Genomic DNA, 60,948 nt, shown 5'->3' on the forward strand with positions numbered 1-60,948 from the left:
GGCTACATATTCTCCACATAGGCTTGAGTGGAGAATACGTAATTTACTCTCGACACCCGACATTTACCGGAGCTAACAGTGGAGAAGTTCTTCAACATGGATGACATTAAATTAATCATTGAAGTGGAGAAGTAACTTGAGTTGTTGATTCTCAGCATATGTTGTATAAAGACAACACCAAAAAAGACACATGTTGGGACGCTGTTGCAGTTAATGTTGGAGCAACAAGTAAGTATATGCTTGAAAAAATGATTAAATGCCGTTTTTACTGCAGGCTGATAACAGCAGAAGTATGTGATATTATTAGTAATGCGCGGCGCTTCGGCGTCGCTACCGCGTCCGGTGTGACCAGCCAAGCGCCGGCACGCAAGGGATTAGCGCTTACGCCACGCTTCGGCGTCGCTTCAGCGTCCGGTGTGAACCCGGCGTAATGCAGTCAGACGGCAGCTGCCATTCAAACAAACAAACAACATGGATAATTCTGATGAACCTGAGGACCTTCTGGACGGGAAGATCGTGTTCCAAAAAAACAAAGATCAAACATTCAGTAAAACCAAGGTGATATGCACACTCTGCGAGAAGTTATCGTTTCGACGTAGCAATACCTGCCTAACCACCGCAACGCGAAGCATGTGTTGGTCGGCGAGGGGCGTTCAAGTGGAATGCGCCAAACCAGACTCACTCGCAGGACACATTGTGCAAAAGAAGCGGTCAGCTTTACTGTCAGAGAATTTGAACAAGTTAGTTTGCCTCACCAACTGGCTAAAGAACGAGTAGCTAAGAGGGCCTTTAGAGGCAATAGATTGTATCATGGTGTGGTTAATGGTTGTGTGACAAAAAATATAAAAAATGTCAACCATCCTATGGCTAAGAAGCTCAAATAATTTCTGTTTGATTTAAAAAAAAAAAGTTTTATTCAAAAACACAATGGCTAAGGAGCCCGAATATTGTTTAGGATGAAGATTATATTAATGTTCCATATGGAAAAGCAATGATAACTGCTGAAGAACTGCTGAGTTGCAGCACAAAAGAAAAGTTAAATGTCATAAATCTTGTTTTCACAAAAATATTCCGAGAAAATCGGTAATGTGATTAATCATGATTAATCCATAGAAACCTGTGATTAATTTGATTAAAAATTTTAATCATTTCACAGCCCTAATATTTACACATCGACAGCTACACAGGAAGACTTGGATCGTTTCTTTGAACCGCTTCAACTCCCACAATTGGATGCTGCCTTCAGGGACAATTTGGACTTGGACTTCTCGTCATCTGAGGTACGGGAGGCAATAAAAGCATTCCCTTCTGGAAAGGCAGTCGGACCGGATGGGTTTGGACCAGAGTTTTACAAGGCTTTTAAATGCTCTAACACATATTAATGAGAATGATTTGCGATACTTTTAAAAACAGGAAGATCCAAACCTCATTGACTGAAGCAAACATTTGTGTCCTATTAAAAAAAGATAAAGATGAAACAGACCCTGGTAACTACAGGCCCATTGCCCTGCTAAATTGTGATTTGAAAATAGTATCAAAAGTATTGGCACTAAGGCTGGGCAACCATATACCAACCATAATCCACCAAGACCAAACAGGTTTTGTTCCAGACGGGTACTCCTTTTGTAATGTCCGCCAAATTTTAAATGTTATGTACACTGTTCATGACAAAGATGATAATCCTTCTATACTTTCTTTAGATGCGCATAAGGCGTTTGACATGATAGAGTGTCCCTCTTTGATTGAGACTCTCACGAGGTTTGGATTTGGGGATATATTAATAGAATGGGTCAAAATATTATATAATGATCCAAAATCCTTCATCCTTACAAATGGGGTCAGATCCAAACCGTTCTCTTTGCAATGTGGTGTTCGCCAAGGGGACCCATTGTCCCCCTTGCTATTTAGCTTAGCGCTGGAGCCCCTGGCGATTGGAATTAGAGGACATCAAGACATTAAAGGCATTAAACTGGGAGGTATTGAGACCCGTGTGACCCTCTATGCTGATGACCTTCTCGTCTGTCTCGGCGACCCGGCATCCTCCATTCCCATCATTCTTGAATATATAAACTCCTTCGGGAAGATATATGGTTACACTATAAATTGGAAAAAGAGCGAATTTATGCCTTTGGTGGATAAACTCACCAACAATTTTTTGGATAAACTGCCTTTCTGTGTAGTGAAGGATTGTTTCACATATCTTGGCCTTAAGCTCACGAGAGATCCAAAACATATTTTTAAACGCAACTTCACAGAATCAATAGAAAAACTCAAAGAAAATATTGAGTCCTGGAGAATATTGCCCTTATCCATGATAGGACGGGTAAACGCAATTAAAATGGTAAGCTTGCCTAGGCTTCTATATCTTTCCATAACCTGCCCATATATTTAAATGCATCCTTTTTTAAGAAGCTCGATTCTATCATAGTCCCTTTCATATGGGGTTACAAATCACACAGGATATCCAAGCCTCACCTACAGAAGCCCACTAAAAATGGTGGTCTCAGTTTACCAATTCTGAAACACTACTACTGGGCGGCTAACTCCAGGGCTCTTACTTACTGGAAATGCAGCATTGCGGAGACGGAGAAGGAGCCTTTGTGGCTACAACTTGAGGCCTCTGCTGTTAAAATTTTTTCGCTTCCTGCACTTTTGTTCTCCAGCCCTACCCTCATAGACAAGTCAATCCGACAGAACTTTACCCTAAAGAATTCTTTGGGAATACTAAACCAGATAAAAATGGCTCCTAGTGTCTCTATACATGCCCCAATTTGCCAGAATCACACATTCAAGCCTGGACAGCTGGATGGGGTCTTTGCAGTTTGAAGGGAGAGGGGAGTAAGAACTTTCCTGGATTTGTATATTGATGGCCAATTTGCTTAATTTAGTCAACTAAAAACTAAGTTTAATCTTCCAAACTCACATCTTTTTAGATATCTTCAAGCCAGACACTATGTTCAGGAAGAGTGTCAAGACTTTAAGTCCCCCACCATCACTCACCCTCTCCTTGGGGTTTTCTTGCTCCCTCCTGACTCCAAACATTTAATATCAAAATTTATAGAGGGTCTGGCTGATCAGGTTTCCTCTGACCTCATTAGGGAGGCCTGGACTAGGGACTTGAACTCAGATATATCAGCTGAGCTCTGGGAGGTGGCAATGACTCAGATTAACTCTTCTATAAATTCACGTTATAGATGAATCCAGTACAAGGTGCTGCATAGACTTCACTATTCAAAAACAAAGCTGAGCCGCATTTTCCCATCGGTCTCCTCGTAATGTGATAAGTGTTGCGCTGCTGAGGGTTCACTGGCACACCTTTTTTGGTTTTGCCCTAAACTGTATAATTTTTGGAGTAAAATTTTTCATTGGCTCTCGACAGCATATTCTGGAGACATTCAGCCAAACTGCGATCTGGCCATCCTTGGATGCTCAGCAGAGACTCTTAAACTTCCTTATGACACACAAACTGCTCTTCATCTCGGGATGGTGGTCGCTAAGAAACTTATCCTTCTGACTTGGAAGTCTACTTCTCCACCCTGCTTCACACACTGGCTTAACGAGATGTTCTCTGTTATTCAAATGGAAACACTGCGTCACCACAAAGACAACACACAGAAAAGGTTTGAGAGAACATGGGGACCTGCTTTGGCCCAGCGCAATATATCTTTAACTCCACAACAACTCTGACCTACCTGGCTACATTAGTTGATGTAGTATATTGCTTTGTTCACTTAATCGTTTTGCCTGGTCCTGTCTTTTAGATAGGGCTATTGTGAGAGCATTTCCGAAAGACCATATATGTAATTGAGTAATCTGTCTGGCAGCTTGTTTTTATTTTTTTGTTTGTTTTTGGTGTGTGTTTTTATCCTGTTTTGTTTTTGTTTGTGAATTTGTATTATGTCTTGTCAACACTTTGTTATGTTTCTGAAAATTGTAAATAAAGTATTAAAAGAAAAAAGAAAAAAAAGAAACATGAGCTTTCTGATAATGACGAATCTGCTCAGACAAGTCATGTTCAAACGTTTATTGCAAAATGTTCACTACCTAAATAGACCGCCTAATAAAGTGGGTGTGTACTATAGATAATTGTGAACAGTGAGATACAGTGCCTTGCATAAGTATTCACCCCCTTTGGACTTTTCTACACTTTGTCATGGTATAACCACAGATTAAAATTTATTTCATCGTGAGTTTATGTAATGGACCAACACAAAATAGTGCATCATTTGGAAGTGGGGGGAAATATTACATGGATTTCACAATTATTTACAAATAAAAATCTGAAAAGTGTTGAGTGCATATGTATTCACCCCCTTTACTGTGAAACCCCTAACAAAGATCTGGTGCGACCAATTGCATTCACAAGTCACATTTGCAAGTCACATAATTAGTAAATAGGGTCCACCTGTCTGCAATTTAATCTCAGTATAAATACACCTGTTCTGTGACGGACTCAGAGTTTGTTGGAGATCATTACTGAACAAACAGCATCATGAAGACCAAGGAGCTCACCAAACAGGTCAGGGATAAAGTTGTGGAGAAATATGAAGCAGGGTTAGGTTATAAAAAAATATCCAGAGCTTTGAACATCTCTCTGAGCACCATAAAATCCATCATAAGAAAATGGAAAGAATATGGCACAACCGCAAACCTACCAAGAGGAGGCCATCCACCCAAACTGAAGAGTCGGACAAGGAGAAAATTAATCAGAGAAGCAACCAGGAGGCCCATGGTTACTCTGGAGGAGTTGCAGAGATCCACAGCTGAGGTGGGAGAATCTGTCCACAGGACAACTATTAGTCGTCTACTCCACAAATCTGGCCTTTATGGAAGAGTGGCAAGAAGAAAGCCATTGTTGAAAGGGATCCATAAAAAATCCCGTTTGGAGTTTGCCAGAAGCCATGTGGGAGACCCAGCAAACATGTGGAATAACTTTTTGGCCTCAATGCAAAACGCTATGTGTGGCGAAAACCCAACACTGCCCATCACCCTGAGCACACCATCCCAACAGTGAAACATGGTGGTGGTAGCATCATGCTGTGGGGATGCTTCTCTTCAGCAGGTACAGGGAAACTGGTCAGAATAGAGGGAAAGATGGATGGAGCCAAATACAGGGAAATCCTTGAAGAAAATCTGATGCAGTCTGCAAAAGACTTGAGACTGGGGCGGAGGTTCATCTTCCAGCAGGACAATGACCCTAAACATACAGCCAGAGCTACAAAGGAATGATTTGGATTAAAGAATGTTAATGTCTTAAAATGGCCCAGTTAAAGCCCAGACCTCAATCCAATAGAGAATCTATGGCAAGACTTGAAGATTGCAGTTCACAGACGGTCTCCATCCAATCTGACTGAGATTCATCTTTTTTGCCAAGAAGAATGGACAAACCTTTCCATCTCTAAATGTGCAAAGCTGGTAGAGACATACCCCAAAAGACTTGCAGCTGTAATTGCAGCGAAAGGGGGTTCTACCAAGTATTGACACAGGGGGGTGAACAATTATGTACCCAGCAGATGTCAACTTTTTTGTTCTCATTATTGTTTGTGTCACAATAAAATTTATTTTTTGCACCTCCAAAGTACTATGCATGTTTTGTTGATCAAACGGGAAAAAGTTTATTTAAGTCTATTTGAATTCCAGTTAGTAACAGTACATAATGGGAAAAAGTCCAAGGGGGGTGAATACTTATGCAAGGCACTGTATGTCACTTGATGTAGGTATCATGATTGGAGCTGGGCAGCTTGAGGTGGCAGCTTAGACTAGCTCGCAGGCGTCGCTCCATTTCAGTCAGACAACTCACGTTCAAAAGATTATTGCAACAGTGAAACAGGTGAGTGTTTGGTGCCTAGGCCTAGACTTAATCACTTCCTCCGATATGATTACATAGATATGATGGGAGTGATGAGCAAATACTTGTAACCCCCCAAAACTGCACAAATTCAGAGCCTGAAGTTATGTATCAGTATCCTCTATGTGCGCTGCCGCGGTGTTGCCATTCTCTGCAGGCGCATCGGCCTGGAGGAGAATATGCTAGCTGGTGAAACTGCTATGTGTACAACATTTACCGCCGTGGTGTGGACATTCGCCATAGACACATTGGCCTGGATTTTCACAGAACATTCAGCACCTTGCATATTTTTGTATCGAGTCATTATTTATTGTTTATTGAGTAGTTGTGACTTGTTGTGGAGTAGTTGGACCATTGATTGAGCTGTTGTCTTGCAGGTGCTGCAGTGTGTATTCGGCTCCGTCTGAAAGATGAGGGAGCTAGATTAAGTGTCTGACCAAGCCGGTTATATAAACATATATTCATAAAGGATGAACAAAAGTTAAATGAATGTGCATCTGTGTAAATCGTTGTTCCGCGATGGAAACCTTTGCAATATAAATTTTGACGTTCAAGTGAACATGACGGGAGATGACTACATATCAGAGCAGGACAATCTGGAAGATGGTCAGTTCCTGCAAAGAGGTGATGGTGTCTATGACAATCATGACAATGGTGATAATGATGATGACAACGAAAACAATCCAGGTGAGATGACCAGCCAGATTAATCTCGGATTCTGACCACAGAGGGAACCTCTTGCCGACAGGGAACCCAAGTTGCTGCCATTATCGGCAGAGGATGACATCGAGCACCTTCTTACCACATTCGAGAGGATGTCTCATGTATGTCGCCAAAGGCCATTGGGTTTGGTTGGCAAGACATTAATGTAAAATCCCCCAAGACCAAGAAGGTGCTGGATCAGAAAAACTGGTGGAATATTAAGACTCTTATAATGAGAATGGCAGCCACAAACAAATCCGCTCGGATGTGAGAGAACTTGTCTAAAAGAGATGCTTTACTATCGAGACTTATTCTAAGATGTTCCAAATTGTGTAAGGGCATGGAGATTGCTCTCTAAGAGCCGTACATGGTGTAACCTGCCAGCCGGAAGTTGCTGCTGGGTGGGGGGGGGCAGACATGGTCATTAACTAGGAAGTCATCCAAAGATTTGAAGAGAAAGTAGCTTAAAACATCTGGGAGGGTGTTAAAAAAGCAAGGGCTACTTTTGCAACCATATACGAACACTACTGTGTGTATGTGGCGGAGCCACGTTGTTTAGCACGTAGCTTAGCCTTAACGAGCAGTCCCCAGACTAGTCCCGTGCAGCCGGGAGCCCAGGGCAGCTGGGTGACAACCCGGAGGGGGCATAGTGCTAGACTTAAAAAGCCCACGATTAAAGAGCCACCAGCTCACGTTTCAAATAGATTCGCTCCTCTCAGCGAGGCACCCGCTGATAAACAAACTCTGATTATTGGCGACTCGGTTCTGAGAAACGTCAGGTTAGCGACACCAGCGACTATAGTTAATTGTATCCCAGGGGCCAGAGCCGGCGACATCGAATCTAAACTTAAGTTAATGGCTAAAACTAAAAAAGGTAAATACAATAAAATCGTAATTCACGTCGGCAGCAACGACTCCCGGCTTCGTATGTCGGAGGTCACTAAATCGAATGTTGAATGTTTTTGCTAAAACGATGTCGGACACAGTAGTTTTCTCTGGCCCGCTCCCTAATACAGGTGATGACATGTTTAGCCGCATGTTGTCTTTTAACCGCTGGCTGTCGAGGTGGTGTCCTGTAAACGGCGTGGGCTTTATAGATAATTGGCTAACTTTTTTGAGAAAACCTGGTCTTGTTAGGAGAGACGGCGTTCATCCCACTTGGGATGGAGCAGCTCTCTTATCTAGGAATATTACTAAGTCTATAACATGACAACCCATAGTTGGGACCAGGAAGCAGAGCTGCAGTGCTAAACACTTCTCTGCGCTCCCTCTGGATCAGTCACAAAACCCCATAGAGATTGTGTCTGTTCACCGTCCGATTAAATTATTGAAATTAAACAATAACAGAGCGAGAACTCCACACAAAAATTTAATACAAATTAAAACAACCTCTGAAACAATACAGGAAACCCAGACTTTTAAATGTGGTCTTTTAAACATTAGATCACTGGAAAAAAAGGCTCTTTTAGTTAATGAAATAGTCTCAGATTACAACATAGATTTATTGTCCCTCACTGAGACGTGGCTGCATCCTGATGAATATGTCAGTCTAAATGAATCTACTCCCCCCAGTCATATCAATTCACAGGTTCCTAGAGAAATTGGGCGAGGAGGTGGAGTTGCTATTTTTAACTCCAGTCTATCAATTAATCCTAAACCTAAACTCAGCTATAACTCATTTGAATTTCTTGTTCTTAGTCTTCCAAGCCAATCCAGGAAACACCAACAGCCAATCATATTTGCTGTAGTTTACCGTGCTCCGGGGGCTTATACCGAATTTTTAACGGAATTCCCTGAGTTTTTATCAAACCTAGTCCTAAAGACCAATACAATTATTATTGTTGGTGACTTTAATATTCATGTTGACAATAATAAAGATAGCCTTAGCGTAGCATTTATTTTGATACTAGACTCAATTGGATTCAGTCAGTGTGTATACCAACCTACTCATCAGAGATGAGCCGGATACTCGGCTGAAACGAGTATCCGGTACGGATAAAGCACTTTTGCCGAGCACGAGTATTACACGAGTAATACGAGTCATTATCTGTGCTCGGACCGAATGAAAATCCTCACAGAGCGTCACAGCGCTCCTCCCCTTCACACACCGCTCTGCTCACTCACTCACAGAACAGCTCTCTGTCTCTCAGTCACTCAGGTTCGCGGGTCTTTTCCGTTAACGTTTAGGGTTTCTTCAGCTTGAAGTTTGTTTTTATTTCAGTTTGTACTTACTTATTAACCAGTAGAGTTCTGTTAAACGTGGGTTCGTTCAGACGTGGTGCTGGTAGAAAGCGACTCGCGTTGCGTCTCTGCCTGTCGGAGTTTTTTTTTTTTTTTTTTTTAACAGTTTTTTTTTTTAACTTCACGGATTGAGTGTCTGACTACTCTCTAGCGTCTGGCTACTCTCTCTCTCTCTCTCTCTCTCTCTCTCTCCCTCTCTCTGCCGGTCGTTCGAGTTTTTTTTTTTTTTTTAAACCGTCAGTTGGCTCTAACTAGTTTTATTTTACTTCATGCACTGAGTGTCTGACACTTTCTCGGTAGTAGTGGTATAAAAAATATTACAAATTAAGCTACACACACACATTATATATTATATATATTATATTATATTATATTACATTTCACTTCATAATTGCAACAGCATGTGTTGTATTCATTGTTGCAAAACTTTTTCTGTAAATAGTTTGTTTGCTATTGTGATCAAAATCATTGATCTGAAGCTCAATGCTGATGCTGTCCTGTAATAGTTTTCTAATCAGCAATAAATATAACAATTTCTGATCAACCCCTATCAATTGCATGCTTTCAAGACAACCCGGCCTACTTCCGGGTTAAATCACACCCACTTCCGGGTTAGGCCCCACCCACTCCGAGTACGGATACGGATACAGATAATTCATATGGTTAACAGATACAGATACAGATACAGATAATGCTGTACTCGCTCATCCCTACTACTCATTGCTGTAACCACACACTTGACCTTGTATTATCGTACGGTGTCGGAATTGAAAATTTAACAGTACTTCCGCGCAATCCAGTTCTATCAGACCATAATTTAATAACCTTTGATTTTTCAATAACTGAATATATGCCACTAATAAAAAATTCATTTTCTAGATGTCTACCTGATAGTGCTGTAGCTAAATTTAAGGAAATAATCCCAATTACATTTAAACCCGTATTAGCAGTAGATATAAACAACAAATTCTTTAAAACCCTGAGCTCCATTGAGATCGACCACCTCGTCGATAGCTCTGCAGACTCATTACGATTAACATTAGACTGAATTGCGCCTCTAAAAAAGAAAAATGTCAAACATAGTAAATTAGCTCCGTGGTATAATTCCCAGACAAATGAGTTAAAACAATTATCAAGAAAACTAGAAAGGAAGTGGCGCTCCAGCAACAATGTTGAAAATCTAATAGACTGGAAGAATAGTGTTAAAGAATATAAAAAGGCTCTCCACAAAGCAAGAGCCGCCTACTATTCAAAACTAATAGAAGAGAATAAAAAAAAACAGGTTTCTCTTCAGCCCTGTAGCCAGGCTGACAGAGAGTCACACCTCCACCGAACCCAGTATTCCTTGATCCCTAAATAGCTATATCTTTATGACCTTTTTTAATGATAAAATTCAAACTATTAGAAATAAAATCAACCATCTCCTGCCCTCAATTGGCACTAATACCCTCCCAACAACAGAGATCTCAGAAACGGCTGAGAATCCTACCCATTACTTAGACAGCTTCTCTCTGATCACCCGTGATCAGTTTACCAAATTAATCTCAGTTTCTAAACGAACAACCTGTATCTTAGATCCCATTCCTACCAAATTACTTAAAGAAATTCTGCCCCTAATTGATAGTTCGTTACTTAACATTATCAATCTGTCATTATCATCAGGTTATGTACCACAGTCTTTTAAAATAGCTGTCATCAAACCCCTACTCAAAAAACCCACCCTAGACCCAGAGGTTTTAGCCGATTACAGGCCAATATCTAATCTCCCCTTCATTTCTAAAATCTTAGAAAAAGTTGTTGCCAATCAGCTGTGTGAGTTTCTCCGGGAAAATAATATATATGAAGACTTTCAATCGGGGTTTAGAGCCAATCACAGTACAGAGACAGCCTTGGCCAAAGTCACTAATGACCTTTTAATAGCCTCAGATCAGGGACTTGTGTCTGACCTCATTCTGTTAGATCTCAGTGCAGCATTCGACACAATTGACCATCAAATTTTATTACAAAGACTCAAACAGTTAATTAACATTAATGGAACCGCCCTTAACTGGTTTGAATCGTATTTCTCTGATCGCTCCCAATTTGTGCAAATTAATGATGAGTCATCTGTGCGCACCAAAGTTAACCATGGTGTTCCACAGGGCTCTGTGCTCGGCCCAATTTTATTCTCATTATATATGCTTCCACTAGGAAACATTATCAGGACACACTCGGTAAATTTCCACTGCTATGCGGATGACACCCAGTTATATTTGTCAATAAAACCTGAACAAAGTAATCAATTAACTAAACTTCGAACATGTCTCATGGACATAAAAACCTGGATGACCCGCAATTTTCTCTTATTAAACTCAGACAAAACAGAGGTTATAATACTTGGCCCCAAACACCTTTAGAGATGCATTATCTAATGATATAGCTGCGCTAGACGACATTGCCCTTGCTTCCAATGAAACAGTCAGGAACTTGGGAGTGATCTTCGATCCTGATTTATCCTTTAATAGTCACTTAAAACAAATTTCTAGGACCGCTTTCTTCCACTTGCGTAATATTTCAAAAATTAGACATGTCCTTTCCCAAAAAGATGCAGAAAAACTAGTCCACGCCTTTGTTACATCGAGACTGGACTATTGTAATTCATTATTATCTGGCTCCAGCAGTAAGTCGTTAAAGACTCTACAGCTTCTCCAAAATGCCGCAGCACGTGTCCTGACGAGAACAAAGAGAAGAGAGCACATTTCTCCAATATTAGCATCGCTACACTAGCTTCCAGTTAAATCTAGAATAGAATTTAAAATTCTCCTCCTCACCTTCAAGGCCCTTAATAATATAGCCCATATTCACAAATTACAATTCATCTCATAGGGCTTTAACAGGGTGTGACATCCTCTGTCCTTAACCCTCAGCAAGAGTAAGGAAAAACTACTAAAAACCCTTTTAAGTATGGAGCCAGAACAGTCTCAAAAGGATTAAATGCACACAGAAATGAATACGTGCGCAAAAAAGATCCACAAATACATTTTCAATGCACACACAAATATGTTTCATTCCATATATAAGTAAAAAAAATTCACATGTAAAATATAAGATTCATAAACATATTTCCAATGCACACACAAATAGAAAAAAAATTCACAAATATATGCATGTAAAAGTATTTGCAATCTTCATCAAATACATATTTGGAGCTTGTTACATTCATATAAAAACTGTTGGACCTGCATTTACAAAGTGCTTTTAATTTGTAAACCTCGCTGCATTTGTGTGTGAGACTTTTGAGACTTTTGAGACTCCCCTGACGTGTCTCTGTTTCACGAATGCGTTTTTTCTAAGAGGGGATCGTCTGTAGCCATCAGATGTCTCACTCCTGTACAGCCAATCACGTGAGTGCCATTACACGACGTGATTAAAACGCGCGCAGGCAGCCTGGAGGTTTTTTACGGTGGCCCTGAAAGCTCAACGAACGGCAACTTAAGAAAACACATACAAGTTGACAAAACACCTGCAAAAAGAGAAAAGCGCTGCAAATACCGGAACGAGCTGCAAATAGAGAAACGCGCAGCAAATACCGTAACGCGTTGCAAAAAGCCAAACGCAGTTAGCATGGTGGCTAGCCCGCTATCCCCGTTATCAAAGTTCGTTATAACCGTATGTGACCGTACACACATGCTGTAAGTGCTCTAACCAGCCACAGTCAGCCGGACAACGCCGCTGGCTTAACACACTTGTCACAATAATCATAGAGTTGTAATTGTGATTTAGGTTTATTGTGATTTAGGGAATGAAACCGGAAGTTAGAGGTCCGGAAATGACGCCGGGCGGAAATTATGTTTTTAGTGGACCAATCACAGCCAAGTGCTATCCGTGGGCTGTCCGCCATTTCGACGTGTAGTTAGAAAAATGTGTTAAGCCAGCGGCGTTGTCCGGCTGACGGTGGCTGGTTAGAGCACTTACAGCATGTTTGTACGATCACATACGGTTATAACGAACTTTGATAACGGGGATAGCGGGCTAGCCACCATGCTAACTGCGGTGGGAACAGCGCAAAAACCCGCTGACTTAATCCCAAGGCTCTCATGACACTGTTTCTCAAACACCGTCAGGTTAGAAGCAAACACTTGGTAGTAGTTAGTATCGGGTGTCCCTGCTGACTGTGTGTGGAAGCTAGCTGCCTCCGTGTAGCTTCAAGCTGTTGCAGCTGTTGAATTAGCAACGCAGTTTGGAAACAATACCGGGGAACCGCTGCGTTAAGAGACGATAACATAAGCATTTTGACTCGCTGGGTATCACTTTATTTCAGCAAAACTGTCGCGTCATCAACAGCCCTTTTCTGTTGTCATCGTTCACTGTGTGTGAGGAGCCGGGGATCAGCGTCTACTAATTCTATGTCTATTGGCTGGCGGGCTAAAAACCTCCAGGCTGCCTGCGCGCGTTTTAGTGACGTCGTGTAATGGCACTCACGTGATTGGCTGTACAGGAGTGAGACATCTGATTGGCTACAGACGATCCCCTCTTAGAAAAAACGCATTCGTGAAACAGAGACACGTCAGGGGAGTCTCAAAAGTCTCAAAAGTCTCACACACAAATGCAGCGAGGTTTACAAATTAAAAGCACTTTGTAAATGCAGGTCCAACAGTTTATATATGAATGTAACAAACTCCAAATATGTATTTGATGAAGATTGCAAATACTTTTACATGCATATATTTGTGAATTTTTTTTCTATTTGTGTGTGCATCGGAAATATGTTTATGAATCTTATATTTTACATGTGAATTTTTTTTACTTATATATGGAATGAAACATATTTGTGTGTGCATTGAAAATGTATTTGTGGATCTTTTTTCGCATGTATTCATTTCTGTGTGCATTTAATTCTTTTGAGACTGTTCTGGCTCCATATTTAATAGGGTAAAAATACATAGGAACCTCAGAGAGAGCCACATGTGAGGGATCCCTCTCCCAGGACGGACAGAAGTGCAATAGATGCCACGTGCAGGAAAACATCATCAAGATTAAAGTCTTCAAGATTAAAGATTAAACTTTACTACGAGTTGATAATCTAACTTATTTAATTATTATCATTATAATTAATAATTATTGGTGAAGTACATTTATGGTTAAATACATTTAACTTTGTAGTTAAACAAGAGCAAGTGACCTGAAGGTTACTTATCAATCGTTCATCACATGAATCCTTACTCTTTCTATCACTTACACGCACTAAAAGCACAGATGTCAGTGGCATTTTGGATTTCAGGGTTATGCCCACTGAGCAGAGACTCAAACCACCAACAAACCGCTCTAACCTCTTTAAACCTATAAGGATGTTCATGCTATATCACAGTTTGCTTTCATGTCATAATTGAACCTTATTTACGACTCAGACAGAGTTAACTAAACCAGTTGACAACCAGCTTCCTAAAATAGGTTATCAGGAAGGCCAATGTTAGGCTCAGTGAAGAGATATAAGGACTGTTGAACTTGCTTTGTAGTACAGGCCCAGTTCTAACACTGCTTGCCTTGCTTCGCCTCACGGCAATTTGTATGCATTCTGATGTTTGATGTGAACATTAACTGACAAAGCTCATAACCCTTATCTGCAGGACTTTATCATTTCCCTGCTACCACTGAGAATAATAAGCACACGCATGAGAAGGTGCACAAGTGTTCTTAATAAAGTTCTCAGCAATATATATATTAAAATACAAATATCAACAGTTAGGTACACTAAACTTGTCTGTATGTTAAAGGGATAGTTCACCCAGAAATACAAATTCAATCATTATCTACTCACCCCTATGCCGATGGGGTGAAGTGTTTGTGTCCACAAAACACCTTTGGAGTGTTTGTGACGTTTCAGACTAAATTAAACAGAAGAAATATAGAAGAAATATTGCATGCCTCCATTCTTCTTGTGTGGTGTCATCCAAGTGTTTGCAAGCCCTGACTTTCATATTCAACAGGAAATTAGGTAGTTATATTCAGCTAAAAAAGGACTAACCATTGACTTAAATTGTTTTGGATTCTGAGTTTACCCCTGAGACTGTAAGTGTTTTATGGACTCCAACACTTCACCTACCGCTCCATCGGCATAGGGTTGAGTAGATGAATGAATTTGGATGGACTATCCTATCAAGGCATATCTAAGTAGAGTCCAGACAATGGTAATGACAAGATTTATTTAAAAATTATGATAGCTTTAATTCTTGGTAAATGTAGCACGGCTGTTAACATTGGGACAAGATTTTTGTCCAGTTGTTTTTTAAAAATCCGTAAGAACCTGTTACCTGCAGATCCTTAATTGACAGCTTACTGTTTCTGTATCCTATAAATCTAAATTGATCCACTGACAATAGAAAATGCATACCACACCAAAATATTGATCTCAAATAGTACAACATATTTCAGTTTGACATGATTTTTATCATGATACTCTTAATACCATATATTAAGAAAAACAACAATGGGGCATTTATGCAATTCTCATACTGGTTATCATTGTTTTTGGGTAGGTTCCTACTTGCCGAGACCAGTTGTTCCTAAATTTTGAATTTATGTCTTCTTAAAATAAAGTGATCTATCCTTCATCAAAGCATTTAGTCTTAGTGTGCATGGTTGGTGAGCTTTTCAACAAAATATGGGTTTGCTCTAATTGATTTATATACAGGATAAAAGTACTGAGTGAGTCACACAAAAAAAGCTAAATTGTGAAAAAATATCCAGTTTCCCAAAATCATGCTGCAGTCCATATATTTTCTAAATGCTATTATAATTATTATTCTTTATAGAAAATGTTCTTAAAATTAAATAATTGACCATCGCAATACATTTACTTTCTGTTTCAGGAATCCTTTGCACAGCCACTTTAGACAAATGTTTGTCTGCACCCTGCCAGAATGGAGCTACATGTGTGGACACCATGGATGACTACGCCTGTATCTGTGCCAAAGAAGGGGTCCAATACATGGGCAAAAACTGTGATGAATTCTATGATGCCTGCTCCTTCGCACCATGTGAAGTCTGTTCCAGCAGCCCTGGTACCAGAGAGTACCATTGCATATGCCCAGAAGGACTTACGGGTGATAACTGCACAGAGGAGGTGGACGAGTGTCAGAGCAACCCCTGCTTTAAACCCCGTTCAGTGTGTATAGACCAGTTGAATGGTTACTTCTGCAGATGTCCTGCTGGGTTAGGAGGACAGGTCTGCAAAACTAGAGTAACTGACTGCATCGATGAACCCTGCAGGAACAATGGGACTTGTATATTACAAGCAGCAGGCTTCGAATGCCATTGTTCACCAGGGTTCAAGGGGAAGACTTGCGAGGAAGATGTGAATGAGTGTCTATCAGAGCCTTGTCAGAATGGAGCCATTTGTATAGACGGGGTGGCAGAGTTCCACTGCTTCTGCGTGCCTGGTTTTCAGGGCTACAAGTGTGAAATAGACATCAACGAGTGTGCTTCACGACCCTGTGAGAACAATGCCACCTGTATCAATGAGAAGGACCACTATAAGTGTGATTGTCTGGCCGGCTTTGCAGGTACATCATACACACCACCATGCACAACATAAGACACAACATATTCATGATCTTTGATGTGTAAAACCTATTGTTTCATTATGAAACTTTGGCAGGACAATTATTGTGTATATGCATATGTATATGCATATATATATATATGCATACATACACACATGGTCAATCTAACTTGCCTTTCTTACAGATAGACTGACCATCCCAGTTCTGGAAAAGATCTTAATTGTCAAATACTTGTAAAAAATATAAAGATTTATTTGGTTGGCAGGCAGGCAGGTTCAACAATATTGTTGTTAAGAATTAATAAATCACAAAAAGAACAAAAGGAAATACCTGTGTATAGGTGTATGTGCTAAGCAAACATACACCCACATATGAAAAATGACACACAAATTAGAAAGGGTACAAAAGTGTAATAAAGGTACAAAAGTGTTTTTTAACTTTGACTTACACACATGCTTAAACCATGTCAAGGCTACTAAATTATCAATTCATTGGGCCAGATTTCAAAACCTAATATTTAGCCGGGCCACGTTTCCGATGGCCGAATAAGCAGCAGGTCAATACAAATGAATGTAATATAAACAAATCAATGTTAATTAATTGTTTCCCTTTTAAATTTGGGCGCATCTGACACCGGCACATTTAAAAGTGCATAAAACAAAAGAGCTGTAAATTAACATAACTTGCGCTGGCAGCAATAGGATTTTTGCTCACATCTTACCCAGTCACATCACGTGGCTGAGGGGTAGAGTGGTCGTCCTCCAACCAGAAGGTCGGCGGTTCGATCCCCAGTCTGAACCATCTCCATGCCGAAGTGTCCTTGGGCAAGATGCTGAACCCCGAATGGCCCCCCATAGAATAACAAAAGTGCTGCAAGTAGATGCACTGTATGAATGTATGGGTGAATGTGCAACTGTAATGTAAAGTGCTTTGAGTGGTCATCAAGACTAGAAAAGCGCTATATAAGTACAAATCAATTTACCATAGTGCTTTTAACAGAATAAAAAAGAACTATCATTGCTATCAAAGCTATTAGTCCACAAACCCATAACTATTGCTAACAGTAATTAACACACATGCATATCTCTCCTACTGCACATTGAAGGAACAGAAAATATGTTTGTTTTAAATCACCACATGTGTGATTAGCCTTTCTTAGACATCACACATTATGTTAGTATATAGTTACAATGCTGATTTTATATTATTAAGTGGGAGAAGAGTGACATTTTTTGTTCTGAACGAGAGCAGTTACTTTTGGCTCGTAAGATATCAATGCAATTCGAAGATAGGTAAGGAGTACTGTCGATCAGGAAGCATCGAGAGTTCTTGTGCGATAAAGCTTGATTCACACGTGTATGTTGATCCAGTTATGACCAGCTCGTTTTAGGTAACACGTTTGAAGTCTACATGGGATCTTGGTTTAAGCAAAATACATTTTTATAGACTCAAAACAATAACAAAATTTACGAAATGTCAAGTCAGTGTGTGGTGGAGGTGTGGGATTTAGTTTTCTCTGGAAGAATTTTCTACTTTTTGTTCTTCATCAGTTATTTCAAAATGTTTGGTTTGTTCCTGTTAAACTGAGCATGACGAGTACTTGACGTGAGTGGTGGGCTAAAACACTAAACACTGCGATTTGGAAAAGCACTACTACATTTCCCTGACATTCAAAAGTTAGTTTGAAGAATGTATATCATAGATTTGTATTACTTTTTCATATTGGCAGTTCAATAAGGTAAGTTTTATTATTTTTATCGATTTATTAGTGGTAAGATATTAATTGCTTTTCATCATCATCATCATCATCATCATTTTGTCTCAGTGCTTTCTTCTCATCTTGACTTTCCTTCCAACAGGAGTCAACTGTGACATTGAAATAGACGAGTGTGAGTCCAGTGCCTGCCGTAATGGAGCCACCTGCCATGACCTGATCGGCATGTACTCATGTGAATGTCTGCCTGGGTTTGACGGCATCGACTGTGAGGTTGATGTGGAGGAGTGTGCCAGTGACCCCTGTCAGAATGGAGCTGTCTGTCATGACATGGTGAACAAGTAGGTCAATCCTCCAGCTGAATTTACTGTCTGTAGGAGCTAAAACACTAAACACTGAGATTTGGAAAATTGTGATTAGATAGATGCTTGGAAATTTCAGTTTGTGTACTCCTATATAGCTTACTGATTCAAACCTTTTACCGACTGGGATTCACACAGGGTGATACCAGATGGAGGGGCACCTAAAATACAAGGAATATGTTGTAATTCTCCTGGATTATTTTTTTTAAGTCTCTCACTGATATCAAGTGTGCCCCTTACACTGTTAAAGAAAAGAGTCTTGTGGGAACACCAAGAAAGATGGCTACTAGGAGAGCTCCCTTCATATATCAAATATTACCATAAATTTAGAAACATACACTTGATGATGAGTGTGTTTAAGGGATACAGATAATAAGAGGGAGACATGGGAGAATGTATATGCACAGACAGAGAAAGACATGGAGAAGTGTAAAAAAAGATATTAAGTATGACGGACACACATTAAAAACAGCAACAGCACAAGTGGAGAAATCAATACAAAATGTAGAATCAGAAGTCTTTTATTTGCCAAGTATGTTTGCACATACAGGAAATTGCTTTGGGGTCGTTCGTTGGTGCACTCAACAACAATATAAAAACAACAATAACAACAACAGCACGTGCGGTGCTAAGGTGCAGAGATTGGTGATAGTGCCAATAATATATCAATTATAAATTATGTGCAGAGTCAGTGTGATGCAGGGAACTTGTTTATGAGCCCCACTGCCATGGGGAAAAAACTGTTCAGATGGCTCGAGGTTTTGGTCCTGATGGCCCGGAACCTTTTTCCGGACGGGAGTCTCTGGAATAGGTGGTGACCAGGATGGGAAGGATCAGCAATGATCTTTCATGCTCTCCTACTGGTCCTGGAGTGGAACAGGTCTAGGAGAGCCGGCAGGTCACAGCCGATGACCGTCTCGGCAGACCGAATGATCCGCTGCAGTCTGCCCTTGTCCTTGGCAATGGAGGCAGCAAACCAGACGGTGATTGATGAGGTGAGGATGGACTCAATGATGGCTGTGTAGAACTCAACCATTACTTTCCGCGGCATGTTGAATTTCTTCAGTTGCCGCAGGAAGAACATCCTCTAATGGGCCTTCTTGATGGTGGAGGTGATCTTCTCCGTCCACCTCAGGTCCTGTGCAATTATAGTCCCCAGGAATCTGAAAGACTCAACTGTTTTAACTGAGTCGCAAATGGTGAGGGGGGCTGTTTGGGCTGGGCTCCTCCTGAAGTCTGCTACCATCTCTACAGTTTTCAAAGCGTTCAGCTCCAGGTGGTTCTGGCTGCACCAGGAAGCCAGGCTGTTAACTTCCTCTCTGTAGGCGGCCTCATCCCCATTGGAGATTAATCCAATAAGGGTTGTGTCGTCAGCAAACTTCAGGAGTTTGACAGAGGGATGGCTGGAGGTGCAGTTGTTGGTGTAGAGGGAGAAGAGTAGAGGAGAGAGCACGCAACCTTGTGGGGCTCCAGTGCTGATTGTCCGGGGCTCAGAGACAAGCTTGCCCAGCCTCACGCGCTGCTTCCTGTCGGTCAGGAAGTTAGTGATCCACCTGCAGGTGGGCTCAGGCATGCTTAGCTGTGTCAGCTTGTCCCGGAGAAGAGCTGGGGAGATGGTGTTGAATGCGGAGCTGAAGTCCACAAACAGGATCCTGGCGTAGGTGCCGGGGGAGTCGAGGTGCTGGAGGATGAAGTGGAGTCCCATGTTGACTGCGTCGTCTACGGACCTGTTGGCTCTGTAGGCAAACTGCAGTGGGTCGAGGAGGTGGTTGGTTGTGGCCTTGAGGTGGGTCAGCGCGAGGCGCTCAAAGGTCTTCATTACTACAGAGGTCAGGGCGACTGGTCTGTATTCATCAAGGCCTGTGATCCTCTTCTTCTTGGGGATGATGGTGGATGTTTTGAGGCAGGCGGTTACAACACATTCAGCCAGTGAGGTGTTGAAGATGTCCGTGAACACTGGAGACAGCTGATCTGCACAGTGCTTTAAGGCCAATTTATGCTCCTCCGTTTTGACGGACACGGACAGATAGGACCGCCTTCTTTGCCGTTGAATGCCCTCTCCGGGGCTCCTCGGAGAGCTTTTCGTGCAGCTCGGATTTTTCTAACTACACGTCGGAATGGCGGAGAGCCCACGGATAGCCCTTGGCTGTGATTGGTCCGCTAACGCTAGCATTTCGGGACAACATCATATCCGAACCTCAAACTTCCTGTTTCATTCCCTAAATCACAGTAAACCTAAATAACAACTACAACTCTATGATTAATGTGACAAGTGTGTTAAGCCAGCGGCATTGTCTGGCTGACGGTGGCTGGTTAGAGCACTTACGGCATGTGTGTACGGTCACATACGGTTATAACGAACTTTCATAACCATGCTAACTGCGGTGGGAACAGCTCAAAAACCCGCTGACTTTAATCCCACGGCTGTCATGACACTGTTTCTCAAACACTGTCAGGTTAGAAGCAAACACTTGGTAGTAGTTAGTATCGGGTGTCCTTGCTGACTGTGTGTGTAAGCTGGGGGGTGAGCTAGCTGCCTCTGTGTAGCTTCAAGCTGTTGCAGCTGTTGAATTAGCAGCGTAGTTTGGAAACAAGACCGGGCTACCGCTGCGCTAAGACACGATAACATAAGCATTTTGAACTGCTGGGTGTCACTTTATTTCAGCAAAAACTGTCGCATCATCAACAGCCTTTGTAGACACAGGGCTAGTGTCTTTGTCCAGGCTTGGAATAAGAGGTGTGATAGCTGTGGGGGGGGGGGGAGGGGGGTTGAGAGGGTCTTTCGAATCCACAGTAAAAGTCATTCAGTTCGTTTGCAAGTTTCAAGTCTTCCAAAGAGTGGGGGGATTTGGTTTTGCAACCGGTGATCATCCGAAGGCCTTTCCAGACTGATGAGGAGTCGTTGGCTGCAAACTTTTGTTCCAGCTTTTTGAATTCTATCGTTTGGCCTCCTTAATCTCCTTGCCAAACAAGTATTTAATCAGTCTGAAACTATCCATGTCCCCACTCTTGAACGCCTACTCTTTCTCCAAACAAAGCTATTTGAGCTTTGCTGTGAACCAGGGCTTGTCGTTGTTATAACTCACCCTGCGTGTCGGAATACATCTGTCTTCACAGAAGCTGATATAGGACGTCACAGCATCTGTGTATTCGTCCAGGCTTTTAGAAGCAGTTCTAAAAATGTCCCAGTCAGTGTTGTCCAGGCAGTCACGCAGCTCCTCCAAAGCTTCTCTGCTGCTCAAGTTCTTGGATCTCAGCACAGCAGGTTAAGAAAGTTTTAGTTTCTGTCTGTAAGCCGGGATCAGGTGAATGAGAGTGGGTCGAATAGACCCAGAGCAGAGCGGGAAACTGCATGATACGCCTTGCTGATGGTGCTGTAACAGCGGTCCAGAGTTTTCTCCCCCCTGGTCGGGCATTTGATTAACTGTTTGTATTTGGGGAGTTCGTTAGTTAAGTTCCCCTTATTAAAGTCCCCAAGGACAATAACAGGGGAATACGTGTTCTCTCTCCTTCTCTCCACTCCTAGTATCTGCTCCGCGAGTTGTCGTTGAGCCTGGCGCACGTCAGCTTGCGGGGGGATGTAGACTCCAGCCAAGATAAAAGAGGTGAATTCACGGGGAGAGTAGAACGGTCTGCAGGTGATGAAAAAAAGTGTCCAGGTCAGGAGAACAGGACTGTAAAATTACTTTCACGTCGCTGCACCGGCCATGGTTTATATAAAAACAAATCCCTCCGCCTTTTGCCTTGCGTGAGAGGATCGGGTCTCGGTCCGCACGTAACAGCTGAAAGCCGGTCAGCTGTGCGGCGGAGTCCGGTGTAGTTTCGGTCAGCCACGATTCCGTGAAACACAAGACAGAAGAAAGGGAAAAGTCTCTATTTGTCCGGATGAGAAGGCGCAGTTCGTCCATCGTATTGCACAGCGAGCGGACATTAGAGAGGAGTATGCTCGGGAGAGGTGAGCGTAATCCTCTCTCCCTGAAGCGCACCAGAGCCCCGGCGCGCTTTCCTCTCCGTCTCCGCCTCAGTCTCGCTGCGTGATCGAGGAACACCGCACCTTCGATCAGTAAATCCACTAAATCCACGGAAGAGGCGAGGAAGTTGGGACATAAATCGGAGGGTGTTGTGTCCCTGATGGTAAGAAGCTTGTCCATCGTGAAAGTAATCCGAGTAGGGTTGCAGTAAACAGAATAAAATCCTAAAAACAAACACCGATGTGCGCACCAGCACACCGTGGCTGTTACGGTTTGTGGAAGGTAGATGGACCCAGGAGCAGAGATGTTTAACAAAAAGTGTATTTGATACAAAAAGAGTCTTAAACTAAACAAAAGCACAAGGAGGCTTACAGGAGAGGCTCAGGAGATCAGGACAGGGCAGGAACGCAGAAAAGGACAGCACCATGCAATATCCTTCACCAGACGGCACGAGGAACAAAAACAGGAACCACAGAGTAACACTGGGAGAAAGAACAGGAAGCAAAACAGACAATTCGACAGAGGACAAGGGGAAGGACAGAGGCCTAAATACACACAGGGAAGGCAGGGGTAATTGGCCACAGGTGCAACACATGAGGAGTTAGATAGACAATCACCAAGACAGGAAGTGAAGACAGAAACAACCCACAAGGAACAGAGACTACAAAATAAAACAGGAAACAGAAAACACAGAGGCTGAAATAAACAAACTAAACTGACAGAACATCACAGTACCCCCCCCCTCAAGGACCGGATTCAAGACGGTCCATAACATGAAACAAGACGGGTGGGATGAGGGGGGAACCGGAGGAGGGAATCCGGGAGGTGCCCAGGTTCTCGGGCCAACGGCTCCGTGGCCGCTCAGGGGCTGAGCACAGAGGCTCGGGAGGACGCTAAGGGGCAGAGTTCTGAGACTCGGGAGGGCGGCGCCGTGGCAGCTCAAGGGCAGAGTTCTGAGGCTCGGGAGGACGGCGCCATGGCAGCTCAAGGACAGAGTTCTGAGGCTCGTGGGGGCGGCGCCTTGACCGCTCAGGGACAGAGTTCTGCAGCTCGGGAGGGCGGCACCGTGGCCGCTCAAAGGCAGAGTTCTGAGGCTCGGGAGGGCGGCGCCATGGCCGCTCAGGGACAGAGTTCTAAGGATCGGGAGGGCAGCACCGTGGCCGCTCAAAGGCAGAGTTCTGAGGCTCGGAAGGGCGGTCAGGAGCCAGGCACGGCAGCTCCTCAGACAAAATGGTAAATGGTAAACAAAACCATTTACCATTTATTGTTAATAGTTCAGTCAGACACAGATTATAGCAAAAATGTTGAAACCCTGAAGGCGGTCCCATTGGCGCAAAATCGCCATGACTGGCTTGGACAATTGTTGCCTTTCAGCCGAGGTGGGCGGCGCTTTCCTTCGCCAAAACACAAACACATCTTTGAGAAAGGGATCATCCTCCTGCAAGGAACGAAGATCAGATGCAGAGTGGGATGGAAGAGCTGAGACCGGGGACTGAGTTGCAGACAAAACCAGATTTGGGTGTGGCCCTTGCTGAAAGCCTAGGGGGACTGAGGTGCCAGGCAAGACATGAGCAAGTAAATGGGAGCCAGACACATACTGCTGTGAGAGCGCATCAGCGTTCCTGTTGCTGCGACCTGAACGATACTTGATGGCAAAGTCAAAGGCGGCCAACTGAGCAGACCATCGCTGCTCTGTGGCCCCCAATTTAGCTGACTGGAGCTCAACGGTTTTGTTGGTCTAGATAAGGCACTAATGCCCCAACAAATACTCCCGGAACTTCTCCATCATGGCCCACTTGAGTGCAAGGAATTCCAACTTCATGGAACTATAGTTTGACAAGTTGTGCTCGGTGGGCAAAGGCCTCTGTTTGCATAGGCCACAGGTTTCACGCCATTGATAGTCTCCTGTGAGAGGACAGCCTCAAGACCACTGTAGCTGGCGTCAATTTCTAAAACGAAAGGCCGCGAAAAGTCGGCATATACTACCAATGGAGACAAGACCAACTTTGACTTCAAGGCCTCAAAGCTCGCCTCACACTGAGGTGTCCACATAGCACCCAAAGTTTGGCCTGGCCCCTTCATGGGCTTGGTAGCTGCTAGCTCGGCCATCAGCTTAAGCAGAGGGCCAGCCAGCTTTGCAAAACCCTCTACAAAGCGACGATAGTAGTTGGTCAAACCCAAAAAGGAGCGTAGTTCTGGTATGTGATGGGGGCACTCCCAATTAGCAACAGTCAACATTTTCTTGGGGTCTGTGGAGATTCCCTGGCTTGTGATGACATGCCCCAAACAACCAACCTCCCGTCGAAAGCATGCACACTTTTTGAGCTTTGCTTTTATGCCTTCCTTTTGGAGCCGACCAAGCACTATTTCCAGCCTCTGCAGATGTTGTTCAACAGAGGAGGAGTAGACAATAATATCATCAAGATAAAGTAACAAGGAATGACCCTTTTCATTACCAAACAACCTGTGCATCATAACCTGGAAAGTGCTTGGGGCATTACACAAGCCAAAAGGCAGGCGATTGAACTCGAAAAGGCCAAATGGTGTAGAGAATGTAGTTTTGGGCGGTCCTGTTCTGCCATAGGAACCTGGTTGTAACCACTGGCCAGAGAGTGCATCCAGGCTCTCCTCGATGCGAGGCAGAAGAAATGCATCCTTTCTGTTCTTACTGTTAAGGATGCGATAGCGGACGCACAAGCGCAGGTTCCCTTTCTTTTTCTTTACCAATAATATGGGTGATGCATATGGACTACTGCTCTCCCTAATGATCTGGAATGCTTTCAGACATGCACTCAACTCCACAGATCTGAAAAACAAACAAAAGAAAACATATCTCCTAGTGAAAAGAGGTGACTCACACAGAAGACTAAAAGGAAGACGTCAAGAGAGTTTGGGTTGATAAGAACTGACAACGGTTTCTGGGTGCTGTAAATCATGTGATCTGCGCAGCAGAGTTCATATAAGACTTCCTGCCTCTGTCTGCTGCACCCTACTGCTCAACCTCTCACCTGAATCATACAGAGGATTGTTGCTGTTCCGCCATGTTGCGCATGTGTGAAAGGGAGACTCAATGATCATCCCATTCTCTGGGTTTTACCTGGAGTCCATGTCTGAAAACGGCTATGGGGATCGACTTCAGGAGGAAGAGGACAGTTTCACTGCCACTGCGTATTCTGGGAGAGGATGTTGGCACACTGGAGGATTACAAGTGCTTAGGAGTCCACATCGACCACAAACTGACCTGTAAGATAAACACGTAACCTATATACAAGAAAGGGATGAGCATACTATTTCCTGAGGAATTCTCTGGGATCTTTTAACGTGTGCAGCACGATGATAGAAAACTTTTATCAATCGGTTGAGCCAGTGTGCTGTACTTTGCTGTGGTCTGCTGGGGGGGCAGCATCAGAGCCGATGACACCAACAGAATTAACAAACTGATTAAAATTAAGAAGGTTGGCTCCTTCATTGGATGCACACCAGACTCTTTGGATGTAGTGGTGGAGAGGAGGGCACTGGACAAACTGTTATCCATCATTGACAATCACGAGTGCCCTCTCCACTACCTAGTGGACAGACAGTAGAACACATTCTCCAACAGACTGGTTCAGCTCCGCTGCCGCAAGGACAGACGCAGAAATGATATCCTGCCTAGAGCAGTAACATTGTGTAACTCCTCACCGCTGTCAAAAGGTGAACTCTCACAAACCTAAGCATCTCATATTCATACATTATGTACTATATGTCTAGTGATTCACCAATGTATCGGCCTTACATTGATAGCGGCCGATATTCGCCTTGTTTACTCTGGTAGTGTGCCGCGGCTGGGGGAGCAGTCGCCCCGTCGCCCTCCTCTCCATGCCACCAGAGGCTTGGTGTGCAGCCCGCATCGAGGTTTATTTGGGGGGGAGCCCCTCGTCTGCGGCGCCTCACGGTGTCGCTGGTGCGGGGGCTTTCTTTCTCTTGGACCGCGGGCGGTGTCCGTCGCCGGTGCGGAAGGTGGGCCGTTGGAGGGGGCCGGGTACGGCGGTTGGTGGCGTGTCAGGCCCTTCTCGCGGATCACTTCAGCTATGGCGCCCGCTGGGGGAACCTTCCGTTCGCGTCAAAGTGAAGAAATTCGATGAAGCATGGGTAAACTGCGGGAGTAACTATTGGCACTCACAAAATGTCAATCTGAGGAGGGCTGTTTTAGACAGGGTAAAAAGGGTGCTGTTTTAAATGAACCTTGTGGTATTTTGACCAAAATATGTTACAGACATTTCATTAAGACCCCAAGGAACCATATCAACTGTGATAAAATGCCTCCGTTAAATAAAGTTTAGTTAAACCAACGATTGTTTCAGAAATCTGATTGAATTTGTGCTCATTAAAACATAAGAGTGGTAAAGGGCTGAAATAATTTAAAATAGTGCTTTTAAATAATGATTTAATTATTTTCCTGGCACAAAAGGGTGGCTGAATAACAACAAAAACAAAATAAACAAACATCAGTATCCGCTATCAGCTAGATTGTCGTTTGAAACATCGGTATCGGCCAAGAATTTCCATATCGGTGCATCCCTATATATGTCCTATTCCTACCTACCTCATTACATTGTCTTGTAAATGCAAACAGCTACTGCAACTTGGCACACTTGTCTCTCATACATGGTTTTTCAACTCTTGTATTTCGTCTCTTGCTTTATGGGTAAAATATACTACCCATCACCTGATTCACATGAAATACATTTTTAGGCTGAGGGGAACTTAGTCACCATTGAAATTTTGTATATGCATTGTTTGAATTTGGATGACTGATTTTGATAAAAAAAAAACACTTGTTTGTTACAGCTATGAATGTGACTGCAGTGATACAGGATTCCATGGTTATCACTGTGAAGTGGACATCCTTGAATGTGCCTCTGATCCCTGCCAGCATGGTGCCACATGTCTAGAGGGAGTCAAAGGATACACCTGCCTCTGCTGGTCAGGTACTGAATTACATGCTGTACGCCAAACATTTATGTCCCAATATAATAACTAGCAATGGCTGAGGACACTTGACCTGACTGGACCACTCTTCATGTGCCTTAAAACTGACACCACGTCTTGCTTCAGTTAAACACACACATCGGAAATTTCCCACTGAGACACAAACCCATTGCATTTAATTAATACATTGCAGTAGAAAACATTTAGTTCTGGGTGGTAGTAATATAGGCAACACAGGTAATTCAACTGGCATATTTACCCATGAGTTTAATAATCTCTGGGGGGGGGACACCGCTAGGACTTGTGTGTATAGTTTTCTATAAGGAAATACACTAGTCACACCAGAAACCTAACGCTCTCACACACACACACACACACGAAAACGCAATGCATGATGCGCAATAGGTAAAAAAACTCCCCATTTCGGACCACTCGTCAAGTATTGATGACACAAAACCTATTGTGGAGACGGAAAAACACCCAAAGCTGTATGACCCATGCTGCCACTGTGAACAACCAGACAGGGTGTGAGAGGGTGCTTGTTGCGTACTTGTTAACAGATCAATATATAATGTTAATTACATTAACTAACTAATAATAATAACAACTAGGGCTACGTTGTAGCACTAATGGGCCCAAGCACACGCAAGTCAGGACCTGTTGCTGTTGGTGGAGAGAGCGATCGGCGACCGGGCACATGGCTCCGCGTTGCATGCTTTTTGCGCACTAATGGAAGTATAAACACTTCACTTCCTGCGTCTGTTATGTTACGTCAATCCTTGTCTGCTAATTGCGCACTACGGTCCACGCTATCAATTGCATATCACACGGTGAAAATGATATGTTAATCGAATGATAGTTGTAAAACAAAGCTTACTTCCGGTTAGCCAATGACTAATTGTTAAGCAGCCAGGAGCAGTGCATCAAATATAAAACATGTCAATACCTGTCGCCAGCAGGTGGGGCTTTGATGATGAGTCAATATTGACATATGGATCTGATCAGAGTGGGATTGTGAATGTGTGAATGAGGTTTGAGGCTGATAGAACAATGCACATAGGAGTTATAATAAAGCCAGGCTGTCTTATGACTCACAATATTACATCAGGGACAACTGAGACCAAGACAGACATGCCTGGGTGATACAGTTCCTCAGAGGCGCTACCTACGCCATCTTCCAACCACTGGCCTGCACCTACAACCAGCCCCTGCTACACAGCCTGAGGGAGAAGAGAGTGCACTGACGGTGAGGGGGCTCTGGCAAAACAACTGTGATGGACTAACCCCCAATGAACAGAGTCTGCTACTACAGTTTCTGCTGGAGTTCAAGGACTGTTTTTCTTTGTCAAAGAACGATGTTGGTCGAACTGATCTCATCGAACACAACATCGGAACTTGAGAGGCTAAGGCCATTAGGATGAGACCACGATGCCGTGCTTTCAAGAGGCCCTTAATTCAGTGGCAGGGTCTTCCTGGTTCTCCTCGCTGGATCTGCGCAGCAGATATTTGCAGGTCCTTCTCGCCCCTGAGGCCAGACTCAAAGCTGCCTTCATCACCAACGGAGGTTTGCGGGAGTTTAAAGTCCTCCAATTTAGCCTTTGCAATGCAACCGCCACACTCGAGAGGCTGAGGGACAAGGTGTTGGCTGATATTCCCTGCCAAGAGTGTGTTGTACATCTGGACGATATCCAGGTCCAACGAGAATCCATTGAGTCTGCCCTCAGGTCCCTCAAACGGGTTTTGGAGAGGGTTGCAGCAGCAGGACTCAAACTGCATCCCCAGAAGTGCTGCTTCATGAGTCGGGAAGTGACTTTCCCTGATCAAACGACTGGTGAGGGCGATGTTGGCACAATGAAAGAACAAGTGAAGAACTGGCCCATCCCCAGTTCTGTACAGGACCTAACAAGCTTCCTCAGCCTGTCCTCCTACTACAGGAGCTTCGTGAAGGGGTTCTCCTGCATAGCTGCGCCCTTGTTCTGCCTGCTGAAGAAATGGGTGGCGTTCTTATGGACAGAAAAGTGTCAGACAGTGTTCACTTTGCTGCAGGACGCCCTGCTGGAGGCACCGATCGTTTCCCCGCCTGACCTCACTCTCCCCTTCGTTCTTGACACGGATGCCAGCAACGTCGGCTCAGATGCTGTATTGGGCTAGGTGACACCTGGGGGAGAAAGAGTGGTGGCGTACTACAGTAGGACATTCAAAAAGGCACTTTCAATATTACCTTGGCGGCCTCCACTTCACTGTCCTGACTGATCATTGCCAGAAGGACAGCCGGCACACTGGATCGAGGAATGACTTCACATTGGTACACAGACCAGGTACGCAGCATGGCAACGCAGATACACTCTCCTGTTGGCCCTGCGACAGCAACGGCTGCCGCTACTGCGAAATAAGGGAGGCACAGGAGTGCGAATGCAAGACTGAGGCAAAATGTGCAGCTCTGGGACGTGGTTGTCCCTCTGCCGATCAGGGACTAGTGTCTGTGGATACGGTGGAGTGGAAGAAAAATCAAGAGGAAGCTGTTGACATCAGGCCAGTATGCATGTGGGTGACAGCACGACACAAACTACGGTGGGAGGAAGTAATCCGTGTTTTTTCGGGCCACAAAAGGACTATGGTCAGTGTTTGAAACCCTGCGCCTGTGTGATGGGGTTCTACAAAAGGGGTGGAAGGAACCAGCTACAGGAGAGGCACATTGGAAGGTGGTGGTTCCAGGGGCTCTGAAGGATACTGTGCTCCGGGCGGTACATGGAGCTCCTGGATCTGGTCACTTTGGGATCTCTAAGACTCTCGCTACCTCCGACAGGGATTCTTTGACAAATGTCAAACTACATAATAAGAAAACAATTAGAGTGGATGGGCAGATGGGGGACATTTCATAGCACTAGACAAAGTATACTCAAACATCAAGAAAGGACAAAGTCATCCTGGTCAAAGTCATCTGGCGACAGATGCTGTACAGCACTGCCAGAGCCTACCTGAAGAGAGACATCAGGGTGGGAAAAGCAGACTATGAGAACAAGATTGAAGACCACTTCAACAATCAATCAATTTGTATTTGTATAGCCCATATTTACAAATCACAATTCGTCTCATAGGGCTTTAACATGGTGTGACATCCTCTGTCCTTAACCCTCAGCAAGAGTAATAGTGGGGTTCCGTGTTTAGGCAATACGTAATTTTCATTTCAAATTGATGCAAAAGTTTCGTTTTCACTTCTAAGTTGTTTGTAAGGGTCTATAGAACAATTTTGGTCCGAGGGCCAGACATGCCGGTCAAAAAATTGCCCTCTAGGGGGCGTTGTTGGCTCCGAACCTACCACCAGCCTTAATAAAATATGGTAGCTGTTATAATTCTTGATCAGAATATCTGATCTGAACATAATAAGTATGTATTGATTCAGGATCAGGAGTAGCAACTGATATCTTTATAATATGACCGATATAACCCATATGTATCATGTGAGGCAGGATTGGTCCACTGCTACCAGCTGCTTCTGCATGTGAGTTTATGCGTAGACATTCTTGGTCCAGTCCAGACTTCTGTGTTGTAGGAAACTGAAAAAGTAAAATCCCAGTTCCATGGAAGGATGAGGTAGCAGTACGTGATGTGGGATTATGATCCAGGTTATCCAGGGCTGCAACTGTGAATATGCACTGATGCAAATTTGTATGAAAAAATATTTTTTGCGCTGTTCCTTCTTCGATCTCCAATAGTCTTTGCAAAGCTAGCTTCAATGCTGAGGACCCTCTTATATGACACGCTCAGATTATATTTGTGTAAGAGTTCGACCAACTTCTTGCGAATGCAGTTCGAGGGCCAGGAACACTGCAAGTGGAGGCTCATAATACAAGTTTGAGGAAAGAGAAGTCATATTTAGCATGGCCATCTGACTCACAGAGAGTATCTCCCGACAATTCTCCTGTTCGGGTGATGACTTGGGTCCTGAAAGGAGATTACGGAAGAAATACTTCATACGTTGTGGAACAGATGATTCTTCAGTCTTTGGGAAATGAACCATCACAGGTACCTTTCTCCACTGTCAAATCCGGAAAGTGTTTGAGGACTGTTTTCTTTAGGCGTGTCCGGTTCACTGTCTTCTGGATTCCACTTTGTTCCAATCGCTCCGTCATCATATCGGTCAGATCTTGTAATGCAAAGATGTTGCGACCTCCAGCAATTTCTTCCTGTATGAATTGGAGCAACTTATTTTCGGCTGTGACTTCAAAGTCTTCACTAGCTGTATTTCGTTTACAAATTGCATTGTATCGACGTTTGAAGCCTATGTAGCAATTGCGATGATACTTGGCCTCAATAGTGACAAGATCTCCCTCTAAAAGGAGTGCCACAATACGATCTTCCCCCAGTGCAACTGCCATGTCCTGTATCTGATGGGAAAGTTATACCTTCTGGAAAGAATGGTCTGCTCTATTTGTTTCCTCACCACAGAAGATACATATTTTACGATTTACAGGTGCACCAGTTTGGCAGGATCTTCTTATGGCAGGAGTCAATCCTTCAGAATAACGTTTTTTTTGCATTGTCAAGTGTTGTTGGCTGGTAAAGCTTACGACACTTGTGCCGTGTTTTGTGCAAGGAAGCACGATTCTGATGCATGGATTCTTCATCTGGAAGTTCTAAATTTGGGTGGGGAGCAGCACCAATTGCTTGGAACTGACGTGCAAGGCTGATAAGATCTATGTATGCTCCCTCTCTACGACTGACAATTGGATTAGCAACAGGGCAAACAAGTTTTTTCCGTCGTTTGGTTTTGGCAAAGAATGCATAGCTGCCAATTCGTTGTCCCAGCCATCTCATAATACCTGTTACATTTAGTCTTTCACCCTTTTAGGGTTGGTTCAGCAGTAGCAGTAAAAGAAGGAATACTTACTTTCAATGTTCAGTGCAACTTATGCAGTCACTTCAAACAGTACAATGAGGACTTATTCCGTAAAGAGCCAAGTGGTTTAGTGAATTTTGATTACTGGGGGCACACTGATGGAATTATTATATTCTTCAGGCATTTATTCATTCATCCTACATGGACTGAATGGACTTTCCAAATGAGGAACACAGAAGAATGAACCTTAATCTATCCAAGCAGTAGAATAGAGAAAATAGTGAAATGAGGAATAGAAGATAAATAACTAAAGGGCATGAATTGTAAGATTGTAAAATATTCTTGACATACATCAAATTACTGTATATGAAATGGAATAAATAGTAAACACCTTCCCTTATTCAAAATACTCAGGACATTCTCCAAAGTAACTATAGCTATTAAAATTATTTATTAAAAAAAAAGGTATGAAAATTGGTAGCCACCTGATTTTTCATAATTTTTATAACTTCCATATTTGAGGAAAAGTTCATTCCCAACATAGTATTGACTTGCAATTGCAATAAAAAAATAATACATCATAGCAAATGTAAGAAAATTAAGACCTTTTAAATAATATATATTTCCGATTTTGGCCATTTTAGAAAATTGGCCCAAAACCATTTTTTTTTTTTTATCTGGTTTCTTGGCCCTCAGACCAAAATTGTTTTATAGACTATTATGTTCAATTTAGAAAACAAAACAAAACTTTTGCATCAATTTGAAATGACTGAGTGCCTAGGCACCCCACTATAAGGAAAAACTACTAAAAACACTTTTTACAGGGTAAAAATACATAGAAACCTCAGAGAGAGATACATGTTAGGGATCCCTCTCCCAGGACTGACAAAAGTGCAATAGATGTCAGCTGTAGGAAAACATCATCAAGATTAAAGTTTTTAGCAGCATTGATGAGGGTAAACATTTTGAAGGATAACTTCAATACTGTATGACAAGCAGTCCTGCTGCAATCATGGTTTATGGTCAGCAGCCAGCAAGATCATGATCCGCCATCCAGATCAGATGCCACTATAGTCCACAGTCATTGTCCACTGCCGCTTATTAGGATCCCTCATCAGCCGCCGACCTCGGTCGTGGTCCACCACCATTAAATGATGACAACGCGACAAAGGATCCGCCATTACCACTACGATCAGCCTGCAAGATATAGAATCCGCCGTACTGGATCCACCATTGCGACCTCTGATGCGCGATCCATAATCGTAATCCATGGTGCGGCCACAGCGGGCCCGGATCTGCGGGTGATAAAGCAAAGGGACTCGGTCAAGTCAGTAACATGTACTGATGAGATATGACTTACTTCAATGTGATAGGGATGAAGAAGAGAAAGGAGAAGCTGGAAAGAGAAGCTTCGTGTGTCATGTATAGGGTTGCAAAATTTCGGGAATATTCAAACCTGAAAACTTTCCATGGGAATTAACGGGAATATAAGGGAATAAACTGGAAATTGTGTGGGTAATTTATACTAACTGTACTTACCTTGTCATGTACAGACATAAATATAAACATTTTGTTTTGTCATAGGCTGATTTGAGCCCTGAGGAAACTTTGGGCACTTGACTATATGCTTCTGCATCTTTGTGTCATTCTTAACATAGGTCTTTGCACAGTACTTGCAAATGTACACAGCCTTTCCTTCTACATTGGCTGGGGTGAAATGTCTCCACACAGGAGATAGTGCACGTGGCAATGCTCTGTAGAATAAAATGAGAAAAAAGCTGCTAAAAAAACACTTAAGCAATGCCAGAGATATAAATAGTTGGCCAATTGGAATCGTCTTTAAAAATATTTTACAATTGATGGATAAATGAATAGAAATAGGCTAGATGAACAGATGAACAATCCTCAATCAGCATGCTTATATATTTTCCCCGGTAATATCATCAAAACTTACCTGACTAGTCCTGCAAACTACAGCAGGCCTCAATAGCCCTGCTGTAGTATGCAGGATGCTGGCAATTATCTGTGCATGTGATGGAGAAATGCAGAGTGGAGGGTTGAAATTCAACGTGCAGCATATGCTGCATTCCATACATCTTTAAAATAGAGTTTTGAATGATGTTTTTAGTGCTCAGCGTTTAATTTGTGTTGAATATTCCCATGGTGAGTTTCCGGAAAGTTTCCGGAAATTTACCGAAATTTTCCGCCCCTTTGCAACCCTAGTTATGTGTCATAAATTCCCTTTGCATCTTAGTGTCATCAGGGTTTTTTGCCTTATAATCAATGATACAATGATACAGGCCGAACTTGGGAGTACACTGAGGCTCAAGGTAAATCTGAATGGCTACTGGTTTGTAAGGTAGTATGATGAAAACCATGTGGCTCACTCAGTAGATCAGCCATCAATACCTCTATGCCTTTTTAAACTAAATGCTTCCTATTTTAGAACATAGGAAAAGTAACGTTCTGGCGCACTGACTAGCTCTAACTATAAGCTTTATCAAAAAGGAAGGTTTTGAGCCTACTCTTAAACGAACAGATGGTGTCAGCCTCACAAACTGAAAGTGGTATATTATTCCACAGGAGAGGGGCTTGATGGCTAAAAGCTCTGGCTCCTACTCTACTTTTAGAGACTTTAGGGACGACAAGTAAGCCTGATTTCTGGGAGCGGAGGGATCTAGTTGGTTGATAGGGTACTAACAGCTCTTCAAGGTAAAATGGCGCCATATTATTCAGGGCCTTGAAGGTGAGGAGGAGAATTTTAAATTCTATTCTAGATTTAACTGGAAGCCAGTGTAGCGATGCTAATACTGGAGAAATGTGCTCTCTTTTCTTGATTCTCGTCAGGACACATGCTGCGGCATTTTGGACAAGCTGTAGAGTCTTTAACGACATACTGCTGGAGCCTGATAATAATGAATTACCATAGTCCAGTCTCGACGTAACAAAGGCGTCTTGTCACATGTTGTGCAATAGTAGTAGTAGATTTGACGTTGGTTAATTATTAATAATCATGAGATATGATTATTAAAATAAAAATGATGTATTAAAAATAATTAAAAATTATAAAGCTATTAATTAACAATAGTAAAATAATTAATTAGAAATTATATGGTTATCAATCAATAATGGTTAAATAATTAATGAAAACAATAAAATTATCAATTAAGAATGAAACAATCTGTAATTATTACTTATTGTTGCGGGGCACCACCCTGGTTACAGGGACCAACAAGTCAATCTTTTTATATCAGTCTCAAGTGATATACATTATATTAATGATCTCAATATTCAATATTAATGATTATATAATAAACAATGAAGGGTTTTAAGTTCGAGCACAGGCTATAGTAATCTAGCTGTATTCACATACACATGTACAAATAATCACAGAAATACAAATACTTTAATTACAAAAGTATTTATTAAAAAGGGAAATAAAGTTAATGTCATTCAATGATTCTTTATTTAACAAACTCCAATATTTCAAAGATGACAACAGCAGCAGCAGCACTTATCACAATTGTCACACATGTAATACTGAGTATCTACGTGTGTGTGTGTGTGGTCGTGTGTGTCTGCCTGTCTGTTAGGGATGAGCGAGTACAGCATTATCTGTATCTGTATCTGTTAACCATATGAATTATCTGTATCCGTATCCGTACTCGGAGTGGGCGGGACCTAACCCGGAAGTGGTAGTGATTTAACCCGGAAGTGGGCTGGATTTAACCCGGAAGTAGGCCGGGTTGTCTTGAAACGGGCGGGGCTTTAACCAGTATGTTATTTTAAGCATGCAATTGATATGGGTTGATCAGAAATTATTATATTTATTGCTGATTAGAAAACTATTACAGGACAGCATCAGCATTGAGCTTCAGATCAATGATTTTGATCACAATAGCAAACGAACTATTTACAGAACAAGTTTTGCAACAATGAATACAACACATGCTGTTGCAATTATGAAGTTAAATGTAATAACAAGTGTTTTCATAATCAACATAACTCTCTTTTTTAACTCTTTATTTTAATTTTTTTTAAATTTATTTCCACACCAGGTTTGTGTGTGTGTGTAGCTTAATTTGTAATATTTTTTATACCACTACTACCTAGAAAGTGTCAGACACTCAGTGCGTGAAGTAAAATAAAATTGGTTAGAGCCATCTGACGGTTTAAAAAAAAAAACTAAAAACTCCAACGACCGGGAGAGAGAGAGAGAGAGACAGTGTTGCCATAGTTACTTTGAAAAAGTAAGTTAGTTACTTTACAAGTTACTTGATTTTAAAAGTAACTAAGTTAGATTACAAGTTACTTGATTTTAAAAGTAACTAAGTTAGATTACAAGTTACTTTATTAGTTACATTCAGCAGCTGCCGACAACACCCCCGCCGCCTCAACATAAAAATGACAACCGGTTTGGCCAACACTAACTTTATTAGACACCGCCGGAGGCCCCCCCCCCCCCCCCCCCCGCGCGAACGGAGGGTTCCCCTAACGGGCGCTGTAGCTGAGGTGATCCGCGAGAAGAGCCCGACACACGTCCAGAGTCACTGTCGCCGACCGTCGTACCCGGTCCCCTCCAACCGGTCCCCGCCTTCCGCAGCGCCGATGGACACCGCCCCGCGGCATACTATAAGGAAAGCCCCCGCACCGCGGACGAGCACCTCCCCCCCTAAAAAAACGTCGAGGAGTGCCGCACACCGAGCCTCCGGCGGCGTGGTGAGGAGGGCGACGGGGCGACTGCTCCCCCAGCCGCAGGACGTGCCCAGCGGGCTAACCACAAATACCGAAATAGTAACGCAAGGTGACTTGGACAAGTAACTTTAATCTGATTACTGGTTTGGAAATAGTAACGCGTTAGATTACTCGCTACTGAAAAAAGCGGTCAGATTAGAGTAACGCGTTACTAAGTAGCGCGTTACCGGCATCACTGGAGAGAGAGAGAGAGAGAGAGAGAGAGAGAGAGAGAGAGAGAGACCAGAGAGAGACCAGAGAGACCAGAGAGTAGTCAGACACTCAATGCGTGAAGTAAAAAAAAAAAATACTGTTTAAAAAAAAAATCTCCGACAGGCAGAGACGCAACGCGAGTCGCTTTCTACCAGCACCACGTCTGAACGAACCCACGTTTAACAGAACTCTACTGGTTAATAAGTAAGTACAAACTGAAATAAAAAAAAAACTTCAAGCTGAAGAAACCCTAAACGTTAACGGAAAAGACCCGCGAACCTGAGTGACTGAGAGACAGAGAGCTGTTCTTGTAAGGAGTGCAGACAGGTGTGTGGATCCAATCGCACGACTCGGAGACACAAGAAGGTGCAATTAACCAGCTTTACTGTAGAATATTGGTACACGTCACGGCAGTTCAAACACGGGTACAATAATTCCACAGGAGACAGGCAGCGGCAGAGTTCGTAATCGTTCCAGTCCAAGGTCGGTACACGGGAGGGCAGTCGAACACAGGGCAGGGTATCCGGCAGGGAAAAGGCAGAGACGTAAACCGTTAAGCAGGCAGGGATCGGTAACAGGAAGGCTATCAGGAGGAATTGCTGGAACGCTAGGAACATTGAGAAACAAAGACGAACTGGCAACACCACACAGGAACACACAGACTAAATACACCGAGTGATGAGGACCAGGTGCAAACAATCAGGGAGGAGCTGACAATCACCCAGGTGGAACACACACACGAGGGAGGGAGTGAGGAGTCTGAAACGAGAGGAGAGGTGAGTAAACAATAACAACAACACATAACAAGAATAAGTTATAAATCTCCAGCCAACTTAACTTAATAAACTGGGCTGGCCATAACAGTTCTGTGAGTGAGTGAGCAGAGCGGTGTGTGAAGGGGAGGAGCGCTGTGACGCTGTGTGAGGATTTTCATTCAGTCCGAGCACAGATATTGACTCGTATTACTCGTATAATACTCGTGCTCGGGAAAGGGCTTTATCCGTACCGGATACTCGTTTCAGCCGAGTATCCGGCTCATCTCTACTGTCTGTGTCTCTGTGTGTGTAAGAAAGAGAAAGGGGAGTGGCTATGGCGTAATGACGAGATCACGTGGTGACGTCGTCTGGCCGAGATCAAGATGTTACGTTCCAGTAATCTCAAGATGGAGGTTTATGACCTCTGTGACGAGGTCGAAGACAAGATGCCGGTCGGTCGCCAGTTACACAAAGGAACTTTTTAGACAAAGAGATTTCTTATCTCCTGGTTCTGGCGCCAATGGCGTCGAGATCAATTTAGGCTCTTTTAGTCAAGATTTAGCTGTGTAACATGAAATGTATAAGTGTAGGTCGGAACTTGTGTAAAAACGGGTTTAGGTGGGAAGAGAGAGAGAGAGATAGAGACATCAGAAACATCGTCTGAGACAAGCTACAGTGACTTCACCACTCAGTACACAAATTGGAGTTGTGTACCGATCTTTTAACAGGTTAAGTCTCTGCAAAACATTAGTCGGACGATAACAGTGCTGCCGGAGGCTCACTGTCACGGCGCGAGGCACTTTAAAACATTCGACAAAGTAAACAAGGAACCGGAAGTGACGTATCGTTTCGTCGTGTTACACGGCTTAAAACAGATCAGCGATCTTCCAAACAAACATACAATCAAATGAATGACACGCTAAGTATTTAAACTAGTTCTCTGCCCAGACAATTAATAAGCCTCTTACTGTGACCTTCACGGTGTTGCATGCGCGTGTCGCGCGGATATTCCGGAAGTCCAGTGAATAATCGTGGCCGCTCAAGCTCGGTGGCGCTGGTTCCTCTGTTGCAGCGGCGTCGGCTGGGCCGAATAGGAGCGGATTCTTCTTGCTCCTCAACGGGATGACGTCGTTCTTCTGCAGTGATGAACAGCGGTGGCACAGTTGTTTTGGAGATCGTGGAAAAGAAAAGTCTTTGTCTCGGCCGGCGAATGAGCTTCCTGTTGCGCGGCCTTTTCAAGTTAAAAACAAAAAAAGTCTTTCAAAATAAGTGTTGACTTAAGATAAAAGAAAATAGAAGCTAGGGATGAAAAATAAAACAAACTTTTGTGGTTATTGCCTCCTTTAGCAACTAAATCATCTAGCTAGACCGGGAACGGTCTATTGACGTCTTCAGAGAGCAGGAAATGGCGAAGATTTTTGGGGTTACAGGGGTTTTAAATTACCTGAGAGGTCCTCCTCCTTGAGGAGTTGGTCATAGGACATCGGCCAATTGAATTCTCAGGAATCGATCTGAGTGGGCGGGGCTTGGAACTCAGCAGGGGTTCCAAGGCATTCCCAGAACATTTTCCACCACCAGGGGGAGACTCTTGGGCCTGCTGGAGAATGTTTTCCCTCCAAAAGTTTAACAACCCTTTGTTTAATCTCGGCTCCAGTGTCTGGTGGCTACCCTCTGGGCTCTTCAGACCCAGCAGGGGTCCTAATGTTCCTGCGGGGGTCTTGAAACCTGCTGAGGTTACTCGAAACTGCCAGGTGAAATTCCTATGCTGGATCAGAATATCCCACAGGGCCTCAAATTTCAGGCCTTTGTGTAGATGGTCAGTTCACTCTGGGCTCTGGCCATACACACACATTACTATTCTTATGGAAATTCTTTTTGAGTTGCCCCCGCAACAATTGCCTAATTTCTGCCATTGTGGGGCAATATTCTCTGACAATCGTCAGTTTCCAACTTTTGTACATTTTCTTTTGGATCACAGACATGACCCATGGCTTCAATTATATATTGTTCTGACCGGCACTTGGCCTTCAGCACCTGTTACTTCTACCATAGGGAAAGTACCATTCACTTGTTTACCAATCATCATGCTTCTTGTCTGCATCTTACTGCCTGTGGTGGAATCAGGGTATAGTCCTCCTTCAGCACCTCTCTCATCCGGCTCATCATAGCTTGCGTCTCCTTCCACTTGGCGAAATGGTTGGGTGGAGGTGTGGGGACTGATGGCTATCCTCCTTGATCAGTTGGAGGTTGATGTTGTTGTTGCACTGTTATTTCAGCTTAGGGAGCGGAGTCCATATCCAAAATCACCTTATGTTTTCCTTTGTTCTTGTTCAAAAAGACAGGGATACACTGTGTTAGTAGACTGTGTTTGTACTTGTTGAATGTCTTGTGTGCTCTGTCTTTGTGGTACTCTCATTCTGTCTTCCCTTATCTCAGCCTCCTGTACCCACATACTGTAAGCTTTCCATCTGTTTGAAACCGTTTATATTTATTAGTTGTCTTTTGGACAGAGTTGCAATCAGCTGTCGTTCATTTGTGTCTCTCTTTTCCAGTTTCTATTTTAACTGCTCAAGTTGTTTTTGACTAAAACTGGATAGGTTTTCATTCATTTGCTATTATAAACATCTTTTCTTTACTCATGCCTTTACAAATCTCTAGCTTTCTATCCTATGTTTCTTTTCTCTAGCGACACTACTCCTGATAATGTTGCTGACAACAGTACTAGACAATACAACAAAAACGACTAAGACATGTCTGTCAACAACTCTTCCTGGTCGTGAGATAAACAAGCTTTATTCCTACACTCTGCTTTTCTCCAGATTAAATTTAGATATCTCTCACCACGTGGTTTCTTTCCTTCTCTCCGAGTCCAAATCACACTTCCAATTTCATCCTCGTCACCAATTTTTTTTGTTGGAAATTCTTGGTGAGAGAAAATAAATATGAATTTTCGGATCAAAATGTCTTTTGTGAATGTATTGAAGCAGGAAATACAACAGGGAATATAACAAAAAATAACAAAAAATATAATCTGGAATTGATTAGAATCTATCGTAGAGTCTATATCCTGCTGAATAGGAAAGAGTTCTCAAAACCAAAATGTGGTTCAGAAGTCCTTCGGGGTATATATATATATATGATATTCTTGTCGTACAACTGTCGTCAGATAGAGGACACACTTCTTCCGTTAACGCAACCAGTTCTTTGATTTGCGCAATCAGTACTGGATCAAAACCCAGTTCTGTTGTTGGTGGGTTTCTAATTACTGCTATCTTAAAGGACTGTGGTACATATCCTGATGATAATGATAGATTGATTGTATTGAGAAAAGTACTGTTAATTAGGGGAAGAATTTCTTTAAGTTACTTTTTAGGAATTGGATCGAAGATACAAGTCCTGTGTTTAGACAATGACATAATTGAGGTCAGCTGATCAGAGAGAAGCTGGCTAAATAATGAATAGGATTCTCAGTTGTTCCTGAGATTTCTGTGTTTGATAATGTAATAGTTTTTTATTATTTATTTTTTTAAAGAATTTTAGCGTAACAGAGGTGCATAAAGACATTGCTATCCAGGGATGGAGGAATGCTGGGTTCTATGTAAGTGTGAATCTCTGTCAGCCCGGCTTCTGTGTTGAAAAGAAACCTTGATATTTTTTATTTTCTTCTTTTAATGTGTGAAATGGGCAGCTCTTGGTTTATGGAGGGCCTTTTTGATATACCTTAAGACTATCTCTCCAGCCTAGGTGATTTTCAACACAATTGTTGAAGCGCCACATCCTTTTTACGTTGAATTATACCAGGGAGGTAATTTACTTTGTTTTTCATCCTTCATTTTTAGAGGCGCTATTGAGTCTAATGTTACTCATAGTGAGTCTGTGGTGCTATCGACAATCAATCTCAGTGGGACAAAGGTTTTCAAATAATTTGTCACTTATATTTAGGGATGATACTGACCTAAATGTAAACAGAACTATTTCCTTAAATGTATTTACAGCACTATCTGTAGATAGACATCTACAAAATGTGTTTTTGATTAATGGCATGTAGTCTGGTAGAAATAAATCAAAGGTTATTAAAATTTGGTAGAGTATAATTATAAGTAGATAGATATAGATAGATAGATAGATAGATTACTTTATTCATCCCCGAGGGGAAATTAAGTCATCATAGCAGCCGGTACATTTGAATACAATAAAATACAATACAATAGAATAAAATATAAAATATAAAATATTGCGGTAGAAAGAATACGAACAGAAACACAAGATAAATAGGTAGATAAGGTGCAGTGGCAGATGATGGTAATAGTACTGATGATATGATGGTAATGTTATTGTTAGACAGTATATAAAAGATAGTACAGTATATATAGTATATAATATATATTTATATATGATAGTAATTATACCAATATAATAGCAGTATATAGTAATAATAGCAGCAACAGTATATATAATAATAATAATAGTAAAATATAATAATAATAACATGTACACATGTATAAATAAAATATGTGTATATAGACTTATATATACAAAGAATATACAAAGAGTATGATATAATATATGATATATAGTACGGGTATCAATATAAGTATTTGGCGATACAATAGATAATATAATATACTGTGAGTGTAAGAATATGTAGACAGAGTGTGCAAAAGACAATATTATTGTATGAAATGATGAATTGAGACAGGTATGTTTAGTGCAGTTCTGTGATGGTGGCTCTGACAGAGGTAGATGCGTTGTATAGTCTTATTGCGGTTGGGAGGAACGACTTCCTGTATCGTTCCTTAGAGCAGCGGGGTTGAATGAGTCTGTGGCTGAAGCTGCTCCTTAGCTTGTCCAGTGTTTTGTGGAGGGAGTGAGACGGATTGTCCATGATTGCCAGCAGTTTTACCAGCATCCTGTCCTCCACCACCTCCTCCAGGGTGTCTGTGGTCTTGCTGCTTACAACTGGAGACAGGATGTGTTCAATCTCACAGTTCTACTGATACTCACACAGCCGTCCGCCAGAGCTTTATTTGTTTATTTACGATATGGAGACTTGCTTTTTGTCCCCATAATGTGTCAGATTTAGGTCCCCACAAATAAGTAATACCTCGACTACACACACAGATACACACACAGACAGTGACCATGGAAACAGTCATTGTTTGCCACAGCAGACATTACAATTACTGACTGACAGGTATATTTATGGCATTCCAGGACCTACTATTGTGTGTTCTGTTTCAGTAATATCATGTACTAAATTGTTAACTTAATTTTGTTATAATTGTTACAAGTCTGTTACCTGATCATAATAAACACAGAGTCTCAGTTCATTGTTATAAAATATACTGTTCATCTATTCACCTGTGTTTCCTCTCAATGCTTTATCCTTCCCTCTACTTGTTTTACATCATGACACAATGGGTTATTGAGTAAAGAAAAATTAAATAAACCAAACATAACGATTCATTTATTATATTTTATTCACTGTGAAGGCCATTTCAGATGCATGTTTATGTGTGAGTGATTGGATTGGTAATGGACACATACACACAAACATTTTTTTTTTTACTAACCTCACTCTCGTTACCTTATCAACACATGAACACCCCCCCCCCCCACACACACACACACACACATCATTTCAGTTGCAAACATTTGATTTGAGGGATAGGGCGGATTTTCTTTCAAAAGTACACAAAAGTACACATCCATAACAATTTCTATTCAGTTTGCATTAACGCAGCTAAAATAAATCACAATGAGGACAACAATGCATTATAAGGGTTAAAGAAACCATATGGATTATTGTTATTTATTGTAGGTAAAACCTACTGTTTTCTTTTCTTTAGGTTATGAAGGACCAAACTGTGAGAATGACATTGATGAGTGTAAAGAGCAGCCTTGTGAGAATGGTGGAGAGTGTTTTGAGCGTTCAGATCTGTCTCACTGGGAGATGGAGTGGGAGTTCAGCTATGCAGATGCAGCTGGATATATTTGTCAGTGTCAGTCTGGGTTTGCAGGTGAGTAAAGCTAAAGAAAACAATAAGCTAAAGTTGTCACATTTTTTTTAATATGACAATAATTTACTTTCTTTCACATCACAGGAGAGAACTGCTCTGTGAACATTGATGAGTGTGAGTCTGAACCCTGTCAGAATGGAGGTACTTGTGAGGATAAGATCAATGGCTACACCTGTACCTGCAGAGCTGGATTTCTAGGTAAGCTATCATCAATTGTTTCTGCCACAATCCAAGAAATTCTCTAATTTCTGAAACTTTTCTGCATCATCTGATGGTATCTGATGCTCTCCAGACACAAACTGGCTATTACAGTTATTTGATATTAAAGGGGACATATTATGAAAATTCCACTTTTATAGTGCTTCTACACGTTAATTTGGGTATCTGGCATGTCTACCGTCCCCAAAACTCTAGAAAAAAACAACTCCCGCGATTTGTAGTGGTTCCTCTATGTCAGAAACGATACGCTAGAGTGCGTCGAATGGGATTACGATCGAGATAAACGTCATAGTCACACCATGCCCATGTAGGGAGTCTCGCTCCATGGCCTTGGACAAGCGAGCTCGCGAGCTAACGCTGAGGGGGGGCAGGGCACTCAAAACAGGTCAATCTGAGGAGGGCTGTTTTAGACAGGGTAAAAAGGGTGCTGTTTTAAATGATCCTTGTGGTATTTTGACCAAAATATGTTACAGACATTTCATTAAGACCCAGAGGAACCATATCAACTGTGGTAAAATGGGCATAATATGTCCCCTTTAATTGATGGTGTGTGATCATGAATCTGGATCGTTACTGTCACTTTGACCCTACCATCTTGGCGTGCCCACAATTTTTTTTAATTGTGTTTATGGGAACTGCCTGCCTCACGAATTCTATCAATCAAACAAATTTTATTTCAATAGCCCATATTCACAAATTACAATTAGTCTCATAGGGCTTTAACAAAAAACACATTTTTTAAATAGAAGTAAGAAAAATCTCTACATGCAAAAAAACAAAAAGAGCCACAGCATTACTCTCCTCTTTTCTTCATTTAAATCTCAAGTGTCCACTAGTAGTCAGCAACATGTATATGTAGCTGTTATCTCTTTCCAGGTGAGCTGTGTGACATGGACATTGATGAATGTGCGAGCCAACCCTGTCAGAATGGTGGCTGGTGTGAAGATAGCAGAGCGTCCTACATCTGCCACTGTCCTGAGGCAGAGCCAGATGAACTTCCTTGGGGAGGATATCACTGTGATGTGAGACTCCACGGCTGTGTGGACCATGAATGCCAGAATGGAGCCACCTGTCATCCATGGCTGGAGAGTGGAGAACACAATCACACATGCTTGTGTCCTCATGGCTTCTATGATGAGCAGTGCTCCACAAGTACAACATTCTCCTTCTCCTCTCCAGGATTCATTCACATTCAGGTTGCTCTAAAAGAAAGGATCCGAAGGGAAGTTGAGCACCATGTTAATAAGGGTTTCGAGGTACAGCTACGTTTTAGGACCACTCTACCCAATATGTTGCTCATCTACAGGGGGGATGTGGACAACCATTTTATCCTAGAGATTGTGAATGGTGGTCTTAGTGCGAAAGCTTTTTCTGAAGAATCTGATCTTGATGTAACATTTCCAGGCTTGGTAAACGATGGGGCCTGGTGGAATGCTCATGTTCTTCTAGATAATCAAGGTCTAATGTCTATTATAAAAGGCCCTGGATGTGACAGTGATGGGTGTAGGGTTATGGATGTTAGCACAAATGAATTACCTTTCCAGCCGTCTGAAGCCTTCACTAACATATATATAGGTGGCGCACCAAAGGAGCTTTTGGAGGGCTCTGCAAGTGAAGTGGGATTCATTGGATGTATGGAAGACTTAATGATAGACTTCAACCTTATCCTACCCCAAACACTACCAGAGGACCAAGGCCACGAGCTGGGCTGCAGTAAGAATGAATGGTGTAAGCCTGATCCCTGCTATGGGCATGGACGTTGTGTGGACCTGTGGACCAGCTACCAGTGTGAGTGTTACCGTCCCTTCCACAGTGAGAGCTGCTCTAAAGGTAAGCACTGTTACCACCAGCAAATTCTTTAAAACCATAAAGTTACTTAAAAGTTATTTATAACAACCAAAAACTATTTTCTATGTAAACACATTGTGGCATAATGGCATCCTGAAAAGAGAACGAAGTCCCTGTGTGTGCTTTTTTGTTTTGTTCTGGTCATGTTTGTCCCTCCCTGGGAAACATAATGTTCTCCCCAAATTTATAAAGTGATAGTGCAATGTCCAGTTTTCAGGTGTAAGCAAGATCCTAGAATTTACTTGAACCTATTAATTATATATTGTTTGGACTCTATAGTACAAAGTCCAGTCTAGTTGTTGACATATTTAATCCAGTTTACCCAGATTTTATTGAATTTGTCTAGTTCTGATCTGTAAGCAAAGAAAACTTTTCCATTATATCTATGCTGTGTATTTTCTCTACTCAATCCTCTATTCCCTAAATGATTCCGAGTTATTACGAGGTTCACAGTATAGGAATTTATCCCGATTATTAGGACTATGGTAGACGCGTCTACTGCCTATGCATACTTAAGGAGGGGAGGAAGAGAAAGAGGGAGAGGGATGCAGTACATGTAGATATTTGATAATATATAAGGCCCATTCTACCTTGACAAAAACACTACGTTTTTATTGAAGGGTCCCAACTAAATTACAGTAGCTTATATATAAGAATTATATCAAATTTGGCAGAGCCTTGGAATTTTTACCTCTTTAAGTATTATCAGAAAAGTTAAAAGTTAAAAGAAGTCATTATGCAGAGTGGACCAGGTTGGCGTTATGTTTTTATATGCTATATATAACGTTAAATCATATTTTGATTTAATTTGACTTGTGTTGCCTAATAAGACATTTCTTATTTTTTGGGCATGTTTTTATTTTTAAATAGTGATGTGCAGAACTTTATTTCGAGTAGCTATTAACTACAGCTGTGGAATTTAATACAGTAAAAATGAAATATTTTACCCTGGAATTTAGGGAATTTAAGGAAAGTACAGTATAAAGTAGCATATCATGGAAATAATGTAGAGTAATACTTTGCAACTCTGCTAAACTACAATAACTCAGTTATATTACTGCACTACACAAATATAGTGATTAAATAAATAAATTAACAAATACAAATTAACTTGTGTATTAAAGGATTAGCATTGATTATCTTCATAATTTTTCTACCTTGACGGTGTTTTTTTATTTCAACGACTTAAAAATGTATCAATGGCAAATAAAAAGTATGGCAGTTGAATTGTTAGAGATAACAGCTCCGGTTTCTTCATCAGAGATCCGATACATACAAAGTCCAATTACTATGTTCTAATTTTGTGTTTTTCATGTGATTAATCCAATCTCCCAATTCTCCCCTGACAGAATTCCCTTCGTGGACATATGGCCATGAGGAAACAGTGAGTTTCAGTGCCTACAACGTGAGTAAGACCCTTGGGAACAACTTCAATGTGTCCTTTTTCCTGAGGTCATTAAAGCCAGATGGACTGCTGTTCCAGCTGAGGAGACCTTCAGAGGAAGAGGGGGAGGAGGTCTACTTCTCAATCCATCTAGGGATGGGGAGAGTTCTGGTTAGCTCTCTGCCTAACAGTGTCCCACTGACAGCACCAGTATTTGTGACCACTGGTGAGAGGCAACTTTTGCAGGTGGAAGTCCAACATAGACAAGTCATCTTTGAGTATGCAGGCCTTCGCTATGGAATAGGAGATATTCCTGAAGTGAATATTAACAGTGGAGATCAGGCCTATGTAGGAGGACTTCCAGGAAACTTTCACTCGGATATGTGGGGGGGCTATTACAAAGGTTGCCTGCAGGACCTTCGTTTAGCCTCAGTGTATCTGGATGCAGATGCCTGGAACATTTGGGATGAAGAGAAAGTGCTTTTACCAAGTGATTCTGAAAATGCAAAGAAGGGGTGTGTCAGTGATGATACTTGCAAGGTAAGAAACAGTTCCTCGCTCTGCTCCGTGATCCATGCAAGTGTGTGGGCTGACTCCTTCAAAGCTCATGTTGCATTCACACTGTACAGACCAGGGAGACAACCTGGTTGCCTCAATGTTACGATTCTGTATCAGAAATAAAAAACATTTCTGACAGATCACCTGATTCAGCCAAAAAGTCAGCAACAACCGGTACCAAAACATCGCTGCAACTGCACCCCGTACCTCTTCTCAAAAAACTTCGACATAGATTTCATCATTGTGTCAAATATTCTTTATATTCCTAGTCAGATTGATAAACAATAAATGGACTTAGTTCCTGTATGCCGTAATGTTAAACATTCTTAACGTTTCTTGGCCACATTTTTCAAATATAAAATTGAAATTGAATTGAATTTAGAGGAGCCTTACAAAAGGGACAACATTGGTAACATGTCAGAAGACACAACCAAAACATTGGAACCCCAAAATGGCACACATAACCGTCCCTTAGATTGACAGTTATGGATAGCTATTGTCTCAACATACCAAAGTTAACACTGTAAAGTATACAGTTTAATTTGCTTTTGAGTTCTTGTGTACAGATGATATTTGTGATGTATACCACAATGCTTCACTCTGCAGATGAAGCCTTGTCAAAATGGAGGAGAATGCACCATCACATTCAATGATTTTAAATGCTCCTGTCTGGCGGAATACACTGGAAAGACCTGCAAAAAACGTGTTTGGTGTATAAGCGGTCCTTGTGTCAATGGTGGCCATTGTGTGGACCTCCCTGATGGATATGAATGTAAGTATATCTGCATCATTTTTTAACTTTTATTTCTTTGGCAATTACAGGGCCTATGGCATATTCACTGCGTTCAGGATGTGTTTGGACCCCTTCATTTGTAAATGATAATTTAGGTATTTTGTATAAAGTAGAGGTCATGACAAAAAACAAGATGAGTATAAATATATTTGCATATTGTAGGCATGCGAACAAAAAAGTGTAAGGCTCCACAAACCACTTTGGGAGTCTCAGGAGTAAACTTTTTTTCAGTAGAATCCAATACAATTGAAGTCATTGCTGTTCTCTTCTTCAGACTAATAAAACAACAGAGAAAAAGTAACATGCCTTCATACTGAATGTGTGGTGTCATCCATGTGTTTGCAAGCCCCGATATTCATATTAGACTCAAAACGGCATCATTTACACCATATACATCAGGTGGGCTCATAGGCTTAAAACACGGTGTAAATGACCGTGTTTTGAGTCTAATATGAATGTCTAGGCTTGTAGACACTTGGATGACAAGTGGTCCGTAAATATTTTATGGCCTCTTTTCAAGTATGTCTCTGATACTGCAGCATGTGTCTTTAGAGAGTGAGAAAAATGACAGATAAAGTCACTCTTGTCAGCTGCTCAAGGCCGTTTCAATATGTACCATAGGGATTTGATTTCGAGCAATATCCATATATATGGGTGGCTGGTAAATAGTGAAAAGTTGCGATACCTCGCAGCCCTAGGTAGAATATGTAAAATAGGTAAGCCCATTTTGGCAGGAATTCCTGTTTAGTGTTGGAATCTCATTTAAACCATTGCAATTTTGGACATACAACCCCTGCCCTCAAATGAGCTTACAATAAAATGATGGATTATTGGGAAGAAAAAGGTTGGTGAAAGCAAGACAGCATGGTAAAACAATGCATAATAATACAATTATTTTTCCATGTTCAAACCTAGGTCTACACAATGCCACATTTGAGAACAATCCTGTGCAATACAGCGCTGGAAGCTCCCTGGCTGAACCTGTCTCTAATATATACATAGAGCTTCGGACTCGATCAGAGAATGCTTTGCTTCTGAGGGCCTCTTGGGGCTCCGACCTGTTTATAGTGGGTCTTCTGAACTCCTCAGTACGAGTAGAAATCCACATTGGCAACAGTGTTGAGACACTGAACTTTACAGGAGTTCGCAGAGTGGCTGACGGGAGCTGGCATCGTGTGAACATCTCAATGGCTGAGAAGGAGCGCAAACCCTCTCCCTGGGTCATCACTGTGGATGGAATTATAGACACCAACAGCTTGCCAGAGCGCACAAAAAGTTTGCAATTTATCAATCACAAGGGAGCCATGCTGGAGATTGCAGAGAGCTTTGCTGGCTGCTTGGGTACAGTTAGAGTTGGTGGAGTCCACCTTCCTTTTACTGATAACTATAATGCCCCACAGCAATCCCAGTTCCATTTCATTGGGAAACCAACGCTTAATTTAGGCTGTACTAGTATCCCTGTTTGTGATTCAAGTCCTTGTCTAAATGGAGCCACATGTGAGGACCTCTTCAATAAATTTGGCTGCGTGTGTGACTCTGGCTGGGAGGGAGATCAGTGTGAGACTGACACTGATGACTGTGCATCTCAGCCCTGTGTTCATGGAACCTGCAAGGACTACTTAACTGGTTTTGAGTGCAATTGCCACCAAGGATATACTGGCAAACTCTGTGATGAGGATCCCAATGATTGTGAACATCACGCTTGTGAACACGGAGGCACCTGTCAGGACGGACCCAATATGTACACCTGTATATGTCCCAAAGACTACAATGGTCCTCTCTGCCAGTGAGCACACACTCATTAATCAGTTTATATGTTTTTACAGACAGCAATACATGCTTTAGTATACAGTGCACAAAGTAATACAAAATTATTTTCCAACAGGTGGGACTATCCCCCATTACAGTGTGGTGAAGATGTTCAGTGTGAAAATGATGGGATCTGCAGTGATGGGCTTTGGGGAGCTACCTGTACATGCATGCCTGGTTTTACAGGCGCCAGGTAAGCTTAGTTTGTACGCTCCTTATGGGAATTTACAAAATATTGGATGATAGAATACCTTGAAAAAGTTCGATTTTTAGGCTTTACCACCAGAAGAGTAGATACATTTCAATTTTATTTTTGAAATGTTGAGAAACATTTGTGCTACTTTTGTTAGTGTGTGTGTGTGTGTGTGTGTGTGTGTGTTTGTGTGTATGTGTGTGTGTGTATGTGTGTAACTATGGATTTTGTATTCTTTTTCTATTTTCCTTCATTTCTTCAATGTTAAAATATCATGTTTTCAAACTACAATATTGAGAAACATTGACAATGTCAGAATCATAGCATGATGGAGGCCCATCATGCAGCTGAATACAAATTTATCATTGTAGTTATGTAATATCTAAATGTTTTGAGACACACAAATAATATTCCATTTAGGGTAGAACCTTTCTAAAATTTGGGAAATAAACAGTCAAAGACTTTTTAGTAGAAAACTGCTAATGGTACAGGTTTGATTTAACTGTATGTCTGCACTTTCCAAGTATTTATATGTTCTGCTAATATGTTATTTGCATTTGACATGTATTTTGTGTCTTGCAGTTGTGAAACAGAGCTTGATGAATGTGAGTCAAATCCTTGTCGAAACGGTGGATCCTGTTTGAATCGGTTCAACATGTTTGTGTGCGAGTGCCCCCCTGGCTACAGTGGTCAAGTGTGCGACACTAGCGTATGTTTACAATTTTTTTTATATCATATGATTACAGTCTTATTAATCATTAATTTGTCAAGAGATTTCACTTTTTATGTGTGGCCTAGCAATATTCTCATTTCTTTTTAATAATAATAATAATTTTATAATAAATAACTTTTACTTTTAAGATTAAGGGCCTGTCCCAATTTTCTGAAACATATAGGGAATTTTCCTCTACTTTTTTTTAGGGTGATCCTGAGTACTATGTTAGAAGGGGTGACATGTAGGACAACACCAGGGCTATTTTGAGGGAGTTGAAACATGACCTTAGGATGCACAAAAAGTCAAACCAAATACGCAGCCCTCATCCCCCTCTACATATGGGGTACAGGCTCTGATTTACACTGCCACAGGTTTACACTGTGGCGTGCTGTCACGACTATTGAACATTGCACAAATGAGTTAAAGCATGCACGAGTTGGACTTTGTTGCCATGTAAAACTTGCAGACCAGACACAGAATGATCATTGTGACGATAATGGATATAAAAACATGTTATTTCCTGTTGGGTGGGCTATAACTAACACAAAATGTTGGCATGTAGATGTCTTCATGCCACCACTCTTATCAAGCATGCATCATTTCGAGAAGCTGGGACAATTTATATTGGAGTTACAACCATTCATTGTTAATGTCGAAGCTTCGAAAGCTGCCATGCTCAATTTTCACAAGGGTAATCAATAATAGAGTAAGGATTGGAGCTGGATGTGGTCAATTTGCTTTGAGATATAAAAAATATGAGTTATATATATTATTATAATTATAATTTGTTATTTAAAACATCTATGCAAAGTTGGATGAGTTTTTATGCAGGCTAAAGCCCTCAAAAGCATTATAGTAAAATGAAAAGTGTGACAGGTAACTTAAAATGCCAGACTTCCGGTCTGCCAGAAAGTAAAAATAAATATGTTTTTTTTAAATTTCAATGTCAGTTGAAGGATCTCACCCCATTTTATTTATATCTAAGCATCTTATACTCTGCCATTTAAGTGTTTCAAGGGTGTTCTGGAGCCCCCTGACCATGCCCAAGCCTATCACCCCACTACTTTGCAATTTTCACGTAGCCCAGTGCTCTGACCCTAATAATAATCCCTATCAAAACTATACGTTTCTTGCACATTTGCTTGATCGGCCCGAATAATATGAATAACATTTTAGTGTAAAAATAATAGTTATCTTGCATCTTCAGTGATAGGGACTGTTCTGGCCCATGCATCATCAGTGATTGGGCTCTAATGATGACATTAAGTCAATGTCTACATCAGTAAGACACAATCAATCTCTATCCTCTGTTTCTCTGCAGAAACAAGCTCACAAAGAAGGCATCTCCTGGCTGGTGGTAGCTATCCCGCTGCTCTGTTTCTCTGTTCTGACGGTGACCATCAGCTTGACCTTCATGGGGCTCACGGCCAGAAAGAAACGCCAGTCGGAGGGTGTATACAGCCCCAGTGCTCAGGAGCTGGCAGGTGCCCGGCTTGAGATGGACAGTATGCTCAAAGTGCCGCCAGAGGAAAGACTCATCTGACAAAAAGGCTGAGAAACCAAGGGTGTTAGAGGCGATACTAGCACTATGAGTTGGTGTGCAGGATAAAATGAAACTTTCATTGAATACCTGGGCTGGTGTGAAGGACAGATATTGTAGGATAATGTCCCCTTTGTATGGCGAAACATTGGTAAAGATCAAGTACTGACAAGTATTGCTCCTCTGTCATTTACTTGAAACAGGCTGGCCCCCAACATTTTCAAACTTTTTAATTGAAATTTTCTATTTGAACTCTGTGTGGAGGATATTTTGAAGAAATACTGTTCTACTTAGCAGACATTGGGCCTCATCATTCACTTAAGAGGAAATTTCTTCTTTAAACCCACCTTTGCAGCTTTTACAAAGATCCTGACACTCTCTGAGTGTAAGTATAAGTACGATTTATAACGCATGGACATGTTGAAGAGGCGAACATGTAAGTGAATCCCTATGTATCGTTTTATAGCCACTGCTGACATGACTTAATATAACAGCTTTTTATGGTTTAAGACCGGTGGTCCACCGTCTTTAAATATTTGTGAATGCATTCCTGACTCTTTAAACTTTCTTTTCAGTTTGTTTGATTTTTGCGTGTGCACACAGCAGCGCAACCTCATGCCCTATTATGGCCATCAGCACGGTGTTGACCTACTCTAATTAGAATTACAGGCATACGCCTTCAATTTACAAAGACAATGGCTTTCATCAATATAAGATCAAAGGTGTGAAAAATTCAGCAGTTTATGAACACGTCATGAATCTGATGTAGAATTTTCTTTTGAACATTCTTAAGAACAAATGTCAGAAAAAACAAAATATCGGTAAATGTGGCCCAATGTGTCTTTCAGAGAGTTAAGAATACTTATGATTGTATTCTAATGCAAAGCGTAGTAGACACAAACATGTACTTCAGTGCATAACTTTAATGCCACGTCAAAAATGTGATGTCATGTGTTTCTCATGGCATTTTTTAACTTGCAGCTTTGACTGGAGCTCTTTTAAACACCTCATCTTCTAATGGCCTCTTCCTCTGCAGTGGATTAACCACACCAACTGGGGAACTGGCTCTATCAAATGTTTACCTTCATTAAACCAACTCCTTTTATCCACATAACAGTAATGGATGGATATTGCATTTATTTGGATTCTGGTTTTCAGATTTTCCTGAAACTGGGTTACAATTTGGAAACTTGACTATTTACCAGCGGGGTGCTGTCAAGGCATGCAAAGTAGGCAGTTCTTAACTGCTAGAGATCAGTTGAAAAATTCCAAAGTGTAAGCAATACTTTATTTTATCAAGAACTGTTATCAACAGCAATTTGTCCCATACAGATTTTTTTAAATACATCCATTAATGCATATTTAAAATGTCAAACAATTTTTTTTTTAATTTGATTTAAGAAGTTACTAGCAACAAAATCTTGAACAGCTGTTTTTGGCTCAACGGTTTGTATATTTATGTTTTTCTGAGTATTAACTATTGTTGGGTTTTGAGAATTATTCTTAACAGCCCACTTTCACAAAGTGAGTATCTAATAATATTTATCTGAGCCTCATCAGTAGCAACCTCAAATTAGTTTTCCAATCAATAACAAACATGTGAAACCCAGGCAAACTCAAGTTTGTTTTCTGGGTGATGAAAACACAATTTTTGTAGGAATTAAGCTTTCAGTATGATCAACATGAAGAAAAGGTTTTTGAATATACAGTTGAAGTATCCACCATAAATAATCAATGATAGGAAAGGATATTAAACACATAACACAGCTTAAGGCTTGGAACTGTTGATTGGGGTCTGTTGAAGTAAAAGTAGCTTGATATTCAAACAAGCTAATAGGTTAATGTAAACGATAAAAGGGCTTAGGAAATCAAATAACAATGCAAAATAGTTACAATTTGATAAGGGTGAATGAATCAAGTACTGTGGTGACGCAAAATAAGTCATTGATAAAGGTGAGATTATCTGAACTTGAAAGACAAGATCCACACGAGCAAAGATGTTTAACATGTGATGTGTGCAATAGATCCCTGAAATCCCTTCATCCTGAAATGGCTCTCAACTTCAAGTGTTGATATAGTTCAATTAAATATTTCAGTATTTGATGGAATCACAATGCACAATATCTGAAAGCACTTTACATAATAAGGTTAAGATAATATTATAGAGTAAACAAACAGTTCACACAACAAGCAATAATAACTGAGTGTGGAGGGAAAAAAACCTTTAACGGGAAGAGACCTCTAACAGAACCAGAATAAATGTGGGCAGCCAGCTGCCTCGACTGGTTAGGGTGAGTGGAGAAAAAAAAGGGGAGAGAAGAGATATGGGTAGAAATAGAGCAAGAAAGAGAGAGAAATAAACTATTTGGATTATATAGTACAGACCAGTTACCATTTTATATGGTGAATTTGGGTAATCTGGGAAATTTTAACTCCAGTCTGGGACAGTTACTTAAATTCTCTAAATGGGGAGATTATACATTCAGACTTCCTGAAGAAAAAAAAAAAAGATAAACTAAAGAGATGTGGCATATGGTCTGCAGCCGTCGGACACGGGTTAATGGTACATACGGTCTCTCCCTGTCTGTTTAAACTAATTGTCTGGTTAGCTAACTAGCACATAATCCCTTAGCTCTCTAGGTTAGAGATGATCCAAATAGCACAGAAGAGCCTGTCCTTTCTTCTGTAGCAATTGGTTTCACCAAACATGTGGAGAAGACAATGGGCTGATCGATGATGATAGTCTCTCATCTGAAAGGTTTTTTTGTTCCCTGAGTCGCCTCAATAGAGTGATGAATTAGTTAATGAATCATCCGCTATTATTATTTTTAATCGCTGTTGATTGAATTTGAAACTTTAATAGAATGTTTTAAATTAATTTTATAATTTCTTTATTTAGGCTAGGGTTCTTCATGAAAAAAGACTTAACATGTTGATATGAATATATAATTTCTTTGAATAATGAACATTTTTTATTTCAGCTTTCTGTAATTTTTTCACAATGCTTAAAACGTGGTTATATTGAGCTTGGCATGCATAAAGCAAGTTGATTTAGTGTTTTTTTTTTTAAGCCTCATCCAAATCACCCAGATTACATATTAAACTGTTCCAGATTCTCTAATTCAGACAGAATTTTCTTTTTTTGACACAAAGAACACTAAAAGCTGTACCAAGGCTCTTCTGGGTATGATATCTCCATTCTTTCTTCTTGTGTGGTTAGAAAACATTTAAAGGATAACAGAAAGGAATAATATGTTGATCCAATATGCAAAACAGATAGAGTAAATCAAGGAAGTCAAAATTGCAAAAAATGTCAGATCACCCAAAGTCACCTTATATGATGTGACTTTATTTTTAAGGGCTTTGTATGTGAGGAGCAAGATTTAAAATTTGGTTCTGAATTTTACATGGAGACAATGCAGGTAAGCTAAAACACAAGTATTATGATCTCTTTTACTTGGATTAGGGTTAGGTATGTGGCTACATTGAAGGCCCTCTTAATTAATTGAGGGGCGGCTGTGGCTGAGGGGTAGAGTGGTCGTCCTCCAACCTGAAGGTTGGCGGTTCGATCCCCAGTCTGATCCATCTGCATGCCGAAGTGTCCTTGGGCAAGATGCTGAACCCTGAATGGCCCCCCCATAGAATAACAAAGTGCTGCGATTAGATGCACTGTATGAATGCATACAGTGCAGGGTGAATGTAAAACTGTACTGTAAAGCGCTTTGAGTGGTCATCAAGACTAGAAAAGCGCTATATAAATACAAAACCATTTACCATCTTAGTTAGCTAGTTGGGATCTCAAACCATGTAAAAAAAAATCTTCAAAAACATTGTATTATCTGGATCTACAGGGATGGATTTGCTTTTTGCACCAAACTCAAGGGGTCATTCATGGAACAGTAGTTTTCGGCACTTCTGCATTTGCTTAATTTTAAGTCCTGGTAGTTGCTGCATTTACTATACTGAACTGTAATTCACATGCCATTGCATTTAAGTCACTTGGGGTTCTACAGAGTGCAGTGATAGACAGAAACAGGTCATTGACATTTTCCTCTGAAATAAAAAACAAACAAACAACTAAACAAACCTAATAAAACATCTCCTTTCCTCCCTCTTCACAGTCATCTATTCCTAATTCAGATACTACCTCTTTCTTCAGGCACTTATAGCACTATAGCCATTTCTTCATTTTCCATAAAGTGGACGAAAGATTCCAAAATTGAATGGAAAGCTTCCGTTTACCTTTGAGGATGTAAGTCATTTTCTCCAGTGAGAGACAGGAAGATGTCGCCTTAAGCCACTTGTCTTATTCTATGCTAGAGATATAAGGCACTTAGCCTGAAGGAAACATATATATTAACTAAAGATTTCCCTTTTTCTTTAATAGGGGTTAGTTGAATATATATTCCTAATATAAATAAAAATATGCAAATCATCCGACCTATTGCATGCAATATCTCACACCAGAACTCTCTTACGTTCCCGCATTCCCACAGGCAGTGAAACAATCCCTTTCTCTTGTTCACTTATTACATGTTTCTGGCTTATTACTGTTGAATTAATGTAATTTGACTGGAGTTATATATATACAGTGCCTTGCAGAAGTATTCACCCCCTTTGGACTTTTCTACATTTTGTCATGGTATAACCACAGATTAAAATTTATTTCATCGTGAGTTTATGTAATGGACCAACACAAAATAGTGCATCATTTGGAAGTGGGGGGAAATATTACATGGATTTCACAATTATTTACAAATAAAAATCTGAAAAGTGTTGAGTGCATATGTATTCACCCCCTTTACTGTGAAACCCCTAACAAAGATCTGGTGCGACCAATTGCATTCACAAGTCACATTTGCAAGTCACATAATTAGTAAATAGGGTCCACCTGTCTGCAATTTAATCTCAGTATAAATACACCTGTTCTGTGACGGACTCAGAGTTTGTTGGAGATCATTACTGAACAAACAGCATCATGAAGACCAAGGAGCTCACCAAACAGGTCAGTGATAAAGTTGTGGAGAAATATGAAGCAGGGTTAGGTTATAAAAAAATATCCAGAGCTTTGAACATCTCTCTGAGCACCATAAAATCCATCATAAGAAAATGGAAAGAATATGGCACAACTGCAAACCTACCAAGAGGAGGCCGTCCACCCAAACTGAAGAGTCGGACAAGGAGAAAATTAATCAGAGAAGCAACCAGGAGGCCCATGGTTACTCTGGAGGAGTTGCAGAGATCCACAGCTGAGGTGGGAGAATCTGTCCACAGGACAACTATTAGTCGTCTACTCCACAAATCTGGCCTTTATGGAAGAGTGGCAAGAAGAAAGCCATTGTTGAAAGGGATCCATAAAAAATCCCGTTTGGAGTTTGCCAGAAGCCATGTGGGGGACACAGCAAACATACAGAACACAACAGAAGGTGCTCTGGTCAGATGAGACCAAAATTGAACTTTTTGGCCTCAATGCAAAACGCTATGTGTGGCGAAAACCCAACACTGCCCATCACCCTGAGCACACCATCCCAACAGTGAAACATGGTGGTGGTAGCATCATGCTGTGGGGATGCTTCTCTTCAGCAGGTACAGGGAAACTGGTCAGAATAGAGGGAAAGATGGATGGAGCCAAATACAGGGAAATCCTTGAAGAAAATCTGATGCAGTCTGCAAAAGACTTGAGACTGGGGCGGAGGTTCATCTTCCAGCAGGACAATGACCCTAAACATACAGCCAGAGCTACAAAGGAATGGTTTGGATTAAAGAATGTTAATGTCTTAAAATGGCCCAGTCAAAGCCCAGACCTCAATCCAATAGAGAATCTATGGCAAGACTTGAAGATTGCGGTTCACAGACGGTCTCCATCCAATCTGACTGAGCTTCATCTTTTTTGCCAAGAAGAATGGACAAACCTTTCCATCTGTAGATGTGCAAAGCTGGTAGAGACATACCCCAAAAGACTTGCAGCTGTAATTGCAGCGAAAGGGGGTTCTACCAAGTATTGACACAGGGGGGTGAATACTTATGCACCCAACAGATGTCAACTTTTTTGTTCTCATTATTGTTTGTGTCACAATAAAATTTATTTTGCACCTCCAAAGTACTATGCATGTTTTGTTGATCAAACGGGAAAAAGTTTATTTAAGTCTATTTGAATTCCAGCTAGTAACAGTACATAATGGGAAAAAGTCCAAGGGGGGTGAATACTTATGCAAGGCACTGTATGTGCATCAGCCACTAGTTAAATTTATAATAGCTGTAATCTTGAGTTGAATGGTTTTTGAGACTGGGCTTTCAGACATACATTGCTCCACTCTTCCAAGGAGATATCTTCCTGTATGTCCTCCTTCAATGCATTCTATCGGCCCATGGAAGATTCAGTAAATCCAGATACCAGTAAATTGTACAATAAGAGGTTTCTCCTACCATGGCAACTACTGGAGATCGCTGTCTCCAAGGTTGACGGAGGAGGGACAGTTAGTTTTTGGCATTTGGTTGTTGCTAAAAATTCACACAAAAATGAAAAAGTTAGTGATCTACATAAATAAGCAAACCAACCTACCCTCCAAACTACTGTTTAGTTAGAGAAATTAGTGAATTCTGCTCTCCTCTCTAACTCATTTAGTTAATTTACTAAGAAAAAATACAGCAAAAACACTACAAAACAGTAATGACAAAATACAGAAACCTTATTGAAATCATTACCAAAAATTATTGAAAAGTGAAATAAATATTATAAATAAAATATAGTTTTTGTTCCACAAGTAAGATAACCTTCAACTTCTATAACCAAGCAACATAAGACTGAATTGCCTAAATACATTAATGATCGAATACATTATTCTTATTTTTGCCCTTATTACTATTATTATTACATATACTACATGAATACAGTAACTGATGATTACCTAGTTTCTAGTTTCATTGTACCTAGAAATCCCACCTTTCACATTTTAGGGAGGCTGCCTAAGATATATCAGCAAACAACAACCTAGTAGAATGAATAGTTATTAGAGCCTAAAATTAAAATTATGCAGTTACTGTTTAAAGCAGGACACTACAGGCAAAAACATAGTTCAGTCAGACATCTCATGTTCCAACATTTATTGCAGCATTACAACAGATTTAGTGTTTGGCGTCTAGGCTCCAACTTAATCACTCCCCCAAATGATTACACAGGAATGATGGGAGTGATGAGCAAATACTTGTAACCCCCCCCCCCCCCCCCCCCATTGGAGCCTACAGGTGGATGCTGGGGTGGTGGCGGGGCTGAAGCAACTGGTGGCAATGATGTATGTCACATGATTGGCGCAGCGCAGCTCGAGTTGCCTGCCAGAACTAGCTCAACGGCGTCGCCACATTTTTTTATGTAGTGGTCCAATTTGAGACTTTTGTCTATTTTGCTTCCATGTCTTCTTTCACTCTGAGGGACAGCAAACTTAGAAAAATATATATTTTTTTTCATCAGTGGATTTCTTCTAAAATCACCAAACAAACTAATCTGCATATTTGAACATAAAATTTAATATGTCAATACTGTCTGAACTCATAAACTGGGGAAGTTCTGAGGTGATATGTTTTTGTTAATTTTGTAATTAAAAAATGTTCTAGCTAACACCTCAATTGCATATTAATGTGGCGATTGTGAAGACATTATTAGACACAAAGTTGACTGTATTCAGTATTATGTAGCCTGAGTGCCCTTACTTATTATATAAGCTTAGTTAACAATATTGGTTCTGTGTTTTAGCTAATTAGCCATAAACTGGAAGCACTAGTCGCTTAGACTTTGGTTTTTCACCACTCAGCTCCACACAAGAGAAAAAAACCCACCACAGCCGGGACAGGAGCTGGGAGGTCGGAGGTTTTGCCTGTCTATGACTGGGAATATGTATGCTTAACACTGTGCAGGAGACATGGAGGGATAGTTGAGAGTAAATTCATTCTCTCGACCTGATATTTTGATATCTTATTCAA

General features: G+C 41.4%; 1 protein-coding gene across 1 annotated transcript; it reads left to right on the forward strand.

Moving 5' to 3' along the window:
• Positions 1-6,408: 6,408 nt before the first annotated feature.
• Positions 6,409-53,029, forward strand: crb2a (crumbs cell polarity complex component 2a). Its single transcript, XM_053411674.1, has 13 exons — positions 6,409-6,535; positions 15,640-16,332; positions 18,192-18,387; positions 27,210-27,349; positions 43,742-43,912; positions 43,997-44,110; positions 45,008-45,961; positions 47,329-47,903; positions 48,528-48,693; positions 49,630-50,500; positions 50,600-50,716; positions 51,299-51,425; positions 52,753-53,029. The coding sequence occupies exons 1-13, from the start codon at positions 6,409-6,411 to the stop codon at positions 52,972-52,974; spliced, it is 4,473 nt and encodes a 1,490-aa protein (XP_053267649.1). The 3' UTR covers positions 52,975-53,029.
• The last annotated feature ends 7,919 nt before the right edge of the window (positions 53,030-60,948 follow it).

Source organism: Pleuronectes platessa, chromosome 19, assembly GCF_947347685.1.
Source record: "Pleuronectes platessa chromosome 19, fPlePla1.1, whole genome shotgun sequence".
Classification (NCBI taxonomy): Eukaryota; Metazoa; Chordata; class Actinopteri; order Pleuronectiformes; family Pleuronectidae; genus Pleuronectes; species Pleuronectes platessa.

Coding starts and splice junctions, on each gene's coding strand:
- crb2a (XM_053411674.1), top strand. CDS start 6,409: ATGACGGGAGATGACTACATATCAGAGCAGGACAATCTGGAAGATGGT. Junction 44,111..45,007: donor CTGCAGAGCTGGATTTCTAG/GTAAGCTATCAT, acceptor ATCTCTTTCCAG/GTGAGCTGTGTGACATGGAC. Junction 50,501..50,599: donor TACAATGGTCCTCTCTGCCA/GTGAGCACACAC, acceptor ATTTTCCAACAG/GTGGGACTATCCCCCATTAC.